The sequence below is a fragment of the Notolepis coatsorum genome (genome assembly GCF_963971535.1).
Source record: "Notolepis coatsorum genome assembly, chromosome: 6".
In the NCBI taxonomy this organism is placed as follows: domain Eukaryota; kingdom Metazoa; phylum Chordata; class Actinopteri; order Aulopiformes; family Paralepididae; genus Notolepis; species Notolepis coatsorum.
Genome location: NC_140170.1, coordinates 110,759,433 through 110,831,521, shown reverse-complemented (window position 1 = coordinate 110,831,521; position 72,089 = coordinate 110,759,433). Strand labels below are relative to the sequence as shown.

At 44.7% G+C, this 72,089-nt stretch overlaps 2 protein-coding genes across 2 annotated transcripts; one reads left to right on the top strand and one right to left on the bottom strand.

Moving 5' to 3' along the window:
* Positions 1 to 10,445: 10,445 nt before the first annotated feature.
* Positions 10,446 to 12,987, top strand: slc32a1 (solute carrier family 32 member 1; the record flags this gene model as incomplete). The annotated part of the gene is made up of 2 exons (XM_084316442.1): positions 10,446 to 10,847; positions 11,800 to 12,987. The coding sequence occupies 2 exons, from the start codon at positions 10,446 to 10,448 to the stop codon at positions 12,985 to 12,987; spliced, it is 1,590 nt and encodes a 529-aa protein (XP_084172568.1).
* A 2,840-nt stretch (positions 12,988 to 15,827) lies between these two features.
* aurka (aurora kinase A) lies at positions 15,828 to 53,799 on the bottom strand. The gene is made up of 9 exons (XM_084316116.1): positions 53,485 to 53,799; positions 53,241 to 53,303; positions 47,990 to 48,347; positions 45,772 to 45,814; positions 31,219 to 31,410; positions 28,187 to 28,325; positions 21,406 to 21,554; positions 21,031 to 21,205; positions 15,828 to 18,173 (listed from the first exon to the last, which is right to left on the bottom strand). Exons 2-9 carry the CDS (start codon positions 53,298 to 53,300, stop codon positions 17,988 to 17,990), a joined length of 1,302 nt encoding a protein of 433 aa, XP_084172242.1. The 5' UTR covers positions 53,301 to 53,303; positions 53,485 to 53,799; the 3' UTR covers positions 15,828 to 17,987.
* Between the last annotated feature and the right edge of the window lie 18,290 nt (positions 53,800 to 72,089).

The following is a 72,089-nucleotide window of genomic DNA, read 5'->3' as shown; positions in this document are numbered from 1 at the left end:
TATGTTTTTGCGGGGGTGGCGGGTCCTGTGCACCATGGCCTGTGGCCGTGCCGGGGGGGGGGGGACCATTCTGGATGTTCTGGGTCTGGGATGGCACTGCAACCTTTGGGAAGCTTTGGGGTGCTGCAGGGGTTGTGGTGGGTTCTTCATGCGGGGGGTCCCTGGGGTGTCGTGGGTTGGGAGAGTTCAGTGGTGGGGACTGGCCGGGGTCCGTCGGGGCACGTGTGGGAGGCTGGTGTTCAGCTTGGGGAAGGTCTGGGGGGGGTTTGGTTGGAGCCTATGGCCTCGGCTGGCCCTTCCCGGACCTGGGTGCTGGTCTCCTGCGTGTGCGTTGATGGATTTTGGTTGGTTTTCGTTGTTGGGCTCGTGTGGGGGGTCGTGTGGGGGGCTCGCTACGGCTTCTGTAGTGTTTTTCGGGGTGTCGCAGGGGTCCCGGTGGCCGTGGTGCTGCATGTCTTCTCATTTGACCGCTGTTGTGTCTGTCTGCTTGAGTCCTGGGGCGCGTGACCTGTCATTTCTCTGTGGAGTTTGGGGATGGGAGCGTGGGGTTCGCTGGTTTCCTCGTGGTGGTGAGGTCACCAGGACCGGGGGAGATGGGGCGGTCTGCGAGGGTGACATTCCCATCGCCGTGCATGGCGGTGTGAGTGGCTGTTTGTGTTTTCCTTTGGTCATGACGTGCTTTATCAGGGGGTGTGTCTTGGATGGGGATGTGGTAGGGATTGATGTGTGGGGTGTTTGGGTGACTGACTGTTCCGGGGGAGTTCACATGTCTTGCAACACTGTACTTATTGTACTTATTTTATCACCACCAACAACAACAACAACACCAACACCAACACCAACAACAACAACAACAACAACAACAACAACAACAACAACAACAACAACAACAACAACAACAACAACAACAACAGTAACAACATCAGTCAGGGTGATGGCCGGTCAGTAACCCAGCCCTCAGTCACGGTGTATGGCAGTGAGCTACAGGTAGAGGGAAGGAGGCTGACAGCAGGTGATTTATGCTCCTGCCTGGAATCATCAAGATAGAAGCAATGAGAAAATGGAGATGCTTTGAACACTGCAGATTGTTGATATTTTGAGCTATACTGTACTGCCAGTGCCAGTGCTTTATTTTGGAAAGCAGAATGCTCCCATCTCCATACAGTATAGAATATTCACCATAATCATAATCACATTTAATTTTCAGCTAGCGGTGACTATCCATCAGGAAATATATAGTGAGGAATGACAGAAATTACAATATACACCACAAGATATTAGCTTATATGGAAACAATCATATTTTAAATACTTTAAAATGTAATTTTAAATTTTAAACATTATCAGAAAATGCATCCATGCGTGCGTGCGCGCGCGCGCGTGTGTGTGTGTGTGTGTGTGTGTGTGTGTGTGTGTGTGTGTGTGTGTGTGTGTGTGTGTGTGTGTGTGTGTGTGTGTGTGTGTGTGTGTGTGTGTGTGTGGTGTGTGTTGTGTGTGTGTGTGAAGAAAAGAAACACGGGCAGCTGCCTGGTCCGCCTCCCCCTGGAGCTGTGCTTGTGTTCTACCAATGCTCAGTTTAAAGTGTACAAGAGTGAGATCAGGAAGCAATCAGTAGTGGATTGCAGAGACAGAGGGAGAGAGCCCAAGGCCCATGTAGAGAGGCATGGGGCGGGCAGGCGGGGAGAGAGGAGAGAGAGAGAGAGAGAGAGAGAGAGAGAGAGAGAGAGAGGAGAGAGAGAGAGAGAGAGAGAGAGAGAGAGAGAGAGAGAGAGAGAGAGAGAGAGAGAGAGAGAGAGAGCAAGAGAAAGAGAGAGAGACAGAGAGAGAGACAGAGAAATAGAAAAAGAGAGGGGGGTACAGGGACAGAGATGAAAGGAAGAGAAAGCAAGAGAAACAGAGTGTTTCCAGAGGTGTGAATGTTGGAGTATTGATAGGCTTGTCTCTGCCCTCAAGGCCTCACTTTGCTCCATCTAGCACCTCTCAAGGCCCCGGTGAAAAGGCGCTATAGACCCAACTACTGTCAAAGAGGGCCAGCGTGGCCAGATGTACAATACTTATTGTACAAATACTTATTAATTACAAACAATTGTTGTATTTGTACAATAATTATGCCCTCTGTACGGTTGGTTTTGCCCTCTGTACAATCATTTTGCCTATTGTACAATTCTATTGGTTCTGACTTTCCCTAAAAAAACGAATTTTAAGGCTCCAAGACGATAATTTTACATTTCCCATCGGGCAACGCTGAGTCAGTCAACATGATGGCTACTCTGCAGACCACTGGAAAGAGAGAGAGGGTACACAGTCAACATATACATAACATGTACATAATATGTCGCTGGTTAGTTTGGCACCTGTGGAAAGCCACACGCCGTTTATTACCATCACCTATGTTTTAGCACTTTCAACACACAAAGGAGTGATGAATCACACTCGAATGGGCATGTGGTGGAGGTTTGAGCGCCTCCTTATCTCTTTTCAAATCCCCCTAGAAAGACGTTTCACAGTCAACCCGGCAAAAGATACAGGTGTTCTGCCTCTTCAATGGCTGCATCGACGTGGCGTCTAAATATAGCCCTGTGACGGACCTGGCACTGCAGAGTGATTATAGCCCTTGAAAGACAAAAACACCTTTAGCAGCAGAGACCTCTACTTCTGTCCGTGCAATGTCTCACACGTCAGCCCAGAAATCAATAGCGTACGTCCATTCGAGTGGTTTGTGGGTTTGTTTGTTTGTGAGCGTGTGCGTGTGTGCGTGTGTGCGTGTGTGTGTGTGTGTGTGTGGCTGGTGGCTGCATGGGTTCATGATAAGTGCTGGAGTTTTTTCCTGCTCTTGATTGTACCACTGACAATAGCAGTTAATGACGGCCAGGAGTGGCTGCACGGTAGTCTGTGGGGGGAAGGAAAAACACATTTTCAAAGGCATACACAGGTTTTATTCATAAACCCACACGCAGCACTAGGCCAATAGTAGCCTATATAAAGCTCTAGCTTCAATTAAATCAAAGGGGTTTGAAGCCTGACGACATCACAGGGGCCTGAACAAAAAGCTTTCAGCAGGTCATGAATGTAGTCAATTTGCAGACAAGATGTGCATTTCAATGAGTCATTCAGTGGGACGCAGGACGGAAATGGTTGACGTATGCTAATAAAAACACAAGGACGTGTTGGAATAAACAAAGCTCTGATGCTAATTTGAAAAACTGATTTCCTGTATAACCCATCTAGATATGTTTCATCTTGTGCCATTGATCCCAGATAAGTTGAGAGAAATGCTAAAAATGGATTCAGAGAGAAGAAATACAATTTTGTGATATGTATTTGGGCGAAATCCTTGAAATGCAATGCAGCATGAAAGACTGGTGTTGATACAAGCAGCCCTGTCGATCATATAGCTTTTGGTTAAACAAAATACAATACATAAATGTGATCTTGTTAATGTATCTGATTTTTAGAATCAGATAGAATAGAATCATCTAGTGTTAGCGGGAAGTTTAGCTAACAAATTGTGTACTTTACAATAAAAGTGCCAAATGTGGCAGGATATATAACGATTCAGATATTGAGGCGTTGCAAAATATGACCTGTGTGTGACATGGCAGAATAATTTTTCAAAATGGCCGACTAGCAGCATTGAAGTGAGTTATTAACAGAAACAGGAAGAAGCAAGACATTGTTCTCACCAGCTACTTCTGAAGACATGCAGTCTTCAGTGCTCCGAAATGAATGACATAAATGAATGACATAAATTTGCTTATACCAGTAAAAGTACACAAGGCATTTGTTTGAGTAAAAGCTTTGCAATGTTTTGGGTCTTTGAAACGATTTTGACATATTTAACTCTGAATGTCATATACATGTTTTTTTAATTAAGGGATTTTTATTTCCTTTTGGGTGCGTATTGATTGCGTTTTTGCCTTTTGATGATGATGTACAAGCGAAGACGGTATGGCTATAGGCTCTATGCTATTTGGCTAGTTTGACATCAAAATTATTTAATTGACAGTATTGACAGTATTGGCGTTAACACTCCTGATGTTGAAGCAGTTGATATTCTACAAACGATGACTTATTTGTTGGTATTGATTTTCAGAGAGGACATCACCTCCAATGATCACCCTCTTCCAGTCTGATGTCGGAGTTACCAGATGATCATCTTCAGCATTGCAAATTTTGCCCCTGCGAACCGCGGTAGACATTTTTCAAACACATTTGAGTCCAGTGGTAAAGTGAATTATTGAGCTTCTTTTGTACAACTGTCATCAAATCTCAGAGTGATACAACCCATGACCTCCATGATCCCAGCCCAGTCCAGCGCCTCAACCCCCCCCCCCCAAGAGCAGCCTATACCCAGCATGCATGTCTTTTGGGGAGCTAACCACATGAACACAGGAGAACATGCAAACTCCTGCACACAGAAATGTGTGATGCCTCTGTATATGAACTTTTATCACAAAATGCTTGATTCCGCAGCTAAACCGCCCCATTATTTAAGATACATGGACCTGAGGACTTTGAGAATGGATCAAAGAGTTGTACCTACTATAGTTTGGACAGTGAGGATAACAGACGTACTGTCAATGCGAGTCACAGTCAAATCTCATGTGGGCCTGGGAGTCCAGGGAGAGAACACAGAATATCTGTCCTCTATTCTCATAGCATGAAACTTTAATGAGAACAAAACTATTAAACATTCTGCTCTGTTATTGACTCATTGACTCCTCTCTGGTTGACAAGACCCCCCGCCCCCCCAACACACACACACACACAAACACACAGTGCACACACTACAGTACAAAGTAGGTCTATGAGAGAGATTCGTGTCACCTCTACAGATCCCCAGTGGATTAGGTGTGATTCCTATTGATTATTTCCCATCATGAATAATCAATAGAATCATGTTAGTTGAATCATTGCTGTCGGGTATCACCCACTAGATTTAGTTTTATATGGTCATGATCCTTGATCAGCAGGATACTGAAATAATAATTAGCTATTTTTCACCACTTAGCACATTTGGTTTCCCTTGAGGCATAATATGTCAAACCTAGACCACACATACATCATCTGAGATTCTGAGTTCGAACATAAAAAAACATTATGCTGCGTGCGGGCTGCGGTGGTCGCTGGCTGTGTGAAAAATCGATGGCAAAGCTTTGTGCCAGCCCCGGGCCCCGCGATTCCCCGAGGACGGGTTCAGTTTATTGTGTTCAAAGAGAGGGGTAAAAAGGCAATTACAATGTTAATGTGTCGCAGCAGGAGAGCGAAAACGCAAGCCTGGGCGAGAAGGGGAATGTCAAAGGTGATGGAGAGAGCGGAGTCACCGTGGGTTAACAGCAAACGTCGTCTGGGGAGCGGCGCACGCACCTCCCTGCTTGAGAGCAAGGAGAAAAATGCCACAGCAAGACGGGTTTAAAAAACAACGTTGTTTTTGTTTGTTTTTTTAACCAAATTCACTACGTCGTTTCACAACACGATTTCAGTGCCATTGAAAACTACATTTTATATTTATGTTGGAAGCTAAGGCGTGTGGAACCTGACTTATGGTTGTTGTACCTGATGATCTGAAAATGCAAACGCACGTTTATGGAACGAACACGCACACGCGCGCGCACACAATAGGATATAGAATAAATGTAATTATCACTAATTCATCATTGGTCCTCAAAGTTTCCGAAAGCACCAATTAGCATATGGATAAGAATATCTATAAATTCTAAATATTTTCGATATTATTCTGCACAGGTGGACCGTTCTTCCGAGGGGGTAAAGCTGTCTGGCAGAAGCTGGCATGCGCGGTTAATATAAAACACTTTCTAGGCATCTCCCGGGACCTCATAATAAGCCATTAAACAGACACATTAGGAATAATGAAAAGGCTCTTTAGTCGCTACCACTGCGGGCCACCTGGATTTCTCTCTGGAAGGGGCGGCGGTGATTGCTTGACGGGGGACAGGGGGGTGAAGGGGAGTGAAGGGGAGTGAAGGGGGTGATGGCGATCTATTTGGGGACAAGTTTATAAGTCACAAAAATCGAAATAGGCTTTATTATTTTTTACAAGAGACAGATATACTCACTGTTGAGCTCTAATATAAACCAACCATATATGTGGCTGGTGTAGCCTGTTTATTTTACAGACAGAACAGCACATTGCATACTATAATCAATAACGTGGCCAATAAGCCTTACATTGGAAAGATCATTTACAGTTCAGCGTCTCCTTTGTGAGTTTCAGGATAATAGGCTTCAGCTGAAGCCTTCAGCTCTCTCACTTCTATGCGACCAACCGCGCGTGGTGATGAACAACTGTCTCTTATGGCCAATAAATTATTCTCTCCCCCCTCTTGCTTATTTCAAACTGCATTCTAAGAAACGCTGGAAAATAATTTAGCTCATAAATAGCTATTCAGCCAGATAATGTAGGGCCGCCTACCTGTGATTGTAATGCTAATGTTAATGGACTCTCGGGTCTTTTGATTAGCCTGATGTGGGCTAATTTCTCTTCACTGAGGTCCCCAGAGACCCGTGCGTCTTTTCAGCCCTCGCCGCTATTAATTGAGGCGTGTTTATGTGTCATTTCCTGGCTCTTGTTGGGCAGAGAGGCGCAGCAGTCAGCCAGCCATGGGTTAAATTACAGATAAATATGGACAAATGAAGCTGGGATTAGTCAATAATATAGGCTACGCCTACGGGACAGCTGCTGTTTGGACCCATTTCTGCTATGCTATATTTATTATAATATTTTTTGTACAGAAAGAAACCACCTGCCAAAGAAAAAAATATAGGGATCTGTGATATTAATAGGCCTGTTCTTCTGCCTCTCTAAACTGTCGTTTGGGAATATTGTGGGCTCCCTCAAGCCTTTTCTGTGCATGATCGCTGTCCCTCGTGAATAACGACACACACACACACACACACACACACACACACACACACACACACACACACACACACACACACACACACACACACACACACACACACACACACACACACACACACACGGCGAGAGAGAGCGAAAGAGAGAGAGAGAGAGAGAGAGAGAGAGAGAGAGAGAGAGAGAGAGAGAGAGAGAGAGAGAGAGAGAGAGAGAGAGCGCTTATCTGAAAACATGTTCATGTTCAGCATTTGAATAGATGAAAATAGGCTAATGTCTAATGACTAACTGAATTGTTTTTATTTGGTAGTTATTTCCATTTAGAATGTTATTATATTCCCGCGCTATCGGGCTAATTAATCATTTTTTTCTGAATCGAGGAAAGGGGTGACATATATGGGAATCTTGTGCCAGCTCACCCAAGTGTGTAATGGGAAAAGAGGACCGAGCAGCCTGCGAGAGCCAGGGGTAGAATACGTGGGGAAGGGAGGGAGAGAGAGGGAGAGAGAGAGAGCGCGGGTGAGACAGGGTGGGGGCTGCACCAGGGAGGGGGTGGATTTGAGGAGACACAGCAACCATAATGGCAAACACACTGCACCAGGAAAGTGGATGTAGATAAGAGCTTGATTGGTTACCGCTCCTTTGCCGATATAGATGACAATAAGGTGAGGGTCCTCTCTAGGGACATGGCACCTGACCTCCTCGTTGCCTTCCATGATAGGTAATAAACTGTGCAATGGGGAGAAAATCACTTTTCAACTCACCTCTAAAGACGGTCGAGAGATGACCGAGATGGTTAGCAATTCTCTGATTTTCAAACAGACCAAATGAAGGTCAATTACAATTACAGTTTTTGTTTTTTCTTTTAATTACAAAAATAGTATTATGTTGCTTTAATTTGCAGCGACCTCTGCATATTGACAATCTTTAGGACTGATGCTGCCCGATGTAGCTGCTGCTATGACTTTTTTTGCCAACGCTTAATTGAAAAACAAAACAAACAAACAAAAAAACATACAAGGGCTTGTTTTGCCGAGATTGATATTGCAACTGCAGACGGTATTGTCATTTCAGCGTTGCGCTAAATTATCTGCTAAACATTACCATGATTGGAGAGATACAATCAGACAATCTCTCCATGGCAGTCGACCTCCAACAAACCATCTTGTGAATTCCATCAATAATGGGCTGACAAAGAACACTTCATTGAGATATCGCTTTATGGCACCTTTATTTCACAGAGTATAGAGCATGTGAGAGTATTATCAGGATATGAATTAAATAAGCTCTCTCTCTTTCTCTTCGTTGTGGAGACCACGTAAACTACATATTATGTAAACCACTATAACATAGCAGTCAATGGATTAGCTTACAATTAAATACATGTGTGATATTTCTTATGTAATATTGATCATTATTATTGTTGTTATGATTATTAGCCTATTAATTACTATTGCTATTATTATGATTATTGTTGTTGTTATTATTGTTGTTATTGCGTTTTTATTGTTTGCTTAACTGTATCAGGTCGGAAATCGGCCTCAAATCCAGGCCATAGCCTCCTCGCTTGGGGTGTCATGGCTGTTCTTTTCATCTTGCGGCACATTGAAGCAGACAGATCAGAGGAGGTCTGCAGCCCACTGATAACAGGCTCTGTCATTAACCCTTTATCACACTGTGAGAGAAGTCTAAATCAATTTATTCAAAAATAGGCCAACGGTTTTCACATGTAAACCCCTTGTTTAGGCCATAATGGTAATAGGCCATACTCGCCATTAATGATGCTTTTTCAACAACAAAAAAATCGATTTTCAATAGGACAAAAATCATGATCTACCCCTCCCCTTCTCCTGGCTTTATTTAATACACACATCAGACTTTTAGCGACAAAGAATGGCCTATATTGACATGATGATTAAACCTATTTTACATATAGGTTTGAGTCGCTGTCCATTTGCACGTGGTGCTGAATTTCGGGCAGAACCTAGTCTGATAGTATGTTAATTAGGTTAAGAGTAGCTTTTTTGTACGTTTTTTCAGCCACAGTTGAAAAGGCAATTTTTTTGAGCAAACAAAGCAGGTTTATACACGGGTAAAATATAGATGATGCTTAGTTTACTTTAGCACACTGCAGATAAGCCTATACAGCTAGCGTGTCTTTCTTAAACGAACATTTTTTTACTACCAGGAAATAAAGTTGCCAAACTATTTTACATGGCTCTTGACACAGTCATTTTAGAGAAAAAAAGCGGGAAGCATTATAGAATAATAATTTAAAAAAAGGAGGAATGAGCGAGTGAATGAAAGTGAAACCCATTAGGAGATATATTATAAACTAAAATAAATAGGCCCTATTTTTGACGTTTGATACAATATTGTTTTGACTCCCCCCCCCCCATGTTATTCAAAGACATTACTCTTTTGTATACGTCTATTTTTCAAGGATAGGAAAAATTATTGTGGACCTGTATAAGGCAGAAATAACCAAAGGCTGTGAATGGATGAACGTAAAATTCCTGCCTATAAAATAAAGCCTGAGAAATAAGAAAATTATTTACCATGACAACAGAAGAAAATAGAACAAAACAGTAAACAGTAGTAGGCCTAATATGCCACTTTTTGTCAACACCGTCTAAAATTCCACCTTACCATCGAATAGCAAGACAAAACGCGCAAAATATTTTATCCACTTGAATATGGAAATTAGATTTTTTTTTTATTCGATCCATTTAATTCCAACAGACAAACTTGGTTGCTATCAAGAGTCCCGCGTCATCTTGTCGCTCAAAGTGAAACATGACACAACAAAACCAGACCCAACTGTACTCTGAGAAGTTATATAACCTGGTCCAAAGAGTTGGTGGTGTTTTCTTCCATTTCCGCCCCCTTTTATACACGTAAAGTTATGCAAGTCTCGAGGCCCCGGGAATGTCATTGGATGTGAGAATGAAGTGTTATAGATTATGGGGTGGGGAGGGGATGGGGTACTGCAAGCACCTCCCCTAGAAATGCAGCAAATCTCTCCCGTTATATTTTGGTGGGGTGGCTATGTGCGCACTGGGGGCTGAAGACGTGCTTTGCATTGGCAGGCTGATGATGACACGTGCCTCCTCCCTGCCACCCCCAGGCTCCAGCGCACCGCATTGGCATCAGTAGCGGCAACGGAAAACCAACTGTGGAAACGCTGCCGAGACTGCATAACCTAAAGAAAACGATATTGTATTGAAAGCTGACGCTCGCCATTTGCGTAAAGCTTTTACGCAACCGTTTTGGGCTACCCATTGAGATCGGACGGATTCGTCGACCGTTAGAGCGCAATAACAAGATGCAGAGACGGAGCACCGACGTCTGAAGGTGACATGAACCTGTGGATAATCAAGAAGAGCAGCAGGCGTACCTTGAACACGAAGTGGAGATAGCAACTGAAATCCGTCCGGGTTTTGAAAACCAGCGCGTTTTATTCTTGGCGTAATCTGATGCAAAGAGTTGTAATCCAAAGTCAATTGTAATTAGATTGATCCGAAATACTAATTTAGCCACAAAGAGTTTAATCGAACAAAAGGAGCAAAATGGCAACGCTAATTAGAAGCAAGCTTTCAAATAAGCTGTCAAATGCAGCCACCACTGTCTCCAACAAATCACAGGCGAAGGTGAGTGGAATGTTCGCCAGGATGGGGTTCCAGGCCGCCACCGACGAAGAGGGTCTGGGTTTCGTAGCTTGCGATGATTTGGATTATGATCACAGACAGGGGATGCAGATGGACATTCTAACAAATGAGGCGATGGGAGGAGAAGGGAGCGGGGAGGTTGGTGGAGACGGAACGTTGGATGGAGACAGTCATTACCAGAGAGATGGCACCGGCCCCCCACCCTCAGGCTCGAAAGACGGAGGTCTGGCAAACGAATTAACTGAAGTTAAACCAAAAATCACCGCTTGGGAGGCTGGCTGGAACGTCACGAATGCAATCCAGGTAAACAAGCACAATAGAAATTGTATACAAACTGTCCCCCATTTCCTATACCTCGTCTCACCTACTGCCATGCATCACAAGTTCACAACCATATAGAAAACTGCGCAGTGTAATGATGGCTGAAAACGTCCCAGTTGCCATTTTGTAGCATTATGACAAATGTTTCTATAATGGTTAATATATGGACACAAATGTATCATATTATGCTTTGCTGAATTCGACGACTTACAGACTGAGGCTCCATGAGTAAACAGCATTGCTTTTGATAAAAGAAAATAAATAGGCCATGTAATGGTGTCGATTTTACGCACGGAATTGGCACTGTGTATATAGAGAGTGCTGTTCATCATTATTAATCACGTATCTCGTAAATATTTGTAAGACTATGTAAGACAGAATGGTACGAGGATCAAGGACATAATGAGCAATTACATCAAACGTATATATTTTGTGTACATAACATGATGTGTGCCATTACGCACAGAACCCATGTGTGCACGCATCCTCTTTTGCCCGAAATGCTGCATGAACATGCAAGTTGCTGAGTGACCACTAAATTATATAGGCTATTGGGGCTAACTCGACACAGTATGTGACCAAAAAAAAACGCGCGCAATTCCTTCATGCTTTATTAAGGCTAAGATCAGGGCAGTCATCATTACGTCAGACTGTCTCCTCGATCCCCTGATGACGACAGAGGCTGGGTGGTCGTGTTCAAAGCGAATTGGAATGCCCATCAGCATGAAAGCATGCATCCATATAGAGACAACCGCAGGCCTATCCGATAATCCGCCTACTGGTATAAAATAGCCTAACGTCTACTGCTAATTGAACACAATTCAAATTAAGATAAGAGAAGATATTCCTTTATCGATCAATTCAATTAAAATTACTATGAACCTATGACATAATCATGTCTTGTGTTTGTGTTTTGTGTTTTCTTTGCGTATAGGGGATGTTCGTTCTTGGGCTACCATACGCCATTCTCCACGGGGGATACCTCGGACTGTTTCTCATTATTTTCGCTGCCGTGGTGTGTTGTTACACGGGGAAAATCCTCATTGCCTGCCTGTATGAGGAGGACGAAGATGGGCAGCTCGTGCGCGTGAGGGACTCATATGTGGACATTGCCAACGCTTGCTGTGCGCCCAGATTCCCTTCTATAGGTGGTCATATCGTGAATGTAGCCCAGATCATAGAGCTTGTGATGACCTGTATCCTGTATGTCGTTGTCAGCGGTAACCTTATGTACAACAGCTTCCCCAACATGCCTATTTCACAGAAGTCGTGGGCCATCATAGCCACCGTCGCTCTCCTTCCCTGCGCCTTCCTCAGGAACCTGAAATCAGTCTCCAAATTCAGTTTGCTGTGTACTATGGCCCACTTCGTCATCAACGTTCTGGTGATAGCCTATTGCCTCTCCAGAGCAAGAGATTGGGCCTGGGACAAGGTGAAGTTTTACATTGATGTCAAAAAGTTCCCAATCTCCATTGGTATTATCGTGTTCAGCTACACCTCTCAGATTTTCCTGCCGTCTCTGGAGGGGAACATGTCGAAGCCCAGCGAATTCCATTGCATGATGAACTGGACACACATCTCTGCATGCATTCTCAAAGGCCTCTTTGCCCTTGTGGCCTATTTGACCTGGGCTGACGCCACCAAGGAAGTCATCACCGACAACCTGCCGTCAACCATTCGAGCTGTCGTCAACCTTTTCTTAGTGGCCAAAGCCTTGCTGTCATACCCGTTGCCGTTTTTCGCTGCCGTCGAAGTTTTGGAGAAATCGTTTTTCAATGATGGAGCAGGGGCGGCCTTTCCAGATTGCTACGGAAGCGATAGACGCTTGAAATCGTGGGGGCTGAGTCTGCGATGTATCCTGGTGGTGTTCACCCTGCTCATGGCCATTTTTATTCCACATTTCGCCCTTCTCATGGGTCTCACTGGCAGCCTGACAGGCGCAGGTCTGTGCTTTCTACTCCCCAGTCTCTTCCACCTCAAGCTATTATGGAGAAAGCTGCTTTGGCACCAGGTCTTCTTTGATGTCGCCATCTTTGTAATAGGAGGTATATGCAGCATATCTGGTTTCATTCATTCGATGGAGGGGCTCATAGAAGCTTACAAGTATAACATAGAAGAGTAGATGCAAAACAGTCACCTGCAAATCCCCATTTAGTGAATTAACTCGAATTCCCAACGAACGCAGCCGATATAGGCACAAGCTCCCCCTGCTTAATTCATGCGTAAAATGCGCGCACAGAACACATGCACACGTTTACGCGCCCATAGTCTTGCATCGACACACACACGTGGAGAGACACACAACACACTATATGGACAATTATAAATGTTGTATAAATATGAGAACAAAGTACATATACATATTTCCCAGTGGAGTGCAGGTTTACAATATTGACCTTAACAAAATTAAAAATATACGCTATTTGTCTTTTCATCGCTCTTGTGGCGTTTCCCCCACACCGCGAATTCACGTCATTTAGCGATCAAGTTTGTGATTATGGACAACAATTCGGTATAATGTGATTTAATGGTGAATAAGATACGTTTATAAAAAAAAATGCCACTTTCTTCTTCAAGATTGATACGCAATATTCCAACTGTGAATGTGGCGTATAATATAGCCTATGGACGCAAATAACACAATGGCAATAACCAGCAGTATTTTACAGTCACGGTGTTCTAAAACACTCGAATGCATTCTACGACTATAAATTGTTCTTTACAAAGGAGGAATTTGGACCTTCCCCGAGCAGTTTACAATATTGGAAAATGCATACAGAATATCAGTTGGTATACAGCAGCTACACAAACTATGCATTGAATGTATGATATTCAGACACAAACTATATGAAACTGGGAGGTGGAAAACAAAATCTTGATTCTAGATTCTACATAAAGCACAAGTAATGTAGAGCCTAATTGACCTGGCTGATACTTGAAACTCAGTTTATTAAACTGTTAATTCAGTAGGCTAATAATATAATAATGCACTCGACCTCCAATAATAATTTGCAGTTCATGCAGGTTACAGCGGCTAACCCTAAATTGTAGGCCATTCTTGCACTCAATTTGACAGTTTCCGAAATGCTTTTCATTGTGCATTTGAACTGTGTACCTCGAGATGAATTTGAATGATTACTCTGAATCCAGGTGTCTGAATCATAAAATGAAGAGATCATGAAAGAAGAAAATGTGCATAAAGACATTTTTCATTCTGTGCAATCTAATGGGTCCTGTGGAAATGTTCTAAAACCGTATGTGTAGTGTAATTGTGGTTTCAAAAAGATGGAATGTATATCTCAAAATCGTTATCATATATCGTGAAAATGAATATCAAAGAATAAACAAGTGAAATTATATTGTAAACATGTGTGGTTTTATGTAATGAAAACTGTGAGAAACATGTATTTTTTTCTTCTCTGTAATAAAATATAAAACATATGGATTAAATACTCATTTATTATAGTTTGACCATGTCTGCTAGCACTGCAGGCTTGTGAAACTGAAGCATGTTTCGGTTTCCCCCCCACACAAAATGAAGCAGGCTATGGCTATTGCAGTTAAGTTTCCTGAAGCCATAGATATATTTACATGCCGACACCTTGTGACCATATATTTATATTTAACAGTCGCCAATCAACACAAGGACAGTCTATATATTTTGTTAATACTAATTGATATAGGCTAGATTTGAGACAGAAAAAGATTTGCAACAGAGCAGGCGAAGATGTGCCAGATTTTTTGCTGCAGGCAGGGCCTCAGTCTCACATGTTCACCGATGATGTTCAGAAAACATCTGGACAAATGATTTATTTCCAAGTGGCTTAAACTCCCATCTGTTGAAGCATCAAGCTACCTGATGCATAAGCAAGCAATCTCCTTAGACACCGGCCTACACAAATTATTAGGCCATGCAGCTATAGAAGATAAATTCACCTACTTCAATGTCATCCAGGTGGAGCAGATGGGCCTATAATGGCGTAGGCATTGAAAGGCGCATGGCAACATGATTTGATTATGGAAATGATAGACTAAGATCAGTATAGAATTCAATGTCAATTTCAAAAAGAAAATATATCCCATATAGTCTACAAAGTTTAAACCATCAAGTCGAGCGACAGTTCGTTCTTACACTAGAACTAGGGACACGTTTATATATACACACTAAAACTCTTTATTTAAAGGCAGGTTTCCCATTAATTATAGATTGTGGCGGCTCGCCACAGTTGTATAATGAAAAATTTAATAAAATATAAAATAAAATTTACTATTTTTATTTTTAAATAGTTTGTCAATAGGGATGTATCAGTAGTATTGGCAGTGGTAGTAGTCGTAATAGTAATCCACTATATTTTTTTATTTTCTAAAAAAAAGAACCAGTTCAACACAGGTAACTACTTTTGCTTAATTTCTTTGATGGCTTGTATGCTCTAGTCTAGTCCAGTGGTTACCAAAACCTCTCCTCGAGGGACCCTAGCAGTTCCATGAATTTGTTAAATTCCACCACCACCACATCTGATTCAACTAATAAAAGGGCTAGTTAAAGGCGGTTAGGTGGCTGAGCGGAGATTGCGTTAGTCACCAGCCAGGCGAATCCAGCTCACAGCTCCGGGGTTGTCACCAGCTTGGCTGGCCGTCTGCACTAATACAATTGGCTGTATTAGAGGGTGGGAGAAGCTGGCGGGGTGGGTCCGGGTCGTTGTAAACAGCGACTCCTACAGTTCGGTCGGGGCACCTGCTAAGCGCGGATAGGACTCGAGGGGGATAGTGTGGTCCTCCCACACGCTACGCCCTCTCGATGAGAATCCGCGCTGCCAGGTGAAAAGAAGCGGTGATTGGCTGGACGTGTGTCGGAGGAAGCACGTGGTAGCCTCCACTCTCCCAGATGATCTGACTGTGGGGGGTAAGTGCACAGCGACCAGGAAGGGACTGGGAATTGGCATACGACTAACATTGGGATGGGAGAAAATCGGAGGAAAATGGAGGGGGAAAAAGACCAATAATTAAAAAAAAAAAAAAAAAAGGGGGCTAGTTAAGTTGAATCAGGTGTGCTGGTGGTGGAACAAATACATTGAACGGCTGTGCGGCTAAGTGGGCGCCATGCGCAGGAGATGCTGGGTTCGAGCCCAGATCTCGGCATTGCTACCAGCTTGGCTGGTCGTTCATACTAACACAATTGGCAGTGTTAGGGGTGGGAAAGCTGGTGGGTGGGGACAGAGACTCCTACAGGTCGGTTGGTGCGCCTGTACAGCAGAATCAGGAAGTATCGGGGGCAGTGTGAGCCTCCCACACGTTACTCCTCGCCACTGAGAGATCGCGCTGTTCGCCTATATTAAATACCAACGGCGTTGTGCATTTTGCTAATCTGATTGGCCACTGACGTTTCTGGTAATGTGACATGTGCTCCAATCGTGTGACTGCAAGTTCTTTCGACGGTTAAGCTTAGGCACTCTTCGAAGTTGGTTAAGGTTAGTTTGTCTTAAAGCATGGCGATAGAATGCCAGCCCTGATTCCAAACTCTAACCTTAACCAACTTCAAAAGAGTCGCCTAAGCTTAACCAGTGATAAACTAGGCGTTAGGTAGTTTGCAGGCTGTTCAACGTGGAAATGGGCAGACACAGCTCATCACGCGATTGGGCGCACATGTCACATGACCAGAAACGTCAGTGGCCAATCAGATTCGCAAAACTTCGTTGGTATTCGAATAGACGCGCGCTGTTCAGGTGAAAAGATGCAACAGCTGCCTCCACGTGTACCGGAGGGGACACGTGATGCAAGGCTTGGTCCTCACTGCAGTAGGGGGCATAGTCTAGCAACATTCGAGACAGGGGAGAATTAAAGGGAGAATTGGCGAGGCGAGAATTAAAGGGAGAATTGGCGAGGCGAAATTGGGATGGGAGAAAAACAGAAAAATACATTGAACGGCTGGGGTGCTTCGAGGAGAGGATTGGGAAGCACTAGTCTAGTCGACTGTTTTGACCACAAAGTTCATCATAGATCTAGCCTCTTTTATTTTGCTCTCATGCACCAGATTGATGCATTTAACTTTAAACTGTACGGTACACAAAAAGTTTCAGGGGGGCATGCCCCCGGACCCACCTAGAGGGTCAACCCCCATAGTCCCTGAAAATCCTGTGGGAAACACTGAATAGTTACAAAAAACACCACATTTCACAATTGTTTTCCCAGACTCTACATTTAAAAACTGTAGCATTTTAAGTGTCACTACATTACTGTGCATTGAGTGCCACCTGGTGGACAAGAGAACACACCTACAGAAGGCTTGACAAAATCACATGGTGCAAAGAGTTCAATACTGTAGAAAAACCACTCAAACCATTGCGAGGTCATTATGGCTGCAAAGTCTTGCTTACTATGCGTGACAGTTAACTGGAATTCTAAAACCAATCCATTTTAAATACAGTGAACAATATTAAAAGCTTGAAATGGGGGGGCAGAGGTTAGAGCAGCAGGCTTGTAGTAGGAAGGCCGCTGGTTCGATCCCCTGGATGGGTGGTAAAGTGGAGACTCCCCCGTCCCTCAACAACAACCACTGAAGTGCCCTTGAGCAAGGTACTTAACGCCCAACTGCTCCAGAAGAGTTGCTCAGTGGCCAAACGTCAATGTGGTCATACTGGGCAGCTCCCAGGTGTGACTGTGTGGAACCAAGTATGAAGACGGGTGTTTCTGAAAGAGAATCTGTGCTCAGAACATAGACTGGGTACTAAATACAACTTTCATTACCATTTAACATTTTATAGTTAACAATATATGCCATTCAACCTTAATTACAAAAAGAAAATATTTATACACATGAATGGCATCGGTATGACAAAGATAGAAAAAAGGCAGAACGAACAAAACAAGACAGAACGGCTCAAGATGACAGCAGACAAAAGATCCATATGAACAAAGAAAGGAAGCAATCAAGTAATCCACAGTGAATAGAGTGGTAAAAGCTGATCAGACATCAGCCTCAAATACAGGTCTGTAGGTTTTGTACCCCTGGCCCGCACGGCCGGCATTTCTGGCCAACCGAATATGTAAGACTCTGCCCTCTTTAAACACCTTGTGGTATTAATGTGCACTGTTCTGCCCGCAGGCGGCGAGAGAAAATGGTATTCATTTGCAGGGCTCCGTGCCTTTGGACAGGGTGGTGGGCTTCTTGGTAGAGTTCTCAACCACCCAGGGGTGGGCCAGGACTCCGTGGACAGGCAGCCTGTGCAGTGGGTTGTGCTTCAGGAGCCGACCAATCAAGTCCTTGGCGCCAGCACTGACATTAGCCCGAGCAGGGTAACTAAACTCGACCTAGATGGGAAAGAAATTTTTAGGGCAAATACTTACTTTTCCGCAGACAATCAAATCAGTTATGATTAAAAAAACAACTGATAATTTAATGAGGATTGGAAATGGTAAATGGCTGCATTTATATAGCGCTTTGATCCAAATCGCTTTACAATTTCTTCCACACAACAGACGGCGGAGGCAACCATGCAAGGTGCCATCCTGCTCATCAGGAGCAGTCTTGCTCAAGGACACTTCAACATGCTGCCCGGGAATCTAACCGGAAACACGTTTATTTTATACACAGATTTCTCTAAAGGAGAATACTGGTGTCATTTAGAGTTATAGCCCATTATGTCTACATCTAGTTCACATTTCCCCAAATTATAACGCAAGTCATGCTGTATGCAACTAGATTTTCTTTAGGATTTCAGGTTTCAACAAGTTAACCGTAAGCCATTTTAATATCACAGAGGTAAATCATTTGAGTAATTCATGATCATACAAGCAAAAAAAAAAAACCCTGAACTGCACTTGCGTGCCAATTTAAATTATTGCATGTTCCATACAAGCTCCCGGTAGCCCTGCAAAAAACGACTTTGAATACAAAAACATTTAATATACGTATTCAATATTATAAAATGGGTAACTTAAATCAAGCAATATGATTAGTCCATAGGCATGGTATAATGAGCGTATATCCACAGCTATGATTTGATTCCAATTTACGTTAAAATAGCGTTCGGCCCTGGTAAATGAAAAAAAGAATGCCAGCTAGTCGTTGGTATGTATGTTGCATAGCAACTGCCTTGCAATGCAGGCAGCCAGGTGGGTCCATTTTATTTTTGAACATCATTAATTACTAATAAAAAAACATTTAAATTGGGCGGCTGGGTGGCGCAGCGGCTGGGTGGCGCAGCGGACATTGCGCTCGTCACCAACGCAAGAGACACCGGGTTCGAATCTGGCTGTCTGCGTTGCCTCCGGCTTGGGCCGGCCGTCATACTAACTCAATTGGCAGAGTTAGCGGGTGGAAGTCGATGGGTGGTAATCTGGACTTTGTAGACAGCGACTCCTACAGGTCGGTTGGGGGACGCCTGCACAGCAGAGACAGGAAATGGCGGGGGTAGTGTGAGCCTCTGTACGTCCTCGTGTATCGGAGGGGACACGTGATGCAAGGCTTCTATTCTCCCTACAACCGGCCAGTGGGGGGCATATGCGAGCAACGTTCAAGGCAGGGGAGGGGAGAATTGGCACAGCGAAATTGGGATGGGAGAAAAAGTGGATAAAAAAATATTTAAATTGAAGTGAGTCTTTCATATTGCTATAGCCTAGGCTACTTGGTAACCTCCGGTTTGAATCAGGCCGAACTACGCCCCACAACAAATTTAGTACCTGGGCAAATGAAATGTAGACTTTAATACCTTAAATTAAGACTTTATACCCTACATATTATATTCGCACTGGACTAATATTGGGCTAGACCGATAATAGAAAATTACCCCCAGATTTCACAGGGGCTATGGCTACATTGATCCATTGTGTCAGTCAGTCGTCTATTTTGTATTCATTTTCAATGAGGAGCATCCGTTAGTTGGACAGGTTTGATGCTGTGTCCGTCAGATCACAAAACAATATTATTATTTATTCATTCATTATATTATCAAGACCCAGAAATACATCTATGATATTTCGATAACTCAAGAGAAGGTTGAAATTAAATTGAAAAAAGCCATCTAAAGACTAAGGCAATTAGGCAATGAATTAAGATCTCATACCAACGTCATTTAACTTTATAAGCCCTAGCCATATTTTCAGAATATTTGCCTAAAGATACATACCAAAGTAAATGGAAGATTGCTCCACTTCTACAAGGTCCATTTGCAAGTTCCTGGTATCTAGGGACCTCAGGGAATGTATTCCCAGTGTCAGAAATATTGTGTCCGTTACTATGCTTTGAGTAAATTGTAATGAACCAAAAAGGAGAATATTTTTGTTATTAGACAGTGAATAACACGATGCAAACACTGGCAAACGTTCAAAAAGATCTAAGCAAATGAATAAAGGGCAGATGATTTACAGGTTTTTTTGTAGATAACAGTACTGAACTTTGCCATATGCAATTAGAAATATGAATATATTATTATGGTAATGTCATAAAGCTTCCTTTATTTCCTTCTAATTCATCTGGTTTCCACCGGGATGCGCAGAGATATTTATGAACTCATATTTCACTAATATGAAACAAACGTAGTGCTGAAAATATACACTTTGTGCAGTTTTTTTTTATCCACTTTTTCTCCCATCCCAATTTTGCCTCGCCAATTCTCCCCTCCCCTGTCTCGAACGTTGCTAGACTATGCCTCCCACTGGTCGGCTGCAGTGAGGACGAAGCCTTGCATCACGTGTCCCCTCGGTACACGAGGAGGCAGCCATCGCATCTTTTCACCTGCAGTGCGATCTCAGTGGCGAGGAGTAACGCGTGGGAGGCTCACGCTGCCCCCGTTACTTCCTGATTCTGCTGTACAGGCGCACCAACCGACCTGTAGGAGTCGCTGTTCACAACGTCCAATCCCCACCCAATTGTGTTAGTACGAACGACCAGCCAAGCTGGTAGCAACGCAGAGAGCTGGGCTCGAACCCAGCATCTCCTGCGTTAGTGGCGAGCGCCTTGCCCACTGCGCCACTTAGCCGCCCACCTTTGACTGCTGTTTTGATAGGGTTAGGGTCTTTACCCTTGGCTACATTTGAGAAAAAAAAACGCTACATTAATAAATTAATACGGACTGTATTGATCCATTTATGACGCAATATTATTTTCGTACCGGTACGCTCAGGCTTAAATCACACTGCCCTGCCAGCTCCATTATCCATCCCTTACCCTGGAGATTTTGCGGTAGGTCTCCTCATGGCTCTTTGTTTCAAAGGGGGGGCTGCCCACGAGGAACTCGTAGCAGAGAACACCCAGACTCCAAAGGTCCACTTTCTCATCGTGAGTTCTCCCTTCGATCATCTCAGGTGGCAGGTAATCCAGGGTTCCACACAGAGTCGACCTCCTGAAAGATCAGAGAGAAACCGCCAACAGCAGTTGGGGAAATTAATATGGGCCCTGTTGTAAGCAATTTCAGAACGATGTAGCATAGTTCTAAATTAAATACCTACTTGTCCTGATTTATGCATTACTAAAACAAGCATTTAATTTGAGTGTTAAGAGCCATGGGTATTTGTATAATAGCTTATTATGCGCCTTGTGTACCTGGAGGAGGGTGTGTGGACAGACCAGCCGAAATCTGCGATTTTCAGCTCCCCGTTGGCCCCCAGTAGCAGGTTCTCTGGTTTAATGTCTCTGTGGATCACCTTCTTTGAGTGGCAGTATTTCAGGGCATCCGCCAGCTCCATGATATACTAGAAAACAGTAGGCAGCATAAAGCAGTAGCTGAGGACAACCAGCCAGATACAGTATATAAACTCTTAACAAAGGACCCGCAAATAGACATTTAGGGTGCTTTCACACCAGAGCAGTTTGGTCCGGACTATCGGACCAGAGTTAGTTTTCTCGGATAGTCCGCTTTTTTTGGGCTGTTGTGAATGCTCAGTCGAACTCTGGTGCGGACCAAACACGCGAACTCTGGTCCGCCTGAAAACGTAGGTCTCGGTTCGCTTCATCGGACCAAACGCGGACCAAATATATTGCATAGTATTTGTATATCGTCTGATATCCCTTGTGTATTCTTTGTACATATACACGGAATATCCCTTTTACCTAGTAGAGACCATAATATTTCGTGCTCCTATTGGACAGCGATCCACTAGGCGCCACGGCCATACCCCCAATGTCTAGTTCAAAGTCACCGCCAAGACATGCCTGGACATGACCGGTTCTGCGCAAGAATACGAGACAGAAATAAGGCTGGTACTAGTTTGTTCACCTAACGTATAAATACGGCGCAGGTGAATACAGAAGTATGTTACCTAGTGATGCACCGATGTGAAAATTGTGGCCGATACCGATAACCGATATTAATATTGCTGTTCTGGCCGATACCGATATTTACCGATGTCGATATCTCTGTATAGAAAACACTTTTTTATGATAATCAAATAAAGAGCTATTTTCCAAAACGCATAATTTTTTTACTTTTGTAACTTATTTTCAGAAATGACTGATATTTTGAAACTATTTAAGGCCAAAACATGTATAAAAAAAAAAAAAAAAAAAAAAAAAATTTTAATATCGGATATCGGCCCTATCTTGATATCGGACCGATACCGATGTGTAAAAAAACGGCCATATCGGCCGATATTATATCGGCGGCCGATATATCGTGCATCACTAATGTTACCCAATAAGTTGAAGCCTCACACCACGATAGAACGTGCTGTGAAGTGGGCCCGTTTTGCCCCAAAATAGAGCCTTGAGACCGCGTGCGAATTGATAGCTGAAGTGTCAGAGTTTAACGCTGTACCGTCGAGTTCGACCTATTCTATTATTCAGTAATAGTCTATTTATGTATAGTGTATCGTGCGGCTACCGTTCTACAGTGACCAGCATTACCAACGCTTCCTCGTACCTAGCTAGTGTGCTTATCCAGGCTGGGCGGCTTAACCTGGTGCAGTCATCCGAGGAGCCCTAGACGAGGGCCGTGTGGATATGTACACTGGATAACCTACCCGACGACTACAGAGCCCTTTTCGGCTGGATTATATTTGCTTTGGTCCTGTATCTGATGGAGCGGAGAATCGTCTACACCCACAACTGTGTGGGATTTACCCTGTGAGGAGCATCGTCGAGCCCGCCTCTAGGACGCCTGAGGCTGGCTAGCTTTCCTCCATGCTGCACTGCATACCGGAGAATAGCTGTTGTTAGTCTGCGGATCAAGAGATTATTGCACTGTCTCCTGTACCTGGAGTCTCCTTATTCCTCGTTGACCCAGACTTTCGTTACCGACAAATCCTCTCCCCTGCTGGCCTACAACCGGAGGGACCCTACTAGTATCTCCTGCCGCCCTACTAGTGTACCATAGATATAATTCCTATGATACAGGTGGTATTCATTATCTCCTGTGTAATATTCTAATGGACTTACGCTATTGACCTATTCATGCACATTCTTCGCCTTACAAGCGCGACTCTAATTCTCAAGTAATGTAAGATAATCTTCGTGCTGCTTAGGCCTGCCACGATAACAAATTTTGCTGGGCGATTAATTGCCCCCGAAAATATCGCGATAAGCGATATTATTGCGACCGGTTAGAGAATTTTTTTGAGAAATTTATTTCCCAAAACGTTTATTTTGAAGCCCACCGCTCCGTCTTTTCCGGTGTTTAAGACTTTTATTTTGAAGCCCACCGACCGGACCGGAAGTATTGTTGTGATTATCCTAGCCGACAACTTGTCTCGTCCGGTTGTGTTTTTTAGTTTTAACGTTAGCTACTAACGTTAGATGCAGCTACTACAGGCAATCAACGATGAGGAGGAAGCGTCAAAGCAGTATTATAATAGAATAGCTGTGGTGCGTAGGCACTGCAGCACGACTCGAAAACGACCTGTTATAATAAATTAATTCATGTTTAACTTGTCCCCGTATCCAGTCCTTTGACTAGCCCCACCCGTTCATTGTAAACAATGATGCATGTAATTGTATTAACGTTATTCTGTGTTATTCTAACATTACACTACAAATAACGCTACTTGGTTAAAAGGAGCAACACTATTGAGAAATGTAGTTAAGCTATGTGGTGTTGCCCCACGGAGCTCCTGTGCTGTGCTGTAGTAAAGCCAGCGGCCCGCCTCCCAACACGGACAGTGACTGACAAGGGACACTGGTTCCGCCTCATTAAAACAAACGCGCAAATAGCAATTAATCGCGCCCGTCAAAATCATTGCATTCATTTAAATTATCGCGGCAATTAATCGATTTATTGCTTATCGCGGCAGGCCTACTTGTGGCCACTCATAAAAACAACACGGTGTACAAGTTGTTTAGCGAGAGGATGGTGGTAATGGGCTTCAATAGAACTATCGATCAATGCGACAAACTGCATCAGCAATATATTAATAAATAAGCAGAGAATTAAATTGGATGTCCATAACATTTGTTTTTAACCTGTTCCACCCAACCGGTACGCGTCTATGCTTTTACCAACGCGTTCGTGTTTCCGGGTTCCCGCTTTGCGCCGATTGGCCACTGACCTACGCTAGTACGCCCCCCTCGCTATGAGCTCCAGCGGCTTCCGCGTGATTTTATGTGCGGGCTCGCTCTGAGGGAAGGAGGCCATTCATATTCATTTCTACATTTTATACATAATATCCCAGCGTTTCAACCAGCTGCACATTATACTCACATTGTGCTCATTAGAAGAAGAAAATTTACGCATATTGGTCAGGAAATGGCAAAACGCTAACGTTATAAAAAACCCTGACATTGGGTAGAAATGTAGCGGGGTTAGGGTGACTATTGACGGGTCTGGGAGAGATGCGGGGGGGGGCTGCCTCGCGCTGACGCTGCCCGCCTCGAGGTGCACACAAGCGGCCGCGCGTCTCACATCACCAGCCACACCTGACCGAATCTATCCCCCCCAAATCGGCAGCCCCTCTCGGCTAGAGACATTCACCCTATATTGTGCCATGCAGTGCATGTGTGCACTACCTACTATCCGTTGATACAATTATATAGAAAACGATATATTGTATATAATCAGGGGAGGAAACTAACTTTTTGGCTTACCAGCCAACTGGCGAGTATCTGATTTTTTTTACCAGCCAAACAGATTTTTTACCAGACAAAAAAAATCGCTAATTGTGATAATTACTTCTTTGTATGTCAAGCCGCGTCAATGTTGTGTATGCATCTGGGTAGGCACACTGTGCCTTTAAGACAGCATGGTGGTCTTACGACAGTGCTGTGAAGTACCGTCAAGTGGTAACGTCAGTTGGGTTGGTGTGCTGTTGTGCACAGTGCACTGGTTGAGCTAGCCCCTTTCGTGACTGCGATGTGCAAGCCAGGGGCTTTTGAGCATGAAATAAAATGTCTAACCTTACGTCGTAGTCCGGTGCTTTTTTGGAAACATTATAGTCATAACCGATACACCTAGCTGGCTGCTTTGAGCACACGGGGCTAACGTTAGCTAGCAAGCAGCTATAGCTAAAACGCTAACTAGAAGCTAACCACTGTATACAGTTCCAGTAGACTAACATTACACCTCTGTGATTTAAATGTGTCCTTAGTAACTTATACTCGAGGGTTGTACTAGGGTTGGATGCAGTTCCCCGTTGGTCAGTCTGTCTGTTTTCCATCTTCTGCTGTGTTTAACGTTATCTGTTTGCGAGTGCTCCTGATGGCTAGCCTAGTACCGTGGGACTTTTATTATTATATGTCCGCGGGTTGGCCAGCACTGCGCAAACGTTTATTAAACATTATATGTCCGCGGGTGGTCTTGTGCAGTGCTCTCGTGGCACTGTCAACTAAAGCGAACACTCAGAAGACGCGCACCGTTTGCCAGTGCAGTGATTGCAGAATGTTTTATTTTTTTGTATACTCGCCAGCAGGGGAGGAAACGAACTTTTTGGCTTACCAGCCAACTGGCGGGTATCTGATTTTTTTTACCAGCCAAACGTAAAAAATACTAGCATTTAGCCAGTAAAGTGGCCTAATTTCCTCCCCTGTATATAATATATTTTAGGCAGTTTCGTGGCATGAATTGCATTTCGCTGTAGACCGCAGCAGCTGGTGATAGAAATATAAATATAGCCTATCACCAGCTGCTGCGGTCTACAGCGAAATGCAAAGATGCAAAGAAAAATCATAATTCATATTCTCCTTTGTTTCATCACAATTTAAGCAAGCCTAGTAATAGACAATATTTCTGACACTGAATACATTCCCGGAGGTCCATAGATGTACCTAGATACCAAGAATATGCAAATGGTCCTTGTAGAAGTGGAGCAATATTCCATTTACCTAGGTATATATTTTAGGCAGATTTTCACCACGGGTGGAACAGGTTAATATGAATTCAAGAAGTTAAATACTGAATTAACAGGCTGAAAAAACAATTAGACTTTAATATAGGCTAAACACATTATTATCGTTATTATTGGCACATACACTATCAGATGTCGGTCATAAAACGATAAAGCCGACAGAAATGCGGGAACGTTGATTATATTTAAAAGGCGTCGACATTGAATCTAAATCTATAGTTTATTATCCATGGCTGTCAGATAGACTCATTGGTTGCTCGTAATGTGGGATAGACTGGTCTATCAAGAGAGAGAGATAGACCGGTCTAAAGATTATTAATTAACAGGAACAATTTAAATAAATAACGTTAGCTGGAGATGATTTGTGTGTGCTAATTTAAGGCAGTCATAGCCCCTTTCGTGACTGTGATGCAAGCCTTGCATCACAGTCACGAAAGGAGCTAAGGCAGTCAATGAGTTGTGCTCTCTATAGACCGGTCGGTCTCTCTCTCGATACTCATTGGTTGCGCGTAAATAGGATAGACCGGTCTATCCTACATTACGCTTGTGACGGAGACAGACTTTCAACCTTCATTTGGGAAAAATAAATAATATGTTTAATAATAAGTAAGACAACGGATCAGTTTAACGAATTCCATATAAATCTATAGTTTATTATCCGTGGCCGTCATAGATGGCCAGTGTCAGTTATGACCTGGCTGGACGTTATACTTGGCACAAGACCCACATTCAGCCTGAAACATATCGTTGAGTCTTTCGAAGATGACCCATCAGAAGGAATCACCAGCACCGCCTCGCAGTCACACACACGTGCGCACACACATTTCCACTCTATATTGTGTCCATTAGACGAGCGCCCTTGTCGACCGCGTGACATTGTTCAGAAAGTTTGGTGCGCTTGACAAATTGCAGTGTGAATGCAGACGAACCAAATGAAGAATGCAACAATGTTGCAACTTCACCCCCCGAACCGCACTGAGTCTACGAAAACTATATGTGAAAGCGCCCTTAGTATTTTGGCTGTCCCAGTACTAGGGGTGGGAATCACCAGTTTCATCACGATACGATACGATATCGATTCTTTGGACAACGATACGATATTTGCCGATATCACAAAGTTTGCCACGATACGATACGATTCAATTCAGGTGCCTGCGATCGATATGAGGCGATATTATGTGCCCATTTAACACAATCAGTCACATTTAGATCAACTAAAAAAAGGCTACGGAAATATCAATTGATGTATTTATTTTTGAGCTCTTCCAGACATTTAAATGAAAAACAATCTATTGTTTTTAATACAAATAGACCTCCTGTTCACTTTTGTTTTTATATATTGAGCTTTAACACACACAGTCCCCCACAGCCCCCACCCCTCCTCCTTCCAAGTCCCCTCTCTCCTCTCCTGTTCTCTCTCACGGTTAGCTGCTTAGCTTTTAAGCAGCCAACGCGACGTTCATTTAGATATTTAACGCGACGTTGGCATAAAGGAATGGCGACGATGCAACGCCTGTTATATGCATTTGACCCGTTGCGGGGAAAAAACTGCACAGACTTATATCGGCTCGCAAAATAGACGCTCTGAGTGCTTTACAGCAGACGCAAACACTGCTGTAATGTCTACACGGAGTTTCACAATACTGGGCGCCGGCGGATATGACTCGCGGGGATTTTCAAAATAAGAGTATCGCAATATGAATCGATCTTTTTACGTTGCGTCGATCCCATTTGATTATTGATAATAGATAGATCTGGATCGATGTATTGTCCCACCCCTACCCAGTACATCGTGTTTTTAGTGAAATGACTTTCCTGCAGACACCCTGGGACTGTCACAAGGGCCCCTGGGGGTCCATTGACCTCTCCCAAGAACAACAAGTTGTCAACAATACAGTAACAGCAAAGTATGCCATATTAGAAAATACCAAGACAAGCCAATTAAAACAGACACCGCCTTTTCACAATTTGTTGGGGAATTAGTAGATATAAAAATATGCCCAGGGCAAATACTAATTGCATTATGGTTTGTGAGAAGTTAGAGGCAGACTTACCGAGGCACTCCTCTCCTCGTTGAAGCTACCACAGCGCTGTAGCTCACCGTAGAGCTCTCCCTTGGGTGCATACTCCAGGATCAGGTAGACTCGAGCAGAGTCGTGAAAGTAGCCATACAGACGGAGGATATTGGGGTGCCTGTCGGAAACACATCAGTCAGAAAAACAAACTGACCAAAACAATCTTAACAGGGGTCTGGACTGGGATGACTACAGGAGACTAGCTATGCTTCACTATCTCTGTATGAATGGGTATAAAGACTAGCTGTGGTTTAATATCCCCTGTATGACTTGGTATAAAGACTAGCTGTGCTTTAATATCCTCTGTATGACTATACTAGCTGTGCTTTACTATTCCTGGATGAATGGGTATAAAGACTAGATGTGCTTTACCATCTTCTCTATGAATGGGTATAAAGACTAGCTCTGCTTTACCATCCTCTAAGGTTGGGCACCGAGAACCGGTTCTAATAGGAACCGGTTCCTAACTTCCGGTTCTGGAACAATAAGTAACATATTTGCATTTAGATTCTTAAGAAAAAAAATTACTTTGTTAATTAATACCCTAGTTAGAGTACAGCAACCAAATTAAACTGTATCAAGTCAACTGACAATGTGAATAGAATGAAAAAAAAAACAGGAGAAATAAGCTGCAACCTGTTTTGACCTGCACCTGAAAGAATCGGAATCGAGAATAGTTTAGAACAGGAATCGAAATAGAGAATCGGAATCGTTCAAATCCAAACGATGCCCAACCCTAATCCTCTGTACAGCTGGGTATAAAGACTAGCTGTGCTTTACTATCCTCTGTACAGCTGGGGTGACAGTGGCTCGGGAGGTAGAGCAGTAGTCTGGCAATCCGGAGGTTCCAGGTTCGATTCCTGCTCCTCCCGGGCAGCGTGTCGATGTGTCCTTGAGCAAGACACTTAACCCCCAATTGCTCCCGATGAGCAGGTTGGCACCTTGCATGGTTGCCTCCACCGTCGGTGTGTGAATGAATGGGTAAAATGGGAGTAACAAATTGTAAAGCGCTTTGGATAAAAGCACTATATAAAAAAGCAGCCATTTACCATTTACATCAGTGTAGGTGTATATTGGAAAGATAACAGGTAGAACAGCAAGTCTACCCATACTGTACCCCGCACAGCGGAAATGAGCCACTACAGTTAACACTTTCATTGCCAGCCATGCGGTGCGCCTTACCTCCCTTGAATGCCACCACCCACTTCAAAGAGCTCTCATATTTGCAAACACATTATGGCTATGTGTCTAATCTGGCCGTCGCTTATCAATGACTTGTTTGCAGTCAACATTGTGCAAACAGATTTTTTTAAATTTTTTAATCCGTTAATTTCCGTTTTATACGATTTTGAAAAACGCTGTGATAATCGCCCTTTACTGGAATACACAAAAAACATTTTTCGGCCCATTTATGAATAGTTTTCAAATAAACGCTAGATTATCGATAGTATACGTGTACTTATGCACGCTATAGAAGCAAGCTGAAAAATCAATTCTCTCATTTCCTGATCAGCACACACGCACAGGGCACACGTTGATATGTGAAAAAAGCTCTGATTATCCCAAGACTGGTCAAATAGATTCCTTACCTCAGATCAGATGTTCTCCAAAAAGATTATTCCAATTCCTGATCGCCATTCCAAATATTGATCGCGTTTATTGATCCAACGCTGGGTACTGGAAATATGTATTCAACGCTGTTCTGGGGCTCGGCAATGAATCCGATCCTCTCGGGTGACTTGGCCGAGAAGTAAAATGAGGACGCAAGATTGTGCCATGTATGGACCACAAAAAACAAGCCTTGGCTTTATTGAGTTTTATCCATTTTTGACCAGCGTGTTGACACTGTTATTGTTTGTCTTTTAAATGTTTGTCCTACGATTGTGTCAAAATAAAGTATTCAATCAAACGAGATATCTCGTCGTTGGCATTGAAAGTGTTAACAGGAGGCGGTTAGGTGGTCGAGCGGAGATTGCGTTCGTCACCAGCCCCGGAGCTGTGAGCTTGGTTCGCCTGTTCGAATCCAGCTCACAGCTCCGGGGTTGTCACCAGCTTGGCTGGCCGTCTGCACTGATACAATTGGCTGTATCAGAGGGTGGGAGAAGCTGGCGGGGTGGGTCCGGGTCGTTGTAAACAGCGACTACTACAGTTCGGTCGGGGCGCCTGCTAAGCGCGGATTGGACGTGAGGGGGATAGTGTGGTCCTCCCACACGCTACGCCCTCTCAAGGAGAATCCGCGCTGCCAGGTGAAAAGAAGCGGTGATTGGCTGGACGTGTGTCGGAGGAAGCACGTGGTAGCCTCCACTCTCCCAAATGATCTGACTGTGGGGGGTAAAGCGCAGCGACCAGGAAGGGACTGGGAATTGGCATACGACTAACATTGGGATGGGAGAAAATCGGAGGAAAATGGAGGAAAAAAAAAAAAAGTGTTAACAGGACTTGCATCGCAGTAATCCATGTTACGAGTTGTTTTGCTAAATGTAATATACGCTATATATATACACTTTCTTGTTTTTATATATGTAGTTGTACTGGTCACCTAGCAGGAAATGGAAAAACCAACCTAAAAACATAACTTGCTGACATTTCTTTTGCAAATAAGCTCTTTGATGAACAACAATATCTGCATCAATCTCAGGTCTGTACACAGTCTGCTACAGTGCATAGAACACTTTGCCACACAGCTTGTTCAACGGATGGCACAAGGAGGGGAAGTTAATGTTGGAGCTGCTCCAAGACAGTTTGGAAGACAAACAGTGGACACAGTATCCAGGGTGATTTAAACTAAATTACCGGTAAGCTGTAACCGAAAATAAAAACAGGCCTATTTGTGTATTTTCACCTACGAGTGTAAATAACTCAAGGATGAGTGAAAATCATTACCAACAATCAAAATGTGATGACATATTCCCACCCCTATTTTGGAGTGCACGTTTCCATTTAGCATAGTGGGAGTGCAGAGTAAAAGCCAGTGTTCCCTCTGCTCAGGACAGTCTGGGAACTCTGCTGACCTGAGGTGAGACTGGATCTCCACTTCTCTCCTGAGCTGATGCTCCACCCCAGCCTTTTCCAGCTGCTTCTTGAAGAGGACCTTCAGAGCCAGGATGAACATTGTCTGACGCTCCCGCGCCAGGTAGACGTTGCCAAATTTACCCTTCCCTAAGGGGCGTCCAATGTCAAAGTTCTCCAGACTCCATCGTGTCCTGGGTGAAAGTACAAGACAGAGGGGGCTAGGGTTAAGGTGAAATCTTTCACTTAAGCTGTAAAATGACATCACGTCATAAATCAACCTATCCAGACAAAAGTATCGTTTTTTTTCTCAAACGTATTAAAGTATAAACAGCATAACCATGTCACAACAGCAGTTATAATGTATATTATCAACAATACGTTAGTTTACCAATTAGTCCGGTGGCTTAGCGAAAAAATTTGAGAAGGATGTGGACGTGCCAGATAAAAGCACCAAATCTTTCCCATGTGTTCCCCATCATCATAGCTTTCATTTTGGGGTAGGGGCCACGTCATCATGATGGACGCCATGTAAAATCAAGGTTCTGCCAATATCTTGGTCCTAGCGCGCTCAATATTTGAGCAAACACAAGGTATTGGTATCCCTGTAAACTAGAGAAGCTAAGCTTTCCAGTGGTACCATTTTCACCCACAAGCCTCTTCTTTGCAGACAATACCCACTTTGTCCAACTTGCATGCTATTTGGGGCAATAATCAAGCAGGTTTGTGCATGTGGTACAAATGTCGAATTCTAACAACTGCCAAACATTTTAATGATGAGTTACCTCTGGGACCTCTAGTGGCTCTGGTGTGCATTTTTGTTAATAAAATATATATATCGAATTAAAGCCCCATTTGTTGCCGTCGATTGCCCTTTCAGGTGACAATCCGTTCAGCGGTTCTCGAGTTACATACAGACATGAGGCTTGCGCAAAGTACATGATCTTGTGCAAATACTACTCCGACTCTTAGGGCTCTAGGTTCCATCCATGATTTGGCGATCTCGAAAATGATTGGACAGGGTTGTAGCCAATGAGTGTGGCTTTCCAATGATACCCCACCTGGGGATGTACGAAACCGGGATCTAGGTGAAAAACTCACGAGCGAAAACAGGAAGAGAAAAACTGCAGAATGAATTGAAGTCTGAGAAAACTGAGCTTTTCTTTTGTACAGTTTACCAAAATCACTCCTAATCACTCATTTCTGAACGGATCTTTATGCAATTTATAGCTTCAGGCTATAGATCACGGGAGTTTAAGCCATACAAACTTCTGGGGTAATACTACTTCTAGACTACTACACAAACTTGAGTAACAAGTTTTTATACAACTTAAGTTCAGTTACTCTATTTCATTAGCACTAAAAGTGATCTCTTTGTTGCATCATACACTTCAGAATGTTATCTTTCAAAAGAGACCAGGCTTATGCATGTGCTATAAGTATAAAGCATAGTATTTTGGTTTGCAAAAAAGGTATGCAGTCCTCAAAAATAAAATTGCCACTTTTCTGCCTGCATGTTAGAGGTTAAACTTAAATGATGGGTACAGTGGTGGGTCAAATATGCACAATAGAGCACAAATCTGCATAAACTGTTGTATATTCCGTTAAGTGGAAGTAGGTTTGTTTTGGGGGTGGTCTGATAGACTACAGCAGCATAATCATGCATTGGACATGGGAATTTCAATAAATTACATTCATTATTATTATCATCATTATCATAACTCTGGTCAAGCATGGGATGGATGTACAGCGTGAAGCCACACAGTATCTAAATCCAGGACAGATCCCAGTAATGGCTGTGGATGCACCACTGTACACTCTTGCCAAGTTTCTTCAGTGGAACTGGCCTCAGACACATGGAGGACAAGTGCGTAATCATGTTCTGGGGTCTCCATGTTGAAATGGCAATGTGGAAGACATAGGGACTACTTGGAGGCATCTGGATGGACCACTGCCCTTTCTGAGGCTGGAATTGCATCATCTGGCACAGCTGACTCTAGGGGTGGGAATCGCCAGAGACCTCACGATACGATAGCGATACTTGCGTCACGATACTAAATATATCGCGATACGCTGAGTATTGCGAGAAGTTTTTTTCTTTTTCTTTTTTAAATAAAATTTTATTTGTTACCTTTTTTCAACTGCAAAGTAAAACTTTGTCAACATGTTTTATCTAATAAAATAAAGTTCAGTCAGTTTCTCTCACTTCAATCATTTTTATTGCAGAACATGGTATTTTCTCAAGCAGACAGATGTAAACACTGTAATCTGTGTTGCATGTACCCGACAAACTGTTTGTATTACAGTCATATTCCAACTTAACTGAATGCACATGCGTGTGTGTGGACTACTGTACTATTACAGGTATTGAAATGAACAATGCAACTTCCTTATACAATTTCTTTTATGAATTAAATATAGATACTTGGCATCCCTGTATCGATACAGTAAAGTATCGTGATACTACTACGCATTGATAAAACATGCACTAGAGCCCTGAAAAGGAGCCAAGCAGAGATGGAGGGTGTGACAGAAATAATCGTTGATATTAGTCGACCGAAAAAATAAGACTGATTAGTCGACTACCAAAATAATAGTTAGTTGCAGCCCTAGTTCACACCATCAGCAGGATCGGCAATCCATTCTTAGATGATACACCTGAGCTTCTAACGCTGGACTCACGAAATATGACGGAAGTGATTTACACATCTGTGATTAACAGTCCGCAGTGCACTGTGGAATCAGTGGGCAGAGAGAGCAGTACAGAAAATACCATCAGACAGTCATCATGGAACACTCACTCCATTCATGAGCCCATCAAAAGAAACTCACTGCCTCTGTTCAGATGCCCAACTCCCAAAACCAAGACCAAACAGGCAGGGCAGATGTCTATGTTAAAAGTGATGTGGCACTCTTTTCACAGTTATATATAGCCACGCAACACAGACAGGGGGACATGAGCACGTTCGTTAGACACGAGAACCACCCATACCCTCCCTCTCCATCTGACAAGAGGAAAGCTACGGCTGGGGAAAAAGTCATATCTGCTCAATGTCCTGACACCAACAACACAACCTAAACCTCCATGTGCTGGACGGTGCTGCTGATGATGATGAGTATGCCAGCTGTGTCTTTGTTCCCCACATCCTGAAACACCTGAAGTCCTCCAAAAGAGTTGATGGGACACATACATCACCAGCAGCATAAAGGACTCCACAAGGGTGAAGCAAGGAAAAGGCACAAGAAGGAAAGTTGCTGGTCAAAACAAGCTGCCAGTGAATTGGCCAGATTTCCTGCATGACCCTGTGAATAAGCAGGAACTCTTCGACCCTACTCAGTGAGAAGGTTGCATCCACTGCCTGGCCAGAGGCTAAGCTGGCAGTCATTACATCCAGCTCCAGAGTGGTCAGCAGTGGCACAGACACTATGCCACCATGCAACCATGAAGAGGCCGACACCAGGATGCTGATCCACCTGCTTGATGCCCTGGAGCATGGCTGTTCTACCTGTCAGATACGCACCGTGGATACAGATGTTGCGATACTGATCGGAAAGTTTCATGCCCTACTGAGGAAGTATCCATCTGCAGACATCTGGGTCACTTTTGGCACTGGGAATAACTACATGCATCTCCATATCAATGCCATGCTCTTGGGAAAGACAAGTCCACAGCACTTCCCATCTTCCACTCATAGACTGGCTGTGACTAGGGATGGGTACCGTTCACATTTGAACCGATACATTTTTTTCAGTACTTTAGTCTCTAAAAATGTAATCTACCTACCTCAGTTGAAAAAAAAAATCCAAACTTCAAATAACTACATTTGACAGTTTTCGGCTGCTTTGTTGTTGAATCAAGTCAAATCCTAGGTAAGCGTATATTGTGCGTGTAAACGTTGACATGAAAATAAAAAAAAATATATATATCTCACGTGAATCGATACCGACGTGTTTCGGTAAGTACCTTTAAAAGTACCGAATTTCGTACCCATCCCTAGCTGTGACACAACTTCAACATTTTGCCGGAAGGGGAAGAAGTCTGCATGGGTGGCTTGGAACGCTTACCCTCAAGTCACAGAGGCCTTCAACTTCCTGGCAGAAAATCCATTTACTCCTGTGACCATAGAAGCCCAGCACTTTGACCTTCTGGAGCGCTTTACCATCATCCTCTATGACAAGACACTCATGTTTCCTCTCGCTCCCCAGTGACGCCTCTCGAGCCTCATGTTCCAAACAACTTTCCTTGGACCACTCCCTTGTGCTTCACAGACCCCAGCCTTCCTACCTCTGGACTCTTGCACACGCACACACTGGATTATAGGAGAGGACAGCAGGAGACACCACTGAGGATAAACGGGGCTACCGTGGACAGGGTGAGCAGCTTTAAGTACCTGGGGGTCCACATCTCAGAGGATCTGACATGACAACACACATACTCAAGTCGTAAAAAAAAAGGCGAAGCAGCGCCTCTACCACCTGAGACAGTTAAGGAAGTTCAGAGTATCTGGGAAGATACTCCAGTCCTTCTACTCCGGAGCTGTAGAGAGCATCTTGACTTGAAACATCACTGCCTGGTATGGAAACAGCACGGCACAGGACAAGAAGGCCCTACAGAGTGGTGCACTCAGCCGAGCATACCACGGGTATTGCACTACCACCCCTGCAGGTTCTATACAACAAGAGGTGCAAATCCAGAGCCTGCAGAATAATGAAAGACCCTCACCACCCCAACAACAGCCTGTTCATTAGGGGTGGGAATCACCAGTTCATCACGATACAATATCGATTCTTTGGACAACGATACAATATTTGCCAATAGTCTTTTGTTTCCGTTTTTATTTTTGAGCTCTTCCAGATATTTAAATGAAAAACAATCTATTGTTTTTAATACAAATAGACCTCCTGTTCACTTTTTATATATTGAGCTTTAAACTTTAAGTAAAATGTTTTGGAACTCACAACACGCAAGCTAAAACCCCTTCATCTCCTAAACTTCCTACAATTGTTTTATGTTGCATGATGATCATGAATACATTTATTATGTATTCATGTTTAAATATAAACATTATCTGTCCATCCTCAGTAACACACACACAGAATGCCCCTCCCCCAGTCCCCCACAGAAAGGTAGACTGCCCCCGCCCCTTCCCAAGTCCCCTCTCCTGTTCTCTCACGGTTAGCTGCTTAGTGGAGATGAAGCAGTGCGATAAATACATATTCATAGCATCACATTAGTATTTAGATAAGCCACAGAAGAAATCACGTTATAAAAATAAGCAGTTTCTAAGAAAAAACGATTTGTTGTGTGCATTTCTGAAGCATTTATCATTATGGGCGCGGCCATTTTGTTGCTGACGTCATGGGGCTTGTTTGGTGTATACACTGCTGGTTAGCTGCCTATAGTGAATGGGTCAGTCAGTAAATAAAATGTTGCCTACAAAACAACGGGACCGCGGTGGTTCTGTTTGTATTGCTCCTGGCTGTTCAAACTAATTTTACCATGTGAGAGAGAGGAAAGTTGGTTAATTTCCACAAACTACCAGTGAAATAAACAGTGTTGTTGGCACGTTGGCTCAGGCTGGCTGCACTCAGGCGGCGCGACCAGCCTGTTGGACAGGGAAGGAGGATCTGCAGCGAACACTTCATTGCCTCGGATTAAGTTGTTGGGGTGGGATGTTTGTCCAGAAGACCACTAATCAGCTGAAGCCGGACGCGGTTCCCTCAGTCTTCGACAGACAGACCGGCCCAGGCAGTTCAGCGTCGCGGAGCATTCAGCCTGCTGGCTACCTAGATCCACTTCAACCAGCGTCGCGGAGCATTCAGCCTGCTGGCTACACAGCTTGTCGGTGTGCTAATAGCCTCGGCAAGCTAACGGTAGCTGGCTACACAGCTTGTCGGTGTGCCAATAGCCTCGGCAAGCTAACGGTAGCTGGCTACACAGCTTGTCGGTGTGCTAATAGCCTCGGCAAGCTAACGGTAGCTGGCTACACAGCTTGTCGGTGTGCTGGAGCCTCGGCAAGCTAACGGTAGCTGGCTACACAGCTTGTCGGTGTGCTGGAGCCTCGGCAAGCTAACGGTAGCTGGCTCCAGGCTATTAGTACATCGACAAGCTGCTGGAGCTCCCGACGCTCGGCTGGTTGAAGTGGATCTAGGTAGCCAGCAGGCTGAATGCTCCGCGACGCTGAACTGCCTGGGCCGGTCTGTCTGTCGAAGACTGAGGGAACCGCGTCCGGCTTCAGCTGCAGATCCTCCTTCCCTGTCCAACAGGCTGGTCGCGCCGCCTGAGTGCAGCCAGCCTGAGCCAACAACACTTTTTTTCACTGGTAGTTTGTGGAAATTAACCAACTTTCATCTCTCTCACATGGTAAAATTAGTTTGAACAGCCAGGAGCAATACAAACAGAACCACCGCGGTCCCGTTGTTTTGTAGGCAACATTTTATTTACTGACTGACCCATTCACTATAGGCAGCTAACCAGCAGTGTATACACCAAACAAGCCCCATGACGTCAGCAACAAAATGGCGGCGCCCATGTTGAAAACAGGGATATTATATTTGATTTTTCAGACAAATAAGATAGATTTCACATTTGATTATAGAACCCCGTCTTACACAAGGTACACAACAAGCAAACTAGGATCACATTGTTCACCGCTTCATCTCCACTTTAAGCAGCCAACGTGACGTTAGTTTAGGTATTTAACACGACCTGGGCATAAAGGAATGGCGACGATGCAACGCATGTTGGATGTATTTGACCCGTTGCGGGGAAAAAACTGCAGACTTATATCGGCTCGCAAAATAGACCCTCTGTAGTGCTTTACAGCAGACGCAAACACTGCTGTAATGTCTACACAGAGTTTCACAATACTGGGCGGATATGACTCGCGGGATTTTCAAAATAAGAGTATCGCAATATGAATCGATCTTTTTACGTTGCATCGATCCCATTTGATTATTGATAATAGATCGATGTATCGTCCCACCCCTACTGTTCATGCTGCTGAGGTCAGGCAGACACCTGCGAACACTAGCTACTAGGACAGAGACTTCGGCTCAGCTTCTTCCCCCAGGCCATCAGAGCCTTGAACACTGAACTCTCCACACACAAGCACACATACTGTACACGCTCACACACTAGCAGCCACTTTAACATGAGCAAGCACACTCATGCTGCACACGCCCACACTTATGGCCACTAAGGAAAGGTCACTTTAAGAATAGTATAGTATAACTAGAGATTGTATAATATAGCATGTACATAAAGACCCAGTGCCTCATCCGTAGCTAACAGTGTATTGCACTACCACAGGACCTAGCATGTCCTACCATGCTCTGTAAATAACTTATGTACATATACCGATATGCCCTACTCTGTTTACTTGTTTTATTGCACAGTCGTTCTATTGGATTCTATTATATGTTATTACTATTGTATTATGCACATCGTTGCGGGCAAGACCACCCGCATTTCTATGCCGTGACAAATAAAACTCTTGACTTGACTCTTGCACACACCTACGCTCATTGGTCATACGCAACATCATTCCCACACACACTTAGTTCCACACTCCATAAGTTAAATACGCCTATAAGTGCTAAAGAGTTATGATAATAATAATAAATGTAATTTATTGAAGTTCCCATGTCGCTGTGCCGCCTCCCACCCCCATAACTTTAATTGTTGTTGAATCAAGTCAAATCCTAGGTAAGCATATATTGTGCGTGTGAACGTTGACATGAAAAAAAGAAAAGTTAAAATTAAAAAAAAAATTAAAAAAATTGGTTTCTCACTTGATTCGACGACGTGTTTCGGTTCGGTACCTCAAAAGTACCGAATTCAGTACCCATCCATAGTCAACGTGAGCCGCGCCCCGGGGACCAATCCAAGTGCTCCTGTCCATCTTCGTCAAGGACGCCACAGCGTTAGCGATCCGTTGTGCATGTTTTTCCATTGGGTTTATCTTATCGGGGGGGAAACCCTTGCAAGCACGGGGAGAACATGCAAATTCTACACAGAAAGGCCTGGGAGATACCCCACCTGAGTACCTGGCATCATGGAAACCTGGTCCCCAAGCGGGAATCGAACCCTGGACCTTCTTGCTGTGAGGCGACAGTGTTAATCACTACACCACCGTGCCGTTAGAATGGTACAAATACTCATCTGGTGACATTTATAGCATTAACACATTTATTGACCCAGAAGATGTATAGTTTGACAAAATTGATCTTCTATGTTCAACATTCTAACAACAAACCCTAACCCAACATTAAAATGTTTGGCAGTTTGTTAGAATGTTGACACATTTGTACCACATGCCCAAACCTGCTTGATTATTGCCCCAAATAGCATGCAAGTTGGACAAAGTGTCTGGAAAGAAGAGGCTTGTGGGTACCTATAAAACCATGTTCACTCAGATATATTCATGTGAACGGCCAAAGGACCTTTTGGAAGATGAGCATGGCAGTTTTTTCTAGGCAAATTTTACATCATTTTGAATCATTGCCCATTAAAACCCCCTTCCCAACAGTTGGGCTTAATGAAAATGGTACCAATGGAAAGCTTAGCTTCTCTAGTTTACAGGGATACCAATACCTTTGTGTTCGCTCAAATATTGAGCACGCTAGGACCAAGATATTGGCAGAACCTTGATTTTACATGAAGGCCATCTTGAAATCCATCATGATGATGTGGCCCCTACCCCAAAATGAAAGCTATGATGATGGAGAACACGTGGGGAAAAATTAGTGCTTTTATCCGGTGCGTCCACATTTTTTTGCTAAGCCACGGTACTAAATAGGTTAAAGTGTTAGTGTGATTTTAGTATTCGTTTGTGCCGTTTTGATCGCGAAAGTCAGCCAGATGGGAATTGTCGTTTTTTTTAAAGCCATTTTGAAGAGGACATCGAGAGCTTTCTATGAGCGTTGGATTTTTTCAGAACGACACTTCCCAAAGGCCTATATGGGGCTTCAAGCAAATTACTTCTGTATGAATAATATCTCTTATTACTCTGGATAATAAACTACAAAACTTAACGTTATTGACATATTGGAGCACAGTTAGTTTCTCTTCCCTATTTTTAGCATGTAGCAATCAGATTTGAAATTAGTTTAAAAAAAGGCGGCACTCTGGCCAGAATAATAAACCTGTCTATACAGTAGATTTCATTATCCGTTCTTATGCACGCCTGGTGATACTGAATCCAAATTGAACTCGGGCATTTGAAAGATAAGCTTTGGCACAATCCATAAATGTGCGAATTGGCTATAATAGGTAATTTATATATATATAATATAATACAATATATATTATATATTATTTATATATAATATTTCAAATTGCATCGGTCCGGATGGGGGTATTCAGTACTGCACCTACAAAACCTTCCGTTTAATAATCTTCCCTTTATTAATTTCCTTAGATTTTTTGTACACGTGATCTCAAGAAGGTACTGAACGAGATCAGTGGCAGTGTTTCATGTCTGGTCATTTTTAGCATGGTGTTATTCACTGTCAAAGATGCAAAGACGAATCATAATTCATATTCTCCTTTGTTTCATCACAATTTAAGCAAGGCGTAAAGGGATAAAGTTGAACTTCAGTTTGAACAGGCTGACTTGGAGGTATGTGGCAGGGCCTCAGAACGATGAGAGATTACAAAGGCACCTCCCTCAAACTGAACAGTGACATCTCCTTAGCAAATGATCAATACCTTCTATGCGGGGTTTGAGGCTGTGAATAACAACACCAGCCTACAAACCACTGCAATGGAGGGGGGGGGGGGGGGGGGGGGCGCTGCTGATAGAGATTCAGTGTTCACGATAACAGAACATGAGGTGAGGAGGACCTTTAAGAAAGTGAATATCAGGAAGGCAGCAGGACCGGACGGCATCCCCGGCCGCGTCCTAAAAGTCTGTGCCGACAAACTGGCCCCGGTATTCACTGACATATTTAACCCGTCCTTAGAACAGGCTGTCATCCCCACCTGTCTGAAGAAGTCCACCATTATCCCTGTACCAAAAAAAAAAAAAACTACACCCGCTTGCATCAACGACTACCGCCCTGTAGCTCTCACCTCCATAGCCATGAAGTGCTTTGAGAAGCTAGTGAAGGGCTACATCTGTTCTTCCCTCCCCATCAACCTGGACCCCCTGCAATTTGCATATCGCCCCAACAGGTCCACGGAGGACGCCATAGCCCATGTGCTGCACACAGCAGCATCACACCTGGACAAGAGGCAGGGGAACTATGCGAGAATGCTGTTCATAGACTACAGCTCAGCATTCAATACCATAGTCCCCTCCAAACTCATAGCCAAGCTCAGGGACCTGGGCTTGAACTATGACCTCTGCCAGTTGGTCTTAGACTTCCTGACGGGTAGACCCCAGGTGGTAAGAGCAGGCAACTGCACCTCCTCATCCATCACGCTCAACATAGGCAGGGCTGTACACTGCGACGAGATGATCGCGAATTGCCCCTTTAATTGGCCGTTGCGATTGGTAAATATTATCTGGGGGCGGGCTTGCGAGTAGTGCTTTCAAGCCTTGCATTCGCATTTCACTCCTAAATTATCCAAGGCGTGTGATGACGTCACTCACACGAGCTGAGCAGTGAGCACTCAGCAGGTATGATCAGCGGGAACAATCGACTGAGCACTCACTCTGATAGACTGGCTGACTGTCTTGGCTGACTGTCTTGGCTGACTGTCTGATAGAGCCATATGAAATCCGCGATCACGGAATCGCGGAATTGAGCAATAAAAATGGAATAAACTGTTTAAAAAAAAAATGCAGTTTCTATGTCAAATGTATATACACTCTTTTTCTGGATTTTTTTTAGTATCACAAACAGTACTGTATTTGAAAATCTGGCATGTCATAAATGTATAGATGTAGCAGTACTGTCTATCTGTATGTCGTGTGCGTCATATGATGAATTGAAAATGGAGGACCCTGATGGAAACAAGACGAAAGTCTCTCAGGTCTGCATCCTCTTAACAATTGTATGTATTGAGCTGTACTGTACCCATTCTGCAATCTGTTAATACACTTTTCAATCAAAACCACACACATTGACAGTGTTGTGACGAAGGCACGGCAATGCCTACTTTCTCAGGCGCCTAAGGAAGTTCCAAGTCAGTCAGAAGATCCTTAAGAACTTCTACTCAAGCACAATAGAGAGCATCCTGACTGGCAATATCACCTCCTGGTTTGGGAATAGCACCGCACAAGACCGTAGCAGACTACAGAGAGTGGCCCGTTCAGCCGAACGCACAATTGGAGGAGGGCTTCCCACTCTCCAGAACATTTACAACAAGCGGTGCATGGGTAAGGCTAAGAGAATTATCAAAGACTACAGCCACCCAAACAACTGCCTCTTTGAACTGCTGCGGTCAGGCAAGCGATACCGGAGTCTCATGGCAAGCACAGAAAGACTCAGAAGAAGCTTCTATCCCCAGGCCATCAGGATGCTCAACGAACAATAACACTATGCAACAACCATCAAATGCACTCACACACTCACTTTAAACAAACAACTCACTGCAGCACCCACTTTAGAACACATAAACACACTTTATATTTATTGGTAAAGAATTTGCACTAAAACCCATACCTCATTACACCTTACTGTAAATTGTACCTCATCCCATTTCCGCTTTGCACTATATAGTATATTGTAAGGTAACTCAGTTACTACTACTCTGCATTGAACATTGTACATACTGAACACTTGTCTACGTACGTGACTTCTATTTTATACTTATCTATTTTTGTCTAGCACAGTGTCTAGACACAATATTTCTCTGACACTGGGAATACATTCACTGAGGTCCATAGATGTCCCTAGATACCAAGAACATGCAAATGGACCTTGTAGAAGTGGAGCAATATTCAATTCACTTATGTATTTTAGGCGGATTTTCAGAAAATAGGGCTCCGGGCTTAAGAAGCTCGCAGTAGCCCATGTTTAGAGCCATATGAAATCCTATTTATTATTTTCCAAATTCATTTTATTTTTCCCCCAAATTCCACGACAGTGGCTCGGGAGGTAGAGCAGTCATCTGGCAATCCAGAGGTTCCCGGTTCGATTCCCGCTCCTCCCGGGCACCGTGTCGATGTGTCCTTGAGCAAGACACTTAACTCCTAATTGCTCCCGATGAGCAGGTTGGCACCTTGCATGGTTGCCTCCGCCTTCGGTGTGAGAATGTGTGAGTGATGGGTACCGAATTCGGTACTTTTGAGGTACCGAACCGAAACACGTCGGTACTACCGAGTATCGAATCAAGTGAGAAACCGGAAAATAAAATTAAAAAGAAATTAAAAAAAAATCGTATTAATTTTTTTTTCCATGTCAACGTTCACACGCACAATATATGCTTACCTAGGATTTGACTTGATTCAACAACAAAGCAGTCGGAGCAATGACAAGCCGAAAAGTCGAAATTGTAGTTATTTGAAGTTTGGATTTTTTTTTTACGACTGAGGTAGGTAAATTACATTTCTTGAGACTAAAGTACCGGAAAAAAGGTACCGTTGGGTACCGGTATCGATTCACAGGTACCGGTTCAAATGTGAAAGGTACCCATCCCTAGTGATGGGTAAAATGTGAGTAACAAATTGTAAAGCGCTTTGGATAAAAGCGCTATATAAAAAAAAGCAGCCATTTACCACTGGAAGTGATGGCAAATAAGCTAATGTCCCAAAATGTTGGAGTTTTCCTTTAAGCCAAGAAGTCTGCTAAGAAGGATATATTATTTATTATTAGGGATGCACCGAATATTCGGCCGCCGATAATTATCGGCCGAAAATGGTCAAAAAGGCTCTTTCGGCCGGGTTTTAGCACCGAAAATATATCACCGAATGTCAAAGAACAGGGACGTTCGTAACCTACCCAACGTGTTGTTGTGATGACGTAATCAAAACACGGCTTCAGTCATTACATGCGCTCTTCAGTCCTGTGTTCTGCAGCCTGTGATAACTCCTCTTGGGACTCGCGCTGTTTCCATGTAAACTCTGTGCGCAACGCGTCCAATAAATGAGTCTTTAACATGCTTTATATCCTCACCATTACTATATGCCCGTCGCGGTTTTAATTAACGTTAGGCTAGCTAACAAGGGTTCCGGTCCTCTTCTCTCGTCTCTTAAAGCTACGTCATCCCCCGCTAATAGTCACGGGAGATGTAGTAAATACAACAGATCTTCCATGTAGGCTAGAATGCTGTGAATTATGACAGTAGTTAAAGTTTCTTTATTAGTAGTCATACAAAAATACAGAGTACTTTTATATAAAATGCTTACTGTAGCCACTACAGTAACATCATTAAGTCTGCTATAAGCTATTCTCCCTCTCATGTGTGCAGATCTTTATGCAGTTTTAAAGCACGTTGGCTTTGTTCTGAATGCACTTTGTTGTAGTTATCCTACAGAGAAAAGAAAATGCACTCGACTTTAATGCACATTTTGTTGTATGCAAAGAGAAAATGTTTAAATTGTACAATCTTTCAGCAGTCAGTCTGGAATTAATGTATGCATTCAAAAGTGCTGATTAAATGTTTTATGGACCCATAAGTGATTATTAATATTATTTAAGTTTTGCCATAATCATGTCTTTTGTCATAATCAGGTAGCTGGGGAAAAAAACACTATATATATATATATATATATTTCTATTAATCATTTTCGGCATTCGGCCAACAGTTTCCTATTTTCGGTATCGGCCAAGAATTTCCCATTCGGTGCACCCCTATTTATTATTATTATCATTTTATTTCATTGTGTTTTTAGCCCTAGTTGCACTTTTGTTGCAACCCCAGTTATCCCATTAGTTCCCCCAAACTTACTGTCGGTCTGTTATGTTAAGCTAAGAAGTCTGCTAAGAGCCCGGAAAAGGAGCCATCGATGTCCTAATGTTACATAGCCATTTAATCACAATAGTGTCGCACGTGTTTTTGCGGGTCCAGTCCACAGAACGTTGACAGAATTTGCAAAACACCTCATCACCGGAGGCATACAAGTAATTAGGACACTGTTCTGCTCTGAATTGAGGGCTTATTGCGGAATTTTTTATTTTTTAACTTTGACCAGTCAGCTGGTTCTTTTCGCGTTTATCGCTTTTTCCTGGTCAAGTATGACCGACAGAAACAGGTTGAATGGGGGTATAGATGGGGGGAAAGACACTCTGAGAATGTACGGCTTGTCCGGGAGTCGAACTCGCTACCCCAGATCCGTGACGCGCACGGTTGTCCCCGACGCCGAAATAGCGTTCGAGGTACGCGGTGAGCTACTGGAGCTCGATGTTAACATCAAAGCAGCCAGACGCTTGAGCACTGCTGCGTGTTGTGTGTAACCCGCTCTAGCGTCCCCGCCTCCCCAGTCATGTTTGCTTTGGACCAAACGTTCCACCCAAAAACAGAATTTCAGTCCAGATTAGGCCAAATTCTGCAATATTCCACGTTTTGCAGTAGATTGCATTTTTATTGGTCAATTCCATGATTCCGTCCACGATTCCGTGAAGGCGGATTTCATATAAAAAACATATTTCTATTTTCTACTTACTTTTCGGAAGATGTAGTGCTGGGTTCATTCTTGACAGGTTTTCCTGAGAGAGAGAAAAATGGTGATCACTCTTAGTCAGGGCTCTACAGTGCGACCATTTTACTCTCATTTGCCCCTAAGAATACGTGTGTGCGAACCGGAAAAATTTATTACTCGCACAGTGTGCGAGTGAAGATTACAACCTCAAGTCGTGCTTTTTTCTCTCGGCTGCGAATCGTTCAAAAACTACAAGTCCCACATCGCACTCAAGCCAACGGTCCAATCACAGTAGTCAGTGACGTGTACCGTTTTCAAGGGAAAGAAAGCAAATGACCAATCGGAAGCTTTCATTTGCGTTTTTTACTTCCGGAAAGTCCGCTATTGCGCTATGAGAGACTTTCCCCAAGACAATAACATTAAGTTAATATAACTTATTCTAGTCTTACCAATAGCAATAGATTTTAGAACACTTAGATTCATCGATAGCAATATAACGTTAATGCAACAAAACAAATGCCGTGCTTTGTTAATCATAACGTTGATGCAGTAGCGTATGTCGTTGTGTTGGCTGTAACGGACATAACAACATAACACTGTACCAGGGATGTCCCGATCCGATCACGTGATTTTCCAAAGTTCAGAACAGGCAAAAAAAATGTATTTGAATTTTATTTTATTTTTTTCCAACAAACATGACCATGTTCACGTCTTAAACTCATACTGAGGCCTTAGTTTTAGTTTTAAATTGCATATCACCATTAATTTATTTATAGTCACAGAGCAGAAGAAATTTGCCAAAACAAACCAATAAACGCATTTCCTTTGATTTAATTATACATCAAATGATTTATGTCAAGGATTGCAATGCCTCGCTTGAATGAAGTTAACTTTTCACCTGGATACGTAATGTGAGAAATGGGGATAAAAAATATTTTTTTTTGATCGGATCGGGAAAGATCGGTATCGGTATATACTCAAAATCACATGATTGGGAGCAAAAAAAAATCATCGGGACATCCCTACTGTGTACACATTAAAATTGCGATTATCGATTTTAACATTTTGAAATCGATGCGGTTGAATCTTCCCCTTAGGATCGATGCATTGTTACACCCCTACACCAAAGTCACTGGCCCACTGTGCGTGTGTGTATGCGTTAGGGCTGCACGATTTTGGGAAATAATCTATTGCGATTTTTCTGACAGATATTGCGATCGAGAATACATTTGCGATTATAATAAAAAAAACACATTTTAAGCAGCCCCACAGAGGTTTATTGTAAAATGCGGCTTGCATCTGGCCTACGCGGTGAGTCTTTTCAGGACACCGAGCCTGAAAACGTTTCTTTTTACCTGGGAATCGATACCGGTACCTTTTTTTCTGTACTTTACTCTCCCTCTCTGAAGTCTAAACTTCACAACACAATCTAAAACCCCTTACCCCCCTCTCCCAAACTTCCTGGTTAAATAAATTAAGAAATGTAAAAAAAAAAAAATTGCAATTTGCTCATTGCATCATTCCAAATCGCGATTTCTATTTAAAATCGATTAATCGTTCAGCCCTAGTATGTGTGTGTGCTAACTTGGCTAGCGTTATCAACAGCAGAGGTGGGTGGAAGCGGTGTGACGTAATTGGCAGAATCGACTGTCAATCAATGGTCTACCTGACACGCAAACTCATAAACAATGTTTCTGTACTGGAGGTGTACAGACTAGTATTTCAATAGGCAACCCTGAAAGGATTATTTTTCTAGAAGAGCAACACTAGCCAAAACATAGGCATTGTATGCATAAAAGGGGCAAAAGCTAAAGTTAAGTGACTGTTACTTTTGTAGCAGTAGTTCAATGTCACTGCCTTTTATTAGGCCTAGTTGTTGGCTACAACTTGCCACAGTAGGCATTAATCACTTAATACAGTTCAAATGTCTGTGTCTCATTCCCGTTTGCACACGCAGATACACACAGTGGGCCGGTGACTTTGGTGGTATGTGCTATTGCACAGATGTGTGTCCCGTTCCCATTTGCACATGCACGCACAGTACAAATAAATATACATTTATTTTTGAAAAAAAAAAAAAAATTACTTGAAATATTTTCACTGTGCTCCTAAATTTCTTTGCGTGCTCCTACATTTTCTCATTTAGGAGCACATGTGCTCCTTGGGAAAAAGGTTAGCATGGAGCCCTGCTAGTGACCAAACATACACAAGATTGTCCAATAATAACCAGGTTAACGCTCACCTTGTGGCTTCTCCTGTTTGGATGGCTCCGCCTTAACTTTGTCCGTTGCCGGTTTGGTGGACTCTGGGTTCACCTTGCTCACGCCGCTCTTTGTTTGACTCGGGGCAGTGGGCTTGGGTCGCGTCAAAGGGGTTACATTCGGAGTGGTAGCGGGGTTCACATTCTGATTGCCAGTAGACGTGGTCTTGATAACAGCAGAGACATGGGACACAGGCTTCTGATGGCTCACCGGTCGCGGGATACGCAGAGGTCCATTCGATACGCCCAGGACGCGGTGTGCCGGGATGGGGGTCACTACCGGCTTCAGAGTGGTCTGCGAGTGGGACACGGGAACTCGGTTTGGCACATGACTGCTGGGCTGAGGAAATACAATGTAACCACACTTTGATTAAATTCATGAAAAAGATGTTGACTGGATATTAGTGAAATTTTACTGAACATATAAAACGTTTTTGGAAATAGCTTGACCCTAGTTGTATAGCAGCATTGATTTCTTCATGTTTGACAGACAGCTAACGTTACCAGAGACCGTCTAATGAGGAGACTGGTCACTGTCAACTAACGTTACAGTACCAGAGGTCCTAATGAGGAGACTGATCAGTCTGCTAACGTCATTCCTCACCGTTTGAGCTGCAGCTTGCTAATATGAAACAAACTTTGCCAACTTCACTCGGCCACAAGCAGCTCCAGGATTAGGTTCTTCCACCGCTTGCATTTTTTTGGTCATACAGACACTTGAAAATGTCAGCAATGTCTGTGTTGTGGTTTTGTGGAGGGACCGCTTGCGTCTGCTCGTATCCGACAACCACTGTCTTTTTTAGTAGCCAATAATGGGCCAACTACTTTATTGTAGCTTGTGATCTTTGCAACGGCAAGAGACTTGGGCTGGAGGAGGTGAGTGAGAGAGCAATACAATTAGAGCAAAAAGAGCAATAAAATTAGAGCAACCTGTGAAATGAAACTCTAAAATGGCCTAACCTAATCAAAATAGAATAGGTCTATATGCTTTATGACATTATAAACGCTCTAGTGTTTTATCTAATTGAAATGAACAAGTCAAGATATTATGTTATTTTATGTTGATCTGACAAAATTAGTTCTCACTATTAATAAGATGACAGACAACCTTTTATTGATAATAGATTTAACACCTATAGCGAGTTTGTGCCCATATGATTTGATCAGTTTGGATGAACTCACTCAGAGCAAGACACCCGAATATTAATTAATATCAGTTTTGAATCACATCACGGTGAACACAAAGCCTACTTAACGGCACAGGTCTGCTTAAACACCAGTCAGTTGTTTGGGCTGAAATTACCTAAAATAAACCGCCATGATATTGTGCAATTGGCGATCGCTCTGAACGCCATTGATAAAACAAAGTCATCGTCCATCGGCACAAGCCTAGTCTAGTTTCCTCCGACACCAAAATACATGCATGTTATGCAGGGACTACAGATGAAAACTAGCTCATTAGCTAACTCTGGCACAAAATTACATAGAGAAAATAATCTAATTGAATATATTATTTAATAAATGTGATTTATGTTGAGTAAAAGTAATTTAGTTTTAAATAGAGATAAAACATGATGATTTCATGTTTTAAATGTATGGCTTTGAAGAAATGTTAAATTAATCAGTAAATGCTAAACGCTGGGAATTGTTTGAGTGTTTGCCATGGTAAACCAATGACTGCAGCAGATCCACTCGACGATGCGGCGATGCCAACATAGAAGCTGGAAGGCATTCTTCTATCACAACAGAAATCACAATGATTTGCATGAACGATTCTCAGATACCGATAGGGGTTTGATTTAGTTAGTTAGACCCAGTCATCAAGATGGTGGCAGTGAACACATTTCTTTAGACAAGACTTTAACTGCCAGCCAAACACATTCTTACAATTGTATACAACTTCCTTGAAATCTGTTTTAACACATTTGTTAAATTATCTGCCTTTTTATTTCCTTCCCTGTCTGGGTACACTATACCCAAACAGGAAGTACATTAGTAGCACCGGGACAGTGATGCACCGAGTGAATACTTCTATAAATACTTGTACGTCAAGCGTTTTGCTGAGGACCAGTTCTTCAGAGTTAATTGTGAGATTTTCCTATGATCGTATAAGGGACGGTGTATTCACTCTGTGCATCACTGTCACGAAAGGGGCTAGTACATTAGGTAAGCAGCGTTCTTCCTGGCACCAAAAAGCACAGCTAATTGATTAATCGAGGCCAATTCATAGCTTGTTAGAAGGCCGGCTGTCACAAAACAGTCACATCTAGAGACCTCAAAACTTACTCTAGAGGCCTTTAACCTAGAACTGGGGAGCTTGGACTGGTCAGATGAACTCAGTGGTACACAGGTTGAAGAAACATGGCTTGGATTCAAAACCAAATTCACAGCAATACTCAACAACATGGCACCCATAAGAACCACCAGGGTTAAAAATCGCGCTGAGCCATGGATGCACACTGAAATACTGGCCGCTATGAAAACCAGAGACAAAATGCTCTGAACTTCATAAAAGTCAGACAAAGCTTTCCAAAAGCTCAAACAGTGAACTCCAAGCCCACGTGGTACGGTGGTTGAACTAAAAATTCAAAGAAACAGACTAAGAAATGACGTAAACACCATGATCAGAACCGCAAAAAGAAATTTCATCAACGACAAAACTGAGGAAAACAAAAACAAACCCCACAAACTTTGGAAATTACTCAATAATCAACTAGGCTGCAGTAAAAAACTTAAAACCAGATTCTCAAACATAAACATAAAGACGGACAACACGCTCATCACAGACAAGCTGGATGTAGCCAATTACTTAAACATCTTCTTCACAAACATAGCCACAACACTGGTAAACAAACTACCCTCCCACTCAGGGCATTATGGGGTAGAACACATAGTAGCATACTACAAAAACCTAGGGGTCCACAAGACGACTTCAAACTTGAAATGGTAACAACCGATGAGGTACTCAAAAAATTTAGCGCCCTCCAACCTAACAAGGCCACTGGCCATGACAACATCCCCTCCAAATTCCTCAGAGACACAGCAGCCGCCATCACCCCAGTCATCACACACATAATAAACCTCTATAAAACAGGGGCACGTCCGCAAGGACTTCAAAATTGCGAGAGTGACCCCTCTGCACAAAAAGGGCAGCAAATTAGACCCAGGCAACTACCGCCACGTTTCTATTCTTACCTCCATCTCGAAAGTCATGGAGAAAATAGTCTACGAACAGGTCGAAAAGTACCTGGCGGAAAAAAAATCTACGAATTCCAATCTGGCTTCAGAACGTCCCACTCCACTGACACACATGCCTCCTCTATTTGAACGACCACATCAAACAAGAGGTGGATGTGGGCAAATACTGCGGCATGGTCATGCTGGACCTACAAAAGGCCTTCGACACTGTCAATCACTCCATTCTAATGGACAAGCTAAAAGCAATTGGTTTTGATAGCTTATCAGTGAGCTGGATGCAATCCTACCTGGAGGGGAGAGAACAGATGGTAGAGGTAAACGGTACTCTATCCCCCCCCCCTCACAGTGAGCTGTGGTGTTCCACAAGGAAGCATACTAGGACCGTCGGCTACTCTTCCTAATTTATGCAAATGACATGTCGTCAGCCTGTGACTGCAACTTGTTCCTGTTTGCGGACGACTCAGCCCTGCTGGTCTCTGACAAGAACAAGTTACAGGTTGAAAAAACCCTCAGCTCGGAACTAGGCAAAATCTGCATATGGCTCGCTGATAACAAACCATCATTACACATGGGCAAAAACAGAGTCCATTCTCTTCGGTTCAAATAACAAACTCAGCAAGACCGACGGCTTCTCAGTTACAGTGGGTGACAATATTGTCACAAGGAAAGACGAAATTACCTACCTGGGTTCCATCCTAGAGGCAAATCTTTCCTGTGACAAAATGGCATCCAATGTAATAAAAAAAGTCAACCAACAAACTAGATTCTTGTACCGGATCTCCTCTCTGGTAAACAAGAATACCCTGAAGACTCTGGCAGGAGCACTCATTCAAGGGTACTATGACTATGCATGCACCTCATGGTACCAAAGCACCTCAAAGGCGCTTAAAACAAAATTACAAACATCACAAAACAAACTGGTCAGACTACTACTTGACCTGAACCCCAGAACCCACCTCACCCCTGCCCACTTTGACAACCTAGGATGGCTTAGAGTAGACGACAGAGTACAGCAACTTGCAATGGGCCTGGTCTACAAGATACACTATACGACCGGGGTGCCCATGTACATGTCAAAATACTTCCCAAAGGTCGGTGAATACCACAACCACTACACCAGAGGAAGCTCAACAAATCATGTTAAACCCAGATTCGGCTCAAACAAGGGACTAAACACGTTTCGCAATTATGCCACAACAATGTGGAACGCCCTACCCAAAGCTGTAAAGGAATGTGAATCCCTGGCCACATTCAAAACCACTCTTAAAGAGCACCTACGGGAGGCTGCAATTCGAAACTGGCCACCGTAAATGCCCAAAACCCCCACCACCTCCTAATAGACAGTCTCATCCCCACCGCATGTATATATTCCCTCCCCGCCGTATGTATATTTCTCTCCCACCCACCCCCTCCTAATGTACAGTCCCCTCCCCATCCTATGTATATACTCTGTCAGGATCTAGGGGTAACAGTACTGTATATTTGAATACCGTTTATGTCACAAATGTATCAGTAGTACTAAATACCTATATGTCCCTATGCCATAAATGTCATGCATGTTGTGTATGTCATAAATGTCTATATGAATTGAAAATGGGGGACCCTGATGGAAACAAGACAAACGTCTTTCTCAGGTCTGCATCCCCTTAACAATTGTATGTATTGAGCCGTACTGTATTGTACCCATTCTGCAATCTGTTAAATAAAGTTCTCATTCATTCATTCAGCCAATTTCGGGACTGATGCACACCAACATTCACTCATCCAACCATGTTGGCGTGCATCACAGTCCCGAAAGGGGCTAATTGCTTGTGTCCCCCTGTGACATCACCATGGGAATACATCTGAAAAGATTGTTTAGGATTCATCTCAAGACTTCAAACTAAACAGAAGAAACAAGCATTTCATTATAAAGTATCTGTATTTAGTTCTGACTAATAAAAAAAAAACTTGAACCCTGGTCAAACAGCAAGGAGCACATACCACGTCATTTAATATTTCAGACGGCCAAAGAGTAGGCAAAACCAATAATTACCTTCACTTCATGCCTTTGTGGTTGAATGTCCTTTGTCACCTCGACTCTGACAGCATCCATACTCTGAGGAAACAGAAAGAAGTTAGCTAGTTAGCAAAGATGATGTGACCAAGATGCCGATCAGTCATGTTGCAGACCACAAGACTCGCCCCCCAGTCCACACACACGCATACACAAAGTGAAAAAGATAGCGCTAGGTTAGCCATAACATTCGTTTGATATGTTAGCCAAGTTGTTAACGTACCCAAACTATTATTGCACAGTAACGGGCTACAACCGCTCTCCGGCCTCCACTTGAAAAACGAGCTCAGATGACAAGGACAGATGGAATCAGAATGCTAACAAAACAGCTAACGCTAAGTCGGCTAACTAACTAATGCTAGCTAGCCAACTCACTAGCGAGGCTGTACAGCTGGGTTGTTCTTCCAGTCAAACAAAATATTGGTATCGAACTGTTTTGCATACTAAAGTAAGCATAAAAGCGTGTCAAGAATTAAAACCTAGGCGGTTAATTGGTTATTTCCCAGCAAAGCACGAGCTAGCTTGTCGCTGCGGATGTACTGAGCTTCCTGGACGCTGTTTGATTTCAAACGTCCCTCTTTTTAAAACCTTTAACTACACCAGAGGCTGTGGTTGGCTGAGCGGATGCTCACCACTCGCTAATCATTGGTTGATGTTGAATTCTACTTCTTCTTCTTCTTTGGAGTTAATGGCGGGTCGCAACCACAGAAAGGTGCATACCGCCACCTACTGTACAACCCAGTAACTGGAGCGGATAAGGCAAGAACCCGGCAAAGAAAAGAAAACAATAAAGAAAAACCAACAAACCCAGAACAAACAAAACAAAATACCCAACACTAACATCACCACCCATACAAACCTAATAGAAATAAAACTCAAACCTAAACACAAACAAAATAAATGAAATTAAATTCAAATCATTTTTTTTTTTTTTTTTTTTTTTTAATTCTCTTTTTATTGATTTTCTCCATGGTCCATACAAACAATATCTTGACTTCTCCTTCATTTATCTCTGCCTTCTGTAGTACAAATTGCATCAATTGTTAATAATTCTGAGTTAAAGTGCAGAAGTACAAGAAGTACGCACATGAGGACCCATACAGTCAATAGCATCCTATAATTCTTTTTTTTCTAGACAAACAAAAACAATAACCAAAAATAACAGATAACAAAATTATATGTTAGGGTGCATCTCCAATAAATCTGTATCTACCATAAAGCAAACAAATAACAAAATAATCTGTTGGGGTGCATCTTCCTGACACTCAACTCCCTTTACACAAGGTTCACTTAACAATTAACCCGAATGGACATTTCTATACACCTTAAACAAATGAAGATCGTAACGGTGTAATGTACATTATCCATCTTTCCCATTTCTTCCGAAACTTATCCTGTTGCAACCTAAAAGAAAAAGTAATTCTTTCCATCTTAAAAATATCATAAATAATATCAATCCAATCATCCACTGTAGGAATTTCTGTTCTTAACCACTTTCTAGTAATGGTTTCCCTGCTAGCCGCGCTTAGTATCTGAAATATATATCTATCCCCATTTTCTGATGGCCTGGTGCCCAAATATAGACTCTCCAACTTAAATGGGATGTCCCCCTGGAATACTTTTTCAAAAATGTTATGGACCTCCCTCCAGAAAGGCATCAGCGAGGGACAAGACCAGAATATGTGGTAATGATTTGCCTCTGAGAGGCCACACTGTCTCCAGCAGTTGGAAGATTTGTTATGATGACTCCCTTGAGCTGGAGTACTAAAGAACCTAATCAGGGATTTCCAACAAAATTCTCTCCATACTGGTGAACTTGATGTTTTCCATTGTATTTCACATAAATCCTCCCATTCCTCTTCCGTTATATTTAGGTTTCCCTCCTTTTCCCATTTCTGTTTTACATACAATGAATTACCTTTCGTCTGTTGTAATCCCATATAGAGTCTTGAAAATTCAAATCCTACCCCCCAAACCAATTGAAAACACAAACCCCAAAACCAAATCCTGCACCCCTTTACTGCCCACCTCATCCCTCAACAATCCACCCAATGTAAAATCTGCACCCCCCCCCTCTCCCTCACCCGACCCCACAAGACCCCCCTCTCCCTCTCATACCAAGCACAATGAAGCAGCACATGTTCAACTGTTTCCAGCTCCCCACAAAAAGGACAACCCCCGGTCTCATGCCTCCCCACCCTAAATAACGAGGAATTGACCCCCGAGTGCCCCAACCGCAATCTGGCCCACACAACCTCTCTCCTCCTATCCAGCCCCCCCACCGTCGACCTGGACACAGAGGCTTGACTCGCATACAGATGCCGCACCCTCACCTCCCTATCCCACTGCCTTTGCCACTCCACCGCAGTTGCGGCTCTGATGAGGGCTTTCGTCTCCCCTTTACCAAACGGCACAACTAGCTCCACCCCCACCATCCCAAGCGCCCGTTTCGCCAATCCATCAGCCACTTCATTTCCCCTCACCCCCACATGTGCCGGTAGCCCGGTACCCAACAAAACCTGACCCTAACACCCATCCTATCGAGCCGATAAACCGCTACATGTACTTCTGTAACCAGGTCCTCCCTACACGACACAGGGGCGGACAAACCCTCCAGGGCAGATGCAGAGTCCGAACACACGACCACCCTGTCCGGCCTAACCTCTTCAATCCACTGCAAGGCCAGGATTATGGCCACCATCTCTGCAGTATAAACAGACAGGTTATCAGTCAACCTCTTGGACAACCTGACCCCAAACATTGGCACATACACGCCCGACCCCACACAACCTGTCACCGGATCCTTAGCACCATCCGTAAACACAGGGAGAAACTCCCAGAACTGCCGACCAACATAATCATCCACCCACACACCAACATTACCAATCCCTGCCCCCTTCCTATTCTCCATCAGCCATAAATCCACATCAGGTGTCAGAAACAGCCACGGTGGGGCCTGAGGCACCACTATGGTCGGCCCAACCACAATCTTATCAATACCAAAACTCCCTCGCCTTCCCATTAACTGTCCACTCAAACCCCAAGCCTGGCTTCACAGCATATTCCCATATGTTGAATTGTAACCGGAGTAGTCTTGACGTCAACAGAGATTCGGGCACCTCTAACTGGGTCGTCACTTATTGGCCAAGCTACAATGTCGGAATTCGTCATAATTTTCGAAGTCGAAGTCCCTCCTTTTCTGCCAACTACTGCGAGATCCGGAAATATATGAACGATAATAACAATACACTTTATTTGTATAGCACCTTTCATACAGAAGCTGCAGCTCAATGTGCTTCACAACAGAAAAAAGACAGTATTTCTTCGACGATAGTCAACAAAGAGAGACAAATAGTTGATCCTGTTTGAATTGTGCCACAAATTACACATAATGATGTTTGTCATTGTTTGATTGATTGATTGATTGAAAACTTTATTAACAGATTGCAGAAGGGGTACAATACAGTACGGATCAGTGTCAGCTAGATCACGTTATGTTATAGCATCAAAAGCTATCGATATTGTTAGTTAACATTGGCGAACTTGCTTGTCAATCAACTTTCTTGACTTGCAAAATTATCTTTTAAATTGACAAATACACAACTCAAACGGGATCAAAAAAAGTATTTGTCTCAAGCCATTGATACTGTAAATGAAATAGGGTTCCATGGTCACAGAGGAGATAAAACTGGGAACGAGGTCATGAGAACCTTGTTTATTCAAACCATAAACAAGGTGGACTATTGGGATGTTGGAGCCTAATGTGAAAAACTGATTTCAATATGTCTGCACTTCATGTGCTAATTTTGTGCCTGTCTTTTTTGCTGCTGTGAAGCACTTTGAGCTGCAATTCTTGTATGAAAGGTGCTATACACGTTTATTATTATTATTATTATTATTATTATTATTATTATTATTATTATTATTATTATTATTATTATTATTATTATTATTATTATTATTATTATTATTATTATTATTATTATTATTATTATCATTATTATCATTATTATCATTATTATTATTATTATTATTATTATTATTATTATTATTATTATTATTATTATTATTATTATTATTAGTGTAGAGGGAAGAACTCTATTGTCATTGCACAGAGCACCAAAAAAAGTATTTATTTAAATATGAATACACTATAGGACATATAGACAGTGTTATAAATAGTATGAGTGGATAAGACTAACTGAATGAACTATATGTTGGGATATAAGTTGTTAGTAGTATATGAAAGTAGGTATGAATACAGTGTATTACAGATGAAGGCAGTATAGATATGGATGTGAGTATAATCACTGCACCAGGTCAGACACCAGAGGTGACTGCATGGTCCAAAGTAGACTGACCACGTTTGGCCAAAATGTCCTGTCCATAAAAGGCAGTCAAACATGGAACAGTCTCCCTATTTCCATAAGGGAAAGCCACACCCTTGCTTCTTTTAGAGGGCAACTAAAAAAATGGCTGAAGTCCAACCAGTCATGTGAACACATGTGACATGCTGTTATGTATTTGTAATTTTTTTTACTGTTTTTATGTGTCCTGTTTTTATGTATTTGTACATTTCTTACTGTTTCTATGAGTCCTGTTTTTATGTTTGGGGACAACGGATGGAAATTAGCCTCGTGCTAAATCCGGCAATTTTTACACTCCACAGTGTCCCATCCAAATAAACGAATAAAATAAAACAAAGTGCAGTCTCTGGACTGGAGTAAATGGTGCCTTTTATATAGCGCTTTTATCCAAAGCACTTTAGAATTCTTTCCCCTCACATTCACCCATTCACTCACACATTCACACATCGACGAGGCAACCATGCAAGAAGCCAACCTCAATCGGGAGCAATTAGGGGTTAAGTGTCTTATCTTGCTCAAGGACACTCCGACATACTAGCCGGGAAGCTCGAACCGGGAAGCTTCCGATTACCAGACTACCGCTCTACCTCCTGAACCACTGTCGTCCCCAGTAAGTTGAGGGCCAGGTGAGAGGTCCAGGGGGTGATGGGGCTGTCACTGTGGCGCAGAGATGCAGGCATACAATTCTATAACAGGTGGGGTGCAGAGGTCAGCAAGGTGACAGTTGAGGGGAAGAAGCTGTTTCTGAACCTGTTGGTCTTGGAACTGAGATTCCTGTAGCGCATCCAAGAGGGGAGGAGGGCAAACAGCCTATGGTTGGGGTAAGAAGTGTGTGCCTTCCTCAGAAACCATTTGTGTTGGACAGCTTCAATTGCGGCAAGTGGTGTACCGGTGATGCGTTGGGTGGTTTTACCACCCCCTACAGTGCTTTCCAGACCGAGCAGAGCAGTTGCCATACCAGGCTGTGATGTAGTTAGTGAGGATGCTTTGGCGCATTGGTAGATGTTCACCAGAATCTAAGGAGACAGATTCCTCAGTCTCCTCTGGAAAAAGAGAAGCTGGTGAGCTTTCTTGACCAGGGTTGAGGTGTTGAGGCCCAAGGGATGTCCTCAGAGATGGGGACATCCAGAATCTTGAAGCTGGAGACACACTCAACCTCCGTCCCATTGATACCGATGGGGGCATGCGTGCCTGCTTTGGTCTTTCTGAAGTCCACGATAAGCTTCTTGGTTTTCTTGGGGTTGAGGCCAGGTTGTTGTCAGCACACCACGCTGCCAGGTGCTGGACCTCCTTCCTGTAGGCCAGGGGTGTCAAACTCATTTTCACAGAGGGCCACATCAGCATTATGGTTGCCCTCAAAGGGCCAAAGACCGTATAAATGTTAATGTAATGTAAAATAAATGTAGCTACTCATTTACATATTGTTAAACATGTTGTTTCTGTATTTATTACTTATTCAAGTTATACATATTGCATATGCATTTGCATAGATGTAAAAATATATGTTAGCTTATGTTATTTTAACAAATAATTTTAGTTTATCAGAACCCCATATTACTCCATTAATCAATGATCAAACCATTCAAGTAAATAACAAAGAAGAAGATCATCAAATACAAGCTAGGACATTAAGTTTGTTCAAAACCTTTTTGTCACAGTCAAGAGGGGCAGAACTAACAACTGAGCTGCAAAGAACACGTGGGACAGATGTAGCAGATGTTACAAAAACAAATGGCTGCACACAACCTTGCAGAGGCCATACATCCAACTAATGGAAGATAGTTTAATTAACTTTAATTAACAGATTGCAGAATGGGTACAGTACAGTACAGCTCAATACACACAATTGTTAAGGGGATGCAGACCAGAGAAAGACCTTCGACTTGTTTACATCAGGGTCCACCATTTTCAATTCGTAATGAAATTGCTATTATGTGTCTGCATGAACACACAACTGTAACTGTACTCAAAAATAACAAAATAAGGGTTGTCTCAGTTCACAACTATATTGGTCAAGTTTTGGGTGGGACTTGTTTGCGTCCCTACAGCTTCTTATTCAATTGAGCAAGATGCTCGGTTATGTCACACAGCCAGTTTGCATCTGACAGTTCAGACAATATTTCTTCAACCCTTTGTTACCTATTCTGCCTGGATCTTTTTTGTATTTTGGGCTGTAAAATTGTCAAAGAATGTCTGAGGAGTAAGAGCTTTTGGCTTTTTTCCTTTGTTACTTCATCAATACCTCAGATGTTCAACATACATGCATGTGTAAGAATGTGTAATAACTAAGGCTGTCAAAGTTAAAGCTTTATTAAGGCATTAACCCACAATTATTTTAACGCCGATATTTTTTAACCCAAGATTAATGTTATTTTTTATTTTTAATTTTTTTTTACTAGAGCTCTTGGGGGGCCACATCAAATGACGTGGCGGGCCACATTTGGCCCGCGGGCCATGAGTTTGACACCTATGTTCTATGGTATTGAACCTATTCATACACTCTCTTGAGAATACAAGGATCTATGAATATGCAATTTGGCAACATGTAGGCCTACCCATTGATATCCACCAGGAATTCCGATTCATATTTCTGCAATAATGATTCTACCTAGTATACCTCTGTATAACCAGTTCATGAATGCTTTTACATCTGCTGTCCTAAACAGCGGTGTGTCGTACTGTGTTGGGCAGTAACACGTTACATAGTAATGTTATTACTTTACGTAAGGCTTTACAATTTCCATAATAGTAATTATATTACAGTTACTAATCCAAGTAACGCTGCGTTACTGCATTATATCCTTGCCAGAATTGTTTTTTTGTCCTCCTATAACGTTAGATTACTTATACATGGTCCTCGGTAGATGACGTGTGTGTGGATCTAAGATCAGCAAACACCACAAATGAGTAGAGAAGGGCTGAAGAAGCTTGTCACTGGACAGCTAACAACAGAAGCTAAACTTGTAACGAGTATTGTAACTAATTACTTTGATACAAAGTAATCAGTTAAGTAATTTTGATGACCTTTTAAAGGAGTAATGCGTAATAAGTAACTAATTAAACGTTTTGAGCAACTTGCCCAACACTGGTTTGGTGTGGTTTGTGTAGTTATATTTCGTTACAGCTTATAGGAGGCGGGGGCTCTCTTGTTCGAAGGCCCGGTGGAGACAAGGCACTCTCCCCCTCAGGGAGTGGCAGAGGGTGCTGCGTCTTCCCGGGGACCCTCGTACTCCGGGACTGGGTTAAAGTCTCCACCCCCGAGACGAGATGCCCTACTATCGGCCGCACCGGATGCTGGCTCCCGCCTATCCTTTGGAGACAGTGTGTGCAGCCTCCCGGACGTGAGGGACGCGAGGTGTGCAAGGGGAGTTGCGCGCCTTGTTCCCCGAGCTCATGGAGGCCGCCGCAGCCGCTAACGGTGTGTCGTGGCCGCAGCCACTGCCGGCACCTGTCCCTGACGACATGATAGGTCATCTCTGGCAACGCCGTCCTGTGAGGGAGGCGGGCGTTGTCTGCCCCTTCTTCTCCTCAATGGAGGCCTACGTGACGAGGGGACAGGTAATTCCCCGCATCGTCGGTGTAGCTAAGGGGCTACACAACCCTCACTGTATTTAAATGTTTAGATTAGACCACTACTAGAATATTAATTAGCCAGACAGTATAGGTACACAAAATGGCGGACACTCCATTAACTGCGAGGGGACAGTGAAACCAAGTTAAACAATCACTTTAATATTAATAGAAAAAACATACATAGAATATAAACACAGATCTCCGGTTACTACTATAATATCAATGCCACAATGTCCGAGGTAACGATAGTTCCTGTACTACGGGTATCCGACCGTTGGAGCTCTGAATGGAGTGAGACGGAGCGAACTGCACAGGGAAAAGCAAGATGATGGATGGAGACGGTAATTCTCTGGAGATCCTACTCCAGAGAGCTGCAGACACACTTGGGATAATCCGGTCGTCGCTGGGGAGGAAAGGGTCTCGTACGGACCGGTCCTTGTATTCCTAGCGCCCGATGGCAGGATTAATAGCTATTAGTCCAAAAGCCCGTTGGCATGGGTGATAGTTAGCCCCTTTGCTAGGCTAACCCGCAGGAAGTCTTCGATAAGTAGTTAGATCCAGAACGTCGCTGGGTTCAACTATAAGTCTCTCCACGTTACTTCGCTTACACAAGTCACTATACTGTGCCAATAGTGGCTCGACAATATTATGGTTATATCTAATTAGCCGTTCGGCTCTCTATAACGATACGTTGCTTTTCCGTCTGTTTACAACTGCGCCAAACGTCTTCTCCACAACACACTCTATGTTAGTTACTTGTGGAATGAGTCTGTTCATCCCCACAGATCAATATACTCTCTCTGGTCTTTGCCTGGGCATGTTCCAAGCACCCTGCACATGCGCTCACCCTGTCTACGGCGTTAAGAGTGGAACATACACAAATAAGCGAATGATGAATACTGGCATGTAAACAGATGACGTGAAGATATATATCTTATATATATCTTATATATATAAGTTATACAAAATAATAAACGCAGACTCTATGTTTTAATCTGGACCTTCAGAACAGCCGCCCCCTAATTAGTCTGAACCTAATTAGCAAATAAAATTTGGGGCACAGATTAATATTAAGGGTCAAGTCAATTTCTCCATAATGGGCTATGGGAAGTTGGAAGTAACCTCTAAAGTCGATGGGTTATCGTCGTCGTCAGGGGGGTCAGGGAACGCAGGAAGCTCTATCAACTTAGCTACTGGTCTGGTATAAGTCCGCCCTTGGACGATGACTTCTGCCGCTCTGACCTTCCCATCCGAACCATTGATCACTCTGCTCACATGGCAGAGTCCGTTCATCTCGTCCTGTCTGTACACAGTCTGAGGAAGGGCAGGGTCCAGCCGCCCCATCAAGAGGTAGTTTGGGGTGATGGGGTCGATGTCAGCTACGTCGCTTGAAACGTAGCCGAGGGGCTTGGAGTTCAGAACTCCCTCAATCTCGGTGAGGACCGTAGCCAGGACTTCATCGCCCACTGTCTGGGCTCCAAGTACAGTGTACATAGCAGTCTTTATTGATCGGACCTCTCTCTCCCACGTTCCCCCGAAATGGGGAGCATTCGGTGGATTGAACTGGAAGGTGACCTGCGCCGGAGCAAGGCGGGTCTTGAGTTCTTCACCCATGTTCAGGAAGCTCGCTCTCAGTTCCGTGTCTCCTCCTCGGTAATTTGTCCCTTGGTCTGACAATAGCACTGAGGGGGTCCCTCTCCTCGCTTGGAACCTCCGGAATGACATGAGGAACGAGTCTGTACTCATCGACTGGAGGAGCTCAATGTGAACAGCTCTGGTGGTCATGCATTTATACACGATGCCCCACCTCTTCTCTGTTCCTCTTCCTCTCTTGACATTGAATGGGCCGAAGCAGTCCACGCCCGTGGAATGGAAGGCCCGCTCGCCGAGTCGGAGGCGGCAGGGAGGCAGGTCTGCCATCTTCGGGATAATAGGCTGTGCCCTCCACTTGCGACAGGTCGGGCAAGTTCATTGGAATCGGCGTACAGCTTCTCTCCCTTGGAGTATCCAGAAGCGCCGTCGGATCTCCGCGAAGACTCGCTCGGTCCCCGCGTGGCACACCACCTCGTCGTATTTCTGAATGATCAGATCTGTTATCCTGTGTCGGCTGCTTAGGACGATGGGATGCTTAACATCCTCGGCCAAGTCCGGGGCCCGTCTCAACCTACCACCCACCCTGATGAGGCCCTGGGCGTCGATTTCTGGGGCTAAGGTGAGGAGTCGACTGTCTGAGGGGACTGGCTTTGCCCTTATCAGACACTCCATTTCCTCGGGGAAAGAGTCTCTCTGCGCCCTCTGCAGCACAAGAAGTTCCGCTTCCTTGTAGGCAGATGCACTGAGGTCTGTGGTGGGGAGGAGCTCCGGGTGGTGCCATAGGAATGTCCTTTTCTGGGCACTCTCCAGAGTTTGACAGTCGTCTAGGTCCGGGCCCGTTGGAGCCGGGGCTTGACTCAGCCCGCAGAACATGGACTTTTTTATTTCTGACTCGTCTTGGTTTGCCTCCCGCGGTGTGGAGATAGGCCACTTCTCCTCCGGGAGCTTGAGGAACTCTGGACCATCACTGTATGAGTTAGGACGGGTGAGGTCGGCTAGGGACATCCCCCGTGTGATGACATCCGCTGGGTTCTGCTTGGTGTCAACATATCTCCAACATTCCGCTCCTACCAGGTCTTGGATTTTGGATACTCGGACTCCTACGAAAACTTTGTACCGACAGGAGGCGGACTGGATCCAGGTGATCACGGTCATGGAGTCTGACCATAGGATGATCTCACGCACCGGTATGGTGAGTTCACTTTGCACCATTTTGGCGAGTTGTGCGCCTACCAGAGCTGCGCAGAGCTCTAGTCGCGGGATCGACTGCTGCTTGCGGAGAGCTATCCTCGAGCGGGCCAGGACGAAGGCTACGTGGACTTCTCCTCCCTCTTCTCGAGCTCTCAGGTAGGCCACTGATCCGTACGCCACTTCAGAGGCGTCGCTGAAGACGTGCAGGTCTGTCTGACACTTCTCCAGTCGCACGGTAGGGGGGAAGTAACTCCGCGGGATGGCAACCTCGCGGAGTAAGACAAGTTCATCTTCCCACTCTCTCCATGTGGTGGCTAGGTGCTCGGGTATGGGGTCATCCCAGCCCTGCTCCTTGGCCCACAGTTCTCTCACCAGCATCTTCGCCCGGGTGGTGTAGGGGAGAATACACCCCATTGGGTCGTACTGGCTGGCGAGTGTTCGGTACACACTCCGCCGAGTGGTCAGTCTAGTCGTGGACGTCTCCTGATCCGTCCTCAGAGGTGTGTGTCGGTAGTGAAGCGAGTCCGTCTTGAAGCGCCAGACGAGGCCCAGGGTCATCTCTTGCGCTTCGCCTGGGGTGTGCGCCATCCAGGTCTCGCTGCTAGCGGCTTTAGTCTCTGGAGGGAGGTGTAGGAGAACTTGAGGGTCGCTACTGGCCCACTGTCGGAGGTCGAATCCACCTTTGGCTAACGAAGCCCGTAGCTTCATTAGGATGCTCTCTGCTTCTTCTGGCGTGGATACGCTCTGTAGGCAGTTGTCCATGTAGAAGCTTCGTTCAACGCTGTGTCGGACATCATCGTCAGCTCCGGGGTCTTCGGCCACGTGCTTCTGTAACGCGAACATGGCGCAGCACGGGCTGCAGGTGGTGCCGAAGGGGAGTACCTCCCATTGGTATATCGAGGGTTGTTCGTCGTCGAGCCTCTCCCTCCACGGAAACCTCAGTAAAGGCTTGTCTTCCTCCATCAGTCGAACTTGTAGGAACATCCCCTTGATGTCGCAGCTGATGGCCACTTTGTCCTGACGAAAACGTATCAGGACGCCGAGGAGGGAGGGTCCGAGTGTAGAACCGGGCAGGAGTAGGCTATTCAGATTCTGCTGTCCAATCTGATAACTGCAATTGAACACAATGCGGTTCTTTCCGTTGTGGGTGACCTTGTGGTGGGGCACGTACCAGGACTCTGTCGTCCCTTCTGCCTCGTGGTCATCGATTTTCTTTATGTGGCCGGCCGTTACCAGCTTCTCGATCTCGGCGCGATAGATCGTTGCTTGTAGGGGATCCTTGGCGAGGCGCTGCTCAGTGCTCTGTAGGTAGTGGTGCGTCGCTCCCTTAGGCACATGCAGAGTGGGCATCCCTTCCCGCCTCAAGAGTGGGGTTGCATATCTTAGCACTCCGTCGATCTCAACCCTCGTAGTCTTCTGCTCTAGTAGAGCGATGGCATACTTGTCCTCCTTGGACCGAACCATCTTGCGTTCGTTCGTGAATGGCAGTGCGTCTAGTATCCATAGCCTCTCAACGTGCTGTAGGAGAGTGTTGTCTGTGTCGCTCACCTTGGTGTAAAGGCAGCGTGTGGACGTTGGTCGGCTGGAAGGCCCGGAGAGGGGGCCCTGGAGCGTCCACCCCAGACGGGTCTTAACCGTGGCTGGGCATCCTCTGGGTCCGATGTGGACCGCATCAGTAGGGACAATGAGGTCTGCGTGGTCGGACCCAATGAGTAGGGTCGGTATACCGCCGCTGATAGGCGGTATGGGCAGTTGGCGTAGGTGGTTGTACTTTTCCCTCAGCTGTGGGATGGGGTAATCGTAGCGTGACAAACCTATGTCGTAGCTCGTGAACGCCTTGCTGATGGCGTACCGCTTCTCAGGCTGGTCGATCGCTGCAATGGTGAACGAGACGTTTTCACCTTTGATTGTCTTTAAGTCTCGACGAATGGTACGGAGGGTCATGGTCTCCTCTGGACCCCGCAGGTCCAACTGGGTCGCGGCGGAGGCGAGGAGGAGTGTCTTCTCCGACCCGTCGTCAAGGATGGCGTAGGTGTCGAGTACCTTGTCCCCGTGGCTGAGGAGTACTCGTACCACCTTACATTACATTTACATTTAGTCATTTAGCTGACGCTTTTATCCAAAGCGACTTACAAGTTCTGTACGACAAGCCATCAGGAAGGGCACAACTCTATCAGCTGAGCAACAATGTTCATCAAAGTGTTGAGTGCTACAGTGTAGGTTAGTTTATTAGGACAAGTGCATGACAGTACGGTTAGTTAGGGTTAGATTTTGTTTTTGTTTTTTTAATTCAGATAATGGTTGAAGAAGTGCGTCTTTAGTCGACGGCGAAAGATTGGACGTGATTCGGCTGTCCTAACTGGGGTGGGTAGTTCATTCCACCATTGTGGGGCAAGGACTGAGAATAGGCGACTTCTCTTTGATGACCCTCCCGGAGCTTGGATAGGAGTAGGTCTGAGGCGGCCAGAAGATGCAGAGCGTAGGGGTCTTGAGGGTGTGTAGTTAGAGACCATTGACCGGAGGTAGGCGGGAGCGGTTCCCTTTGCCGCACGGTATGCTAGGTCGAGGGCCTTGAAGCGGATTCGTGCAGCAATGGGGAGCCAGTGCAGGTCCCTAAGAAGTGGGGTGACATGGGCCGACTTCGGTAGGTTTGAGATCAGGCGGGCCGCTGCGTTCTGAATGAGTTGAAGAGGCTTAGTGGCAGTGGCCGGGAGGCCAGCGAGCAGTGCATTGCAGTAGTCGAGGCGGGAGATGACTGTTGATTGGACGAGGAGTTGGGTGGCTTCTTTTGTCAGGAAGGGGCGTATCCTTCTGACGTTGCTCAGGAGGAATCGGCAGGTTCTGGTCGTCGCTGCGATGTGAGCAGAGAAGTTCAACTGGTCGTCGAGGACAACACCAAGGTTCTTGGCGGTCGGGGACGCAGTCACAGCTGCATTCTCGACTGTGATTGAAAGGTCGGTTAGGGGGGAGGATTTGGCCGGCAGGTGGAGCAATTCTGTTTTGCTTAGGTTCAGTTTGAGGTGGTTGGACGTCATCCAGGCTGAGATGTCGGACAGACAGGCCGAGATCCGCTCAGAGACGTGGATATCTGAGGGAGGGAAGGAGAGGAAGAGTTGAGTATCGTCGGCATAACAATGGTAGGAGAAGCCATGAGACGTGATAATGTTACCCAGTGATTTAGTGTAGAGGGAGAAGAGAAGGGGTCCTAAAACCGAGCCCTGGGGGACACCCGTCCGCAGGGGGCGGGTGGCCGACAGGGTCCCTCTCCATGACACTTGGTAGGAGCGGTCATTGAGGTATGATGACAGCCATGTCAGCGCAGAGCCAGCCACTCCCATTCCTGCGAGGGCCGCAAGGAGGATCTGGTGGTTGACTGTGTCGAAGGCTGCAGATAGATCTAGGAGAATCAGGACAGAGGAGAGGCCTTTCGCTTTTGCTAAGTGAAGTGCCTCTGTGACCGCAATGAGGGCTGTCTCTGTGGAGTGACCAGTCCTGAAGCCTGACTGATTAGGGTCTAGGAGGTCATTCTGTAAGAGATAAGCAGTAAGTTGGTTGGATACAGCACGTTCAAGTGTTTTAGAAAGGAAGGAGAGAAGAGAGACAGGACGGTAGTTGCCTATGACGGTAGGGTTCAGGGTTGGTTTTTTTATGAGCGGCGTGACTCTGGCTTGTTTTAGGGAGGTGGGGACCACCCCCGAGTTGAGTGAGGAGTTGATGGTTGCAGTTAGGAATGGGAGGATGTCTGGTGCTATGGTCTGGAGGAGTGGGGAGGGTAGCTGGTCCAGCTGGCAAGTAGTCGGACGGTTCGACGTTACCAGTGTCAGGGTCTCTGCTTCTGTAATGGGAGAGAAAGATGACAGAGTGAAGGATGAGGTTCTCGATTCAGCATTTGGAATGGGTGGGGGTTGGGAGAAGGAGCTGCGGATGTTCTCCACTTTTTCCTCAAAGAAGATCGCAAAGTCTTCGGCAGAGAAAGATGAGGGAGGGGGGGTGGGGGGGGAGTGAGGAGGGAGGACATGGTAGCATGCAGTTTGCGAAGATTCTTGGCAGAGGCCTCGATCCTATGGTGGAAGAAAGAAGCTTTGGCATTAGTGATGGTTTTGGAGAATGTTAACAAGAGGTTGTGATATGTGTCGATGTCAGCAGTGAGGCGTGACTTTCTATACTTCCTTTCAGCTGCTCTCAGGACCTGTCTTTGTTCTCTCACTGGATCTGTCAGCCATGGACTGGGTGGGGAACGGCGGGCAGGTTTCTCAACGAGGGGACAGAGCTTGTCGAAGGAGGTTGCAAGGGCTGAAAGGAGGGTGGAGGTTGCCATCTCTGTGGAGGGAGCAGAGAAGGTGTCACTCAAAGGTAGAGCGGATAGTATGTCAGAGGAGAGGGTGGAGGGGGATAGGGAGGGCAGGTTGCGTCTGAGTGAGACCTTGAGGAGCACTCTGGAGCTCCCACTCTTCGCGGGGTCGATGTAGAGTACTTCTGCTCTCGAGTTGCTTAGTGGAGCTGGGTTTCGCTTGTTGCTCTCATGCAGTGCTTCGAGGTGAGCGCCGTCACACTTGCCACACTTCTTCTTAAGGCGGCATTCTGCGGCCATGTGGCCGCGCGCACAGCGGAAGCAGCGGCGGTTAGCCTTAATCCACTGACTTATTTCGGCGGTGGTCAGTTTCTTGAATGCGTCGCACTGTGACAGCCAGTGTTCGCTGTCGCAGTATTGACATGCGATCTTCCATTTCTCCTTGGCGGGGGGGTTGTGACTCTTCTGTCGTGACACCGACTCTGCCTGGTGCATCACTGTGATGGGCCTGCTTTGGTCTTTAAACCTCCTCGTCCCTCTTTAATGTTCGAGCCACCCCATGCGAAGGTGTCAATTCTTAGGCTGCTAACCTCCCTGGCTAGGAAGTCAGCAAGGTCCAGCAGTGACTGTTCTGGGCCATTCGGGTCACGGTAGTTTCTTTGCCGCCGAAAACGTTCTTGGCGGAATGGGGGGAGCTTCTCTAATATGCGCTCCACGTTGGAGTTGGCGTAATAATAATAATAATAATGACTTGGATTTATATAGCGCTCTTCATGACACCCAGAGCGCTTCACAGAGTCCATTATTTGTTCATACACAGTCATACCGGTGGTGGTAAGCTACAATTGCAGCCAGAGCTGCCCTGAGGCAGACTCACGGAAGCGTGGCGAATAATCATCGCCTACGGCCCCTCCGACCACCACCAACATTCATTCACATGCATACACATTCATACGAGGCAAGTAGGTTAAGTGTCTTGCCCAAGGACACAACGGCGATGGGATGTACATGGGCTTGAGCGGGGCAACTCGTACATCCCCTTCTCTCGTTGGGACCCGAGCATCCCTACTAGGGACTGTACTTTGACGGATAGGTCATCCAGGGCTCGGTTGTCTTTAGCCGGGGGAAGGCGTTCGATCTCACGTATCTCCTGAATGACATAATCCCACGTACATCCGTAACGTGCGTCGAGGGCAACCAGGGTGTCAGAATAGGGAGTTTGTGAATTGGAGTAGGCCAGCGCTATGTTGTGCGCTCTAGTTACCTTGAGATGCTTAAGGAGAATGGCATACTTGTATGGCTCGTCCTGTACTCCTGACATAATTGTCTCTAGGCACATACGCAGCTCGGTATACTGCGCTCGGTCTTCTCTTGTGAAGTCTGGGAATACGGGGGTCCCAATGTAGGGTGCCATAGAGGGCTGTGACACTGACACACGTGGGGGGAGAGGCATCCGCGGCGAGTCTCCCTGTGCGTTGGGTCGTTGGTTCGTGCTGGGCGGGAACCAGGGGCTGGGTTGCCAGGTACTAGTCCTCAGTGCCGTCTGGTGCTCGAACTCCCCACTGGGGTGTGTTGGGGGTTCATGACGCAGCGTGTCGGGACTGAGACCGGGGCTGCGCTGTGCTTCCTGGTCTGCGATGGAGTAGTGCGGGTGGGCCCTCTGTCCTCCCTCGTCCTCAGTCAGGCTTTGTAGTCGCTCGGCTAGCTGCTCTGCAACGTAAGCAGGTTCTTCCCTTAGGCGGGGTCCCATGTAGCTTCGTCGGGGAGGGGAGGGTGCCCTCGACCCTTGGCGTGATGATCTCCGGGAGCTCCGGGTGGAAGAGTGGGGAGTCACATTCTGGAGCGCTTGCGCCATCATTTGTGCTTGTAGACGGTCTCGTTCTGCCTTGCGCTGCGCATTGGCGCGGTCTCGCTCCATGGTTTCTTTAGCCTGGAGGCGCCTCTTTTCCAGTCTGTGGTCAGCTTGGAGGCGTCTCTCTTCCAGTCTGAGATGTTCGCGCTCACTCTCTCGTTGCGCCTGGAGGCGGTCACGCTCACCCTGGAGGCGGTCCCTTTCCGCCGAAGCGGTTATCGTGGCGATCAGGACTTGCGCTAGCCTCTTATCGGCTCCGCTTGGGGAGGACGCTGAGGATGGTGATTTGGAGCTGGCCGGGCTTGGCGGTGACCTGGTCTTCTCACGCGCTCCGAGGTCCATCTCGGAGGCGCTGTACTCTGTCTTCTCCCGCGCTCCGAGGTCCATCTCGGGGGCGCGGTACTCTTTACTTTCATGCGCTCCGAGGTCCATATCGGGGGCGCTGTGTTCTTTACTTTCATGCGCTCGGAGGTCCATCTCGGGGGCGCGGTGTTCTATGGGTATAGTCAAGTCATGCCCTGCTTGTCCCCCCCTGTAAGCTAAGTCAGTTTCACTTAAACTAGCTTGGGTCTCTACATCTAGGGTTGACTCCTCTGTAAGGTTGGGCATGCTTGAGCTACCAATGCTATCCCTGCTTAGCGTCCTCGTGGATAAGCTATGAGGTAAATCTACAGCGTAGCCCTCCAAGTAGGGAGGGGGCTGACGCTGGCGCCTAGGGCGCGGTAATGGGGGAGAGCTGGTTGGAGAGTGTCCGCCGCTGGCCATATTATCACTAATATTATTATTACTGATACCCTCCGGCTCGAAGGACCAATTGTAGCTAAGGGGCTACACAACCCTGACTTGTTACTACTGGTTACTACTATAATATCAATGCCACAACGTCCGAGGTAACGATAGTTCCTGTACTATGGGTATCCGACCGTTGGAGCTCTGAATGGAGTGAGACAGAGCGAACTGCACAGGGAAAAGCAAGATGGTGGATGGAGACGGTAATTCTCTGGAGATCCTACTCCAGAGACTTGCAGACACACTTGGGATAATCCGGTCGTCGCTGGGGAGGAAAGGGTCTCGTACGGACCGATCCTTGTATTCCTAGCGCCCGATGGCAGGATTAATAGCTATTAGTCCAAAAGCCCGTTGGCATGGGTGATAGCTAGTTAGCCCCTTTGCTAGGCTAACCCGCAGGAAGTCTTCGATAAGTAGAACGTCGCTGGGTTCAACTATAAGTCTCTCCACGTTACTTCGCTTACACAAGTCACTATACTGTGCCAATAGTGGCTCGACAATATTATGGTTGTATCTAATTAGCCGTTCGGCTCTCTATAACGATACGTTGCTTTTCCGTCTGTTTACAACTGCGCCAAACATCTTCTCCACAACACACTCTATGTTAGTTACCTGTGGAATGAGTCTGTTCATCCCCACAGATCAATATACTCTCTCTGGTCTTTGCCTGGGCATGTTCCAAGCACCCCACACATGCGCTCACCCTGTCTACGGCGTTAAGAGTGGAACATACACAAATAAGCGAATGATGAATACTGGCATGTAAACAGATGACGTGAAGATATATATCTTATATATATAAACAATATATAAGTTATACAAAATAATAAACGCAGTCTCTATGTTTTAATCTGGACCTTCAGAACAGTCGGCCTTACCTCCACCTACGTGCCTTTCACGCGGGTGGTGGGTTTGGTCCAGGGGCTGAAGGAAGGGGTGCCTCGGCTTGATAGCCCGATAGCATCCATCCTTTGCCCCGAGATGGTGTGGGAGCCATTACGAAAGCCATTTCCCCAGGGGAAATCGGCTAGGCAGTTGGTTGTTTGGAGTGACCAGGCGTTCATCGCCTCGACGCAGAGCCTGGCTGCGACCTCTAACATCGCACAGCTGGCACGCTACATGTCGGGGCTGATGGCGGACGGGGCGGTGCTGGATGACCAATAACAGTACCT

Excerpts from the sequence above, each read along its gene's own strand:
- aurka (XM_084316116.1), bottom strand. The coding sequence starts at position 53,300 with ATGGATGCTGTCAGAGTCGAGGTGACAAAGGACATTCAACCACAAAGG. Across the intron at positions 21,555-28,186 it reads ACGAGGAGAGGAGTGCCTCG|TATATCATGGAGCTGGCGGA; the intron begins GTAAGTCTGCCT and ends ACTGTTTTCTAG. Across the intron at positions 18,174-21,030 it reads CCTACCGCAAAATCTCCAGG|GTCGAGTTTAGTTACCCTGC; the intron begins GTAAGGGATGGA and ends TTTCCCATCTAG.